Raw genomic sequence first — 62,785 nt, 5'->3', positions numbered from 1 at the left:
TTTGATGATCAAGTAACCAGACTCTCTGTGACAGGCAGTGCTATGTAGAAGAGCTCAGGACTGCTGTGCCCCAGCACTGGGTACAGCATATGCTGGGTGTGTCACTGAGGTTACCTACCCAGCATGCACATGCCCACCTTAGCTTTGAGTACTGGAGAATCCTGAATGTGGAACATCAGTGTCAGCTTGAAAGACTGTATCTCTTTGTGGTGGTTGTGTAAACCCCACTTGGGGCATATAGGATAACAAACTTAGCTCCAGGTCTCTGACTAAGATGGAGTAGGCTATGATGGAGGAAGGTCATTGGCTAATAAAGGAACTGCCTTGGCCCATTTTATTGGTTAGAGGATAGGTGGGAGGAGTAAACAGAACAGAACGCTGGGAGGAAGAGGAAGTGAGCTCAGAGTCTCGACAGCTCTCCTCATGGGAGCAGACGCCTCAGAGAGACGCCATGCCCCAGCTCCCAGGCAGACGCACACTATGAAGCTCTGACCCAGGATGGACATAGGCTAGAATCTTCCCGGTAAGCGCACCTTGGGGTGCTACACACAGATGATTAGAAATGGGCTAAATTAATATGTGAGAATTAGCCTAGAAGAGAATGGGCCAAGCAGTGTTTAAAAGAATACAGTGTCCGTGTAATTATTTCGGGGCATAAGCTAAGCCGAGCAGGCGGTTGGGGTGCCAGGGACGCAGCCCTGCCACCCTTATTACTTCAAGGCTACATGGTCGATAGGCCCCAAAGAAGGATGTGAAGGAGTTACTTGCATGATGGAGCCTCTAGATGAGGATTGTTCTCAGTTATATGGACCATAGAGGAGGCCTGATGGAAAACTGAGTGTTGACAGTGATGTATGAGATTTACAGAGTGAGTTTGTCCTGGAAGAATGGAATAGATTTGTTCACTGTGATAACAGGACTATATTCTGGACTCTGCTTCTGGTCTGAAGCTCTGTTTGTTGTCTACCTATATGTGTGTTTTGAATCTTGAACTATTAGAAGTGGAATTTCCCTTTTATTCATCACAGGATTTCCCCATTATATTCTGCAATGTATAGTGTGACTTCACCATCATTTTCTTGTACTCCAATTATGTAGCTCTTCACCTCTTCAAAGGCCAATTATCCATCAGTGGTGAGTTTCCCCCTTTACTGTCCAGCTTGAACAGCTGTCTAACCACCTTGTCAGCACTGGTAAAGGTGTAGGTGATATATTCACTGCTGCTCTCATCTGGGGCAGCGGCCAACAGTCTTGGTACCCAGGAGTTAGCAAAGGGATTCTCTGAAATGCTGATCTCTAACCTCTGGGGATGCTATCCTTTCCATTTGTGATACCCCCCCCCTCCCCGATATGGGTGGTGCAGCACCTGAATGGCCTGCCCCTGTACACAGTGGTGAAGAGCAGGTAGTGGCAGGAATGTCCATCTCTGTTCCGGGGCACTTTCTGGACAGGACACATTTGCCATCTGGGTTCTCCTTTTGAAAAAAGTAAAGTGTAATCAGGGCGGAAGGAGTGCGTGGTGGTTTGAGTGTGAATGAACCCCATAGGCTCATGTACGAATGTTTGGGGAGTTGGTAGATTGTTTTGAAAGGATTAGGAGGTGTAACCTTTTTGGAGGTGGTGTGACCTTGTTGGAGGAGGTGTGCCACTGGGGATGGGTTTTAAGGTTTCAAAAGTCCATGCCATTCCCAGTAGCTCTTTCTCTCTTTGCCTCATAGTTGTTATCTCAACATGTATGTTCTCAGCTATGGCATCAGGACCATGTCTGCCTGCTTGCCTACCTGCTACTGCCATTCTCCTCACCATGATGGTCATGGACTCATCCTCTGAAACTGTAAACCCCCAATAAACTCTTTCCTCTATATGTTGGCTTGGCCATGGCGTCTCTTCATAGCAATAGAAAAGTAACTAAGACAGGCAGTACTATTACAATGGACTAACTCCTATAGCAATATCTTCCAAGGATTCTGGGATGAAGGTGGGTCCGGGTAGCTCCAGTTTAATAATTTCCAGTTCAGTGTTTTTTCTGCTAATGCCACTTGGTGTTTGTTCATATCCTTGATCACTTACATGATAAAAGTTTAACAGCTTTTCAATCATTTCAAATTCCAATATACAGGTTGACTTCTGACCACAAGTTTGCTCTTGATCTGTAAGGTCGCTCACAGGCAAACCCCCTTTTCTGTGTTCATGGTAAAGCATTTTCTCAGCATTAGCCACAAATTCTCATCAGCGAGCCCATGGCTGGTTTTTCTGGAATAAATTACTAAATCTCTGAGACCATCAGGCAGAACACAGACAGAAGAGGAGAAATGCCACAGCAGTGGTCCTGTCAGGCCTGGATCCAGAGTTATCGCTCATGCTTCTCTGAGTGACACTGGGAGTCCAGAGCACATGATTTGTCTTAGTGGCAGGTTCTCTGACAGACGGATAGCTTTGCGGTAGGCAGATAGATTCAGGGTTCTCAGATAATTCCGCTGTGGCTGTGGGGGTTGATACTTTGCTCATCACTAGTCAATGGAGGCACTCGGCACTAAGGCAGAGGAGCTGCACAGTAGCCACTGATGACTCCAAATAAAGACCCAGGTGGAGTAATATTTTATTGTATACTGATGCTGAAAAGAACATTTTCATTGCCAGCATTTTAAATACTTGCTATGCAGTATGGCTGACATTTCTTCAAATTGGAATTCTATATCCCTCCAAATTAAGTGCTTTTTCATTTCTCAAATAGCAGAGGTTACCTTGTTGCAATAATGTTTATTGGCATAGCTACAGTTTTGGCTTTTATTTTTATAAAATGGTCATAATGGCATCTTCCCTGTTTATCTTAGTAGACCAGAGGGACCAATAACATTTTTGAAAAGTATGCAAATAATAAAAGTGTTGGTAATTGCAAAATAGAAATACTGGTAAGTTTGGTGGGTGCTATAAAACTTCATTTTATTCCTCTTTACTTTAACTTATGAAAATTCTAAATCCCATAGCTCTTAGTTTTTGTCCTGTTTTATTTCTGAACACACACACACACACACACACACACACACACACACACATAAAGAGAGAGAGGAAGAGAGAATAGGGTCTCATTATATAGCTCAGGCTGATCTGGAACTAGAACTTGATGTATGCTCAAGCTGGCCTAGAATTTGCCATCTTCCTCTTGCTCTGGCCTCCTCAGTACTGAGACTGCAGGCATGCACAAAATATTTTCTTTCTCATCTCATCTTTCTCCCAAAAAGTAAGCAAAAAAGATTGATAATTTTTTAAGAATAAAACTGTATAGTAAGAAGTTACTATCTTTCCTGTTTCCAAGTATTTACTTTTAATTAAATAAGCATGATTTAAAAATTAGTTTACCAGAACTTGAGGGTAAAACCATATTGCTGAAGATACCACACATTTGAGTCATAGGACATGACAAAATCAAGCTGGTACCTACCTGGAAGTTTCATCCCTACTGGTTAGTTGTAAGGTGGAAGTGCTAGAAGGTTCTATGTCAAGGGAGAGAAGTCATATACAGCCTTCACCATCTATGAATCCTGTGGATTATATAACAACTTGCCTGACAAGAGACTATCACTGATGCAATAGTGGCATGAATCTTATGGGAGTAACCAACCACTTCCTGGTTGGATTTAAAGCCTGCCCACAAGAAAGAATTCATTCCTGATACCATGAACTGAGACAAAACCTATGGTTGGTTAAAGTTATTGGCATTAATAAAACATAATAACTAATTGCCCCTTAACTGTTTATCCTTATACTCATATATTAGTGCATCTCTCAATCTTCACCAGAGAAGTTTCATTTTGTAGTAGATAACACACTCATAATGGTCAACAAGCAGAGAATAAGAGGCCATGGAGAGTTCAGCTATAAATGGGACACTGCGTCCCTCCCTCCACAGCTCAGAGGTCATCACAGAAGAGGATAGAGACAGAATGTAATACAAAGAATAGACATCTGTAACAAAACAGTATTTGCTGGACGTGACGACGCCATTGCACAAAAAACCTCACAGCTGCCGAGACTGCATGCCCAAGACCTACACAAGATCAAGCCAACCAAAATACTGTCGTGGATGAGGAGGGGCATCAGCAGTCTCATCCTTGTCTGACTCCTGAGTTTTTATTAATAATAGAACCATTTAGATAAATGTTTCGATTGATGGTTACTGGGGGAAAGAAGTCAGTTTTCTTCAGGGATGTGACTCTGAGAGGCTACCCATTTTTCAGTGGATTACTCTGTATACACATGAATTACAAGAATTACTAAATGGACTCAGTGAAGTTATTTTTTAAAAGATCACAAAAAGTTAGGAGGACAAAGTGGCGGTGATTAGAAGAGGAATTGGAAAGGGAGGAAAGGGGGAGTGATCAAAACTCATATGCATATATGAGTTCTCATGCAATAAAAAATAATTCACAAATAGTATATTGTTTATTATCTCAGTACAATTGTCCTCAATAGTATTTTTCCAAAGTAGATTATCAATGACAAATTGGGAGGTAAGATATGAATACTTATAACTGAATGTATGAAAGAAAGATAATAGATTTTTCCTTGGTCCCCAGTTTACCTTAGAATTATTTAAACATTTTTTTTGAGACAGGGTCTCTCACGTGATTCTGACTGCCCTGAAACCCATTGTGTAGATAAGACTGACCTTGAACTCACAGATATCTGCCTGTCTCTGCTTCCTGAGTGCAGGGATTAAAGGTGTGCACCATCGCACCCAACTCGTTCAAACATTTTTAACTGACATTCTTTGCTAGTCAACAGACATGCTGATTTCAATAGTCATAATATGTGCCTTACAGGTTTTTTTTTTTCTGAGACAGGGTTTCTCTGTATATTCCTGGCTGCCCTGGAACTCATTCTGCAGATCAAACTGACCTCAAACCCAGAGATCTGCCTGCCTCTGCCTCCAGAGTTCGGGATGAAAAGTGTGCATCACTACTCTAAGCTGGTGTCTTAGAGTTTTAATTACATTTCCAAATTATGAAGCGCACAAAAGAAAAATATCTTTAACTTATGCAGTATATTGTTAGTCTAAAACTTGTTAGGTGTACAACAACATGATCTCACAAAGCATTAAAGTATCTTAGACTCTTCATTATGCCCGGGATTCTAGACATTCATTGTCTTTTTATTATTATCATTATTATTTTGGTGGTGGTATGCAGAGGTGAGAGGTTGATGTCAGGTGTCTTCTTATATCACTCTTATTTTTTTTTGAGACAGTGTCTTTCATTGAACCTGGATCTCACTGATTGGCTAGTCTGCCTGGACAGTAAGTCCCAGGGGCCTTCCTGTCTTCATCACTCCTGCTTCCCCAGCACTGGGGTTATAGACATGTATCCAGCTTTTTTGTTTGTACTTGGGTTTTGGGAGCTCTTTTAAAAATTATTTATTTTAATTTTATGTATATGGGTGTATTGTCTGCTTGTATGTGTATGTCTGGAACCTGTGGAAGCCAGAGGAGGGTGTCAGATCCCCTGAAACTGGAGTTATAGACAGTTGTGAGCTGCCATATGGGTGCTGGGAACCCAACCGGGGTCCTCTGCAAGAGCAACAAGTGCTCTTAAATGCTGAGCCATCTCTCAAACCTTAGTGAGTGCTTATATGGTAAACACTCTACTGATTGAGCCATCTCCATTGTCTTAGCATCTGTACTTTCCAAATGTTAAAAATCACTGAAGCAAGACTCTCAAAACATACGCAAACAAAGTGCCTTCCCATTATTGTATGAGTACCCCATTCTTATGGGAAAGATACCTTTCCTAACATGCATACAACTAATACTTAGAAGAATATAAAGTATATAGGGTACTCATACTTACAGCATATAGAACAAGCATTTTATAATGTAACACCTATTAGATGTTTAGAGAGATTTAAAGGATGTTTCTCCTTTGCACGAAGCTTGTTTCCAGATACATAATCAAACACAAACTTTTTCTTTAAAAGTAGTGAAAACGGGGATGGGAGATAGCTCAGTCAATGAAGTGCTTGATTTCCAAGTGTAAAGACCTGAGTTCAATCCTGATAACTCATTTTTTTTTTAAAAAAACTGGCATACTGCCAAGTGCTCATAATCCTAGTACTGGGGAGGCAGAGAAAGGAGATATCTGGGGCTTCCTGGCCAGACAACCTAGCTTACCTGGTGAGGTTCAGTGTCAGTCAGCAAAGGGCATATGGAAAGGTGCAGAAAATGAATTGAGTAGTGATTCCCTCACACAATCATGCTCCTGAGATTTGAGACTCAGAAACAAGAGTTTCTTTAAGAAAACTTTATTAACCTAAAATAAGCTCATCCCTAAGAACTTAACTTTAAAACGAACACATTCTTAAGTCATCTTGACTTTCTCGAATGCAATTCTTATACTCCTGTAACAAAGCAGATTTGCATTTACACATGGGAGCATGTAAACATTCTGAGAGACGTTGATTTTGGTAAGGGAGTTGGCAGAGACCAGCAGATGCCAGGGGAATGGCACATTAATACTGGTTGAAAACAACAGTATTGACTCTTTGGAGACATTAACAGATGTCACAGAATAAAACAAAATGCTAAGGTTACTTCTCACCGACTTATTCTCTCAGTGAAGATACACATGCGATAATTACACGCGTTAGTTAAGCCAGACTGTTCTGATTTTAAAATGTTGTGATCTCATCATCAGTATAAATTGAATCTATATATTTTTCTTTTCTTCTTCTTCCTTTTTTTTCAGACAGGGTTTTGTTGTGCAGCCTTGGCTGTCCTGAAACTGGCTCTGTAGACCAGGTTGGCTTCCAACTTACAGAGTGCTCTACCTCCTGAGTGCTGGGATTAAAGGCGTGTGCCACCACCATCTGGCCTAATCTATATTTCTGATAGAAACTGAGCAAAAGTTTTCCTTATTGTCCACTGATTTGTGGAAGTAATGTAAGTTGTAAGTCATTATCTACAAATATACTGAAATATAAAGCACACACAGTATCACCTATTGTTTTAGTCACTGTTCCATTGCTGTGAGGAGACATCACCTCCAAGGCAACTCTTAATAAAAGCAATTTTTTTTTGAGACAGGGGTTCTCTGTGTAGCCCTGGCTGTCCTGGAACTCACTAAGTAGACCCGGTTACCTTGAACTCAGAGCTCCACCTGCCTCTGCCTCCCAAGTGCTGGGATTAAAGACATGCACTATAGCTGTGCAGCTAAAAGAAAACATTTAATTGGGGTGGCTTGCTTACAGTTTTAGAGTTTTATACCATGATCATCATGGTGGGAAACACATAGGCATAGTGTTGGAGCAGTAGCCAACACACACACACACACACACACACACACACAGAGAGAGAGAGAGAGAGAGAGAGAGAGAGAGAGAGAGAGAGAGAGAGAGACTGGACCTTGGCTTTTGAAATCTCAAAGCCCACCCTAGAACACATCTACTCCAAAAAACCCACACCTCCTATTCCTTCCCAAATATTTCCATTCCCAGGTGACAAAGCACTCATATAAGTGAGCCTATGAGGACTGTTTTCATTCAAACCACCACCCCTACAAAACATGTCCACTAATAGGGTGTAGACAAATATCCCAAAAGGAACAATACAGGTAACATTGAACTAATACAACAGCTCTTTTAGTAACGAACAGCTATCCTTAAAATAGTAACATTTTAACGGAAAACGATCGTGTTTATCAACTTCTTTTAAGGTAAGCCTGCTGTCAGCAGCTAGATTTTCTAAAATATCCACACACTAAGAAAAGATATCCAGTCCCAAATACGATTTGAAAAGTATCCATTACTGAACAAAACCGAGTTAAACTCCAATACAGCGAATGATGATTCACCATATAACTACCTGATTTTGACTCTGCCAGAAAAATGAGTGAGAAGACAAATGAAGAAAACGCTCTAGTTCTTAGTGAAAGAGACAACCAACCTGAGCAGCTCCGGGCTCTCCTTGGCTGGCGTGACTACTATCAGGTACCAGCAGCGGCTCGCTCTTTTCGCAGCTCTCCTCACTGATGAGCCTGTCGGCATAGTTGGGCTGGGGGAAGATCAGGTGGCTCTTTTTGGAGTCTGTAGTGAGGGAGATTTCATGGGAATAGGTCTGAAGGTAAGCCTGTACCCCATCCATGCCCACAAAATGAGAGGTAGGCACGCTGGCCAGTCTGCCGGCGGAAGTCTGAAGCAGGCGTGACATGTGCCAGTGCCTAAGCCTGAGGGCCAACAGCACAGTAACGAATCCTAGAAAGACACAGGACACCACTGCCACTGATATCACCAGGTAGAGTGTGAGATCTGAATCCTGGGCCTCTGACGGAGAGTTGTCGCTGCCTAAGTCAGTCAGTACATCCGGAATGCTATCCCCTACAGCGATAGTGAGTGTGACTGTGGCCGAGAGAGGGGGCTGGCCATGGTCCTGGACAGACACCACCAGGCTCTGCTTGAGAGCATCTCTGTCCAATAGAGCCCTTGCTGTGCACACCTCACCTGTATGAAGCCCAATTGAGAAGAGCCCTGGCTCGCTGGCCTTGAGCAGGCGGTAGGACAACCAGGCGTTCTGTCCGGAGTCTCTGTCCACTGCCACTACTTTGGTTACCAAGTATCCAGGCTCGGCAGAGCGGGGTGCCAGTTCCACACCAGTGGAGCCATCAGTAGGAATAGCTGGGTACAGGATCTCAGGAATGTTGTCATTCTGGTCCAGCACAAACAAACTCAGTGACACATTGCTGCTGAGCGGAGGAGTCCCGCTGTCCTTAGCTGTTACCAGAAGCTGCAGGTCTCTCAAGTGCTCATAGTCGAAGGACTGCAATGCGTACAGGACACCAGTGTCAGAGTTAATGGAGACATAGGAGGATACAGGAGCTTCCTGAAATGTATATTCAGCCAGGGAGTAAGTGACCCGAGCGTTATCACCACTGTCCGCATCATAGGCAGTCACCGAAAAAATGGAGACACCTCTGGGGTTATTTTCTGAGATGGAAGTGGAATAGGAGGAGCGAGAGAAGGTGGGTGGGTTGTCATTTATGTCTGTTACTTTCAGAGAGATGTGGTTTTCTGTAGTCAACGGAGGCGTTCCATGGTCAGTAACGGTCACTGTGACGTTATAATCCGAAGTCTCTTCTCTATCCAGTGCCCTCGTTGTTAATAGGTGATAGTAATTATCAACGGACTTTTCCAGTTTGAAGGGCAAGTTCCTGGGAATAGAACACGAAATATCTCCATTCTCCCCAGAATCGGCATCGTGCACGCTAAAGAGCGCTATTATGGTTCCCGGTAGGCAGTCTTCAGAAACGGAACCGGTGAGGGAGGTCAGTATTACTTCTGGGGCGTTGTCATTCACGTCCTGGACTGTGACCAACACCTTAGCGCTGGCAAGAAGAGCGCCTCCGTCTTGGGCTACCACCTCCATGACATAGAATCTGGATTCTTCATAGTCCAGTGATTGAATAGTTGAGATTTCCCCCAGGTTAGAATCGAGTTGGAAAGTCTCGGAAATTTTGTCTTCTTCGTTGCGAAAAGAGAAGGTTAATTTCGCATTGATTCCCTCGTCGGCGTCCGTGGCGGTGAGTGTGAGGAGTCGAGCGCCCACAGGTATGTTCTCTGGAACACTCACTCTGTATTCGCTTTGAGTGAACAGGGGTGCGTTATCGTTTGCGTCGAGGACGGTCACGCTGATATGGACAGTGCTAGAATGTACCGGGTTTCCACCATCCAAGGCTGTGAGGACCAGGTCGTGAGCAGACGCTTTCTCACGGTCCAGGGGCTGTTCCAACACCAGCTCTGGATGCTTTTGCCCATCAGATCCGCTCTTCACATCCAGAGAGAAGTGCGGGTTGGAGCTGAGCTGGTAACCCTGGAGGGAATTGACACCCACATCCCCGTCTCTCGCGAAGGGGAGTACCAACCTTGTTCCTGCAGCCGCGTTTTCATTTACTTTGACTTTTAACTCCTCATCGCGGAACCGGGGGAAGTTATCATTAATATCAAGAATTTCCACTTCTACTCCATAAATTTTCATCTTATTCTCAACCAAGATGTTAAAGCTGACGAGACAGGGCGCGCTCTGGGCGCACAGCTCCTCCCGGTCTATCCTGCCTGCGGTGACCAAGCTGCCACCTCGCGGGCTCAGCGAGAAAAGCTGCGACCTACCTCTGGAGACGATGCGGACCCCGCGCTCCGCCAGCTCGCGGGGCTCGAGCCCCAGGTCCTTGGAGATGTTGCCCACGAAGGAGCCTTTGTCCAGCTCCTCCCGCACCGAGTAGCGGATCTGTCCTTTACCTGGCGCGCACAGCGTCCCCAGCAGCATGAAGAACTTTAGCAGGTCGCTGCAGCTCCAGCTCCAGCGCCTCGGTGGATCCGCCATTGTCTTTTCTTCCTTCGCTTTCCTCTTAGTCCTGGGTCAGCCCGCTGGTTCCTTGTTTCTCTGAAGCCGAGGAGAGCGGGAGTTGGGATGGGTTGCTTTCCCCAGGAGCTTGTCTGGTCTCGGTTTAATGCGGAGGAAGCTGGGAGCCTATCGTTTCTAAGATAGCTTCTTTCCCAGTCTGGTGAACAGCGACGCCCAGAGTCCTAACCGGTTACTACACCAATTCTATTTTTAGTTCCTCTTAGTTTAGCTGTTATTTTCATTCCCAAGGTTTTTGTTCTGTATTTAACACATTATTGTGCATCAGTGTTTATATTTAGTAAAGTTTTAATCTTGACAATAAGCCTTCCACAACCTGAGATCAAGTTATTAGTTTTATTTTACTTCTCCAGAAAAGTTTGATTTTATGCACCACTGAGTCCTTTTATCTTACCCACATCGAATCTGTTTAGCCAAGAAACTGAAATTCCTACCTTTGTTGTCAAGACTTCATTTTTATCAGGATAGGTTTATAAAAATCTGCCTAATATTATACTAGTGTGCTGGGGAAACAATCCCAGCTCTCAATGTATCTTTGCAGAACTGCCCATATGTTTTCGATAAAGTTTTCAAATTTCCAATCTAAGGCTATAAACAACGTCACCATCTCAGACAGTTGGGCTACCTGCATTGCTATGTCTTCTCATTCCTATATTCAAAATACCTGTGGACATTTCATTGGGACAGGATCTTGGTAGCAACCAGTATAGTGACCGTGGGAGACGGGACTTCATTTATCTCTCAAGGAGGAAGTGATGGGTATTGAGTCAGCAGTGGTGAGTGGCCTATTTGTTTTGAGGAGATATTTAATGCCATCAGTCTTGGAGAATAACATATGAAAAGAAAAATCATGGCAGAAAACAAGAGACAGTTCAGACAGCCCCTTCCGCGAGATAAAACAATTCTTACCTAATAACTCATCAGTAGGAAAAGATTTTAATCGAGACCTATATTTTTGTTTATATAATTTTATAATCTAGGGACTGAGACGCAGTTCAGTTGGTAGAGCGCTTGCCGTGGAAGCATGAGACCCCACCTTGATCCTTATACCATCAATAAGGAAATACACGAATAAGTGAGTAAATGACCCAAACCATAAAAATTTAGATATTTTTGTAGCTTGACGTAAGCAAGGTTGTAAACTTTTTCTTAGCATGTGTTTTTTCTTAAGAACAAGTTGTTCATGAAGATGCTATCTCACATGTACTAATAGAATTCACTCTTCATAACGAACATTTTAGGTTTCATACTTTGCTCATCCATTGAAAAGAAACCTGGGGGGCAGCTGGAAAGATGGCTTAGCAGTTAAGAACACTGACTGTTCTTCCAGAGAACCTGGATTCGATTCACAGCACCCACATGTTGGTTCACAACCATCTGCTACTCCAGTTCCAGGGGATGCAGTGCCATGTTCTAGTCTCTGTGGGTACCAGATGCACAGGCGCTCAGACGTACATGCCAACAAAACACCCATACACATAAAAACCCCAGATTTTCATAAATTAGAAAAAGCATCCAGGAACCCCAAGACACTCTGCTTGTAAGAAACTCACGACTCAAACTCAATTGAACACTACCCCACCCAACTTACTTCGTTGATAACAAGCCACCACCGTGGGGGATGTGTTTCTTTCACATTCGATTTTCACAAACTTGATTATCACAAACAAGGGCCATGTTTATTCTGAATCGCCAGGGATCTAAGAGAACCCCAAATCTGAGTATGAGAGCTCTGGCATGAAAAGAACCTCGTAAGTTTCCAAGAGTGATGAGCTTTGGGGATGGGAAGGAATGTAAAGAGGAAGGAAAAGAAGTAGCCAGTGCTGTGAACACTTGTAATGACGGGTAAGCAAACTGCACACCCAAGGTAGAAACCCTTCTGTAAGATGTGATTGGATAAGGTTTGCATTTAAGGCAGAACATTGGTCAAGGCTCACAACAAAATGAAATATTCAACAAAACCACCCCAAACCACTTAGTGATTTATTAAGAAATACTGAACCATAAGTAGAAAAGCGAACTAAATTGAAGCTCACCTTTGGGACAGAATCCGAGACAAAAGGAACCTCAGTGTCTCCAAGAGTATCTGGTATCCAAGAGGTGTCGTCACAGAGGAGGTCCTGAGGAGCCACTTCTGGAGTCACATTAAGAAAGTTAAACTCTGTCTTAGCTGACTGTGAGGCGATGCACACATTGTAGGAATAAGGCAATGTCCCCTGACTGTAGTTGGGGAGGACTCCAGTGGCAGAGTTGGAGCTGAGACCAGGCTGAAAGCAGCCCCAGGCAGCTGAGCTGGAGGAGCATCGCAGGCGCAGAGCAACAGCCAGAATCACCGCCAGAAGAAAGAGTACTGAGATCAGGGCCAAGGCCACCACCAGGTAAAACTGAAGCTCACTCTGGGGGTCCGATGGCAGAGGGTCATCGCTGAGGTCTGGCAGGACCTCCTGTAGGCTGTCAGCGAAGATCAGATGCAGCGTGGCTGTAGCGGAGAGCGGTGGCTGTCCACCATCACGCACAGCGACCAGAAGGCGCTGTCGCGCAGAGTCTCTGTCGCCCAGGGCACGCGCTGTGCGGACCTCGCCAGTGCGCAGCCCAAGGCTGAAGAGTCCGGGATCACTGGCCTGCAGCACGTGGTACGACAACCAGGCATTATGTCCGGAGTCTGCGTCCACCGCCACCACCTTAGTGACCAGGTATCCAGGCTCGGCGGACCGCGGTACCATGTCGAAGAGCGCAGAGCCGTCGGGCTCGAGCGTGGGGTACAGCACTCGTGGTGCATTGTCGTTGCGGTCGCTTACTAGCACGCACATACTCACGTTGGCCCTGAGAGCGGGCGAGCCCTGGTCACGCGCCTGCAGTGTCAGCTGGAAGGAGCGCAGCTGCTCATGGTCGAAGGCGCGCTGCGCGAACACCGCTCCACTGTCCTGGTTCACGGATACGAATGATAACAATGCCCTTGGCTCTAGGTCGCTGGCTATGATGGAATAGGAGACCTGACCATTGGATCCCAAATCCGGATCAGAGGCGCTGACTTGAGCGATGGAGGCTCCAGGTGGGTTGTTCTCAGCCACGTGAACCAAGTAGGAGGCCTGGTGGAAAACGGGTGCATTGTCATTGACGTCTGAGATATGGAGGGTGATGATTACGTTGGAGGAGAGTGGCGGCTTACCCCTGTCGGTAGCTACAACGGTGACGTTGTATTCTGGAATCTCTTCCCGGTCTAGGGTTCTGTCTGTCACTAGTTTGTAATAATTCTTCGAAGAAGATTTCAATACAAACGCTGCATTCCCCAAGACGTTGCAGTAAACGTCTCCATTTTCTCCAGAGTCTTTGTCCCTCGTTTTTATCAAGGCGACAACTGTTCCTAGTGGAGAATCTTCCGGTAGGGGGGTAAATACCGAAGTCACAATTACTTCGGGTGCACAATCGTTCTCATCCAGAATTTCCACTTGGACACTGCAGTGGGATGCTAGGTCTCCGGGATCTTTTGCTTCTACATTCAGGGAGTAACTCTTAGCAGTCTCAAAATCCAAATTATCCTTTGTCGTGATTTCTCCTGTTTGCTTGTCTAAGTTGAAAAGACGTTCTACTTGTTCATCCACATTGTGAAAAGCGTAAGTGATCTCTGCGTTGACGCCCTCGTCCTGGTCGGTGGCTGTCACCTGAAGCACCGAGAAGCCTGGTGGCACATCCTCCCGAAGGGTGACCCTGTACACATCCTGGCTGAACACTGGAGGGTTATCATTGACGTCTGTGACTTGGATTCGAATCCGAGCGGTGCCACTTTGGGGAGGATCTCCTCCATCCACAGCAGTGAGGACCAGCTGGTGAAAATTATGCTCTTCTCTATCCAGAAAACGTTTTAGAATCAACTCAGGATATTTACGCCCATCTGGGCTCTCCTTCTCTGTGACTTCAAAGTATTCGTTGTCACCGAGATAGTATTTTTGCAGTGAATTAGAACCAGCATCTGAATCCAGGGCTGGATCCAATGGAAATGCTTTACCTGGTCTGGTGGACTCTCCAATGTTTAAATCCACCTCACTCTGTTTGAATTGAGGGGCGTTGTCATTTATATCCTGAAGAATTACAGCTACATGGAAAATATTTAATGGCTTCTCAGCGACAATATCGAATTCTAGAACACACAGAGGTTGCTTCCCACAAACCTGCTCTCTGTCTATCCTGTTTGTCACAAGTAAATCTCCGCTCTCTGGGTTTACAGCAAAATAATCCTTCTCTGCGCTGACCCTCAGCTTCCGGGTGGGCAGACCCTGAACACCCAGCCCCAGATCTTTGGCGAGGTTTCCTACCACCGAGTTCTTGGCCAGCTCCTCGGGAATGGAGTAGCGGATCTGATCGGGGAGAGCTCCGCAGAACAAAAGCAGAAGGAAGGGCGACAGTACCTGCAACCACCGTGCTATTCCGCTCCCAGAGCCCCGCCCCATCCTCCTGACTCGCCGTGCTGCTGTGCTTCTTTGTCGGGGAGGGTAAGTCTTCCCTTAGTGGCTGAATCCGGCTAGGACCACTTTTGGGGGGCTTGTTTGCTACATCCCGATTTATAATGGCTTCTCCTCTATGGTTGCTTTGCACAGGAAGTTACTCTCCTAGTCTTCCAAACGCGTCTGGGAAACGGTCTTTCTCTTCTTTTGACCTACAGCGACGCCCAGAGGTCTTCTCAGAAATTGCACCGAAGCTTGTAAATATTTGAATTTTTGTTGTTGGTGGTTTAGATTTATGGTGTATTTATTTGTTTTAAAATAGGTAATATATTGAAAATTTCTTAAATAAAAATGCTACATATAGTATATGTCCTTATTATCATCTATGAATCGTGTAGCAATCTCTCTTAAGTGGAATGAGTTTTACGTTTCTTGTGTATCTTTTGGGTAGCATGAACGACCTTTAAATAAACGTTGCCCCTCCCCTCCTTTTATTGGAAGCAGTACACCATAACGTTCTCCATCTCACTTCTTTCATTCAGAACACCCACCCACATATGCGCTCCCTCCGGCTTTCAGTAAAGCGTTTTGTTTGATAATAGCACAAGAGCTCTGCATTTATTTCTCAAGTAGCAGCACCCCATATGGATAAATAGTAACTCGTCCAATCGGAAGTTGTATTTTCTTAAGGAAGCCCAGTACTCACTTATACAAAAGTATTTTTCTTTTATAGCTTGTGATGATAGCAACTTATAAATTATTTACTGTTCTCCAAATCACTGACATATATCACTCTGGCGGAATCTATTCTTAATGCCAATCTCTGAGTGTGTTTTACTCAATTTTAGGCCAACTGAGCAAACACCTCTGAGTTATGTTTTGTCACCACAGTGTTTGGAAACTGTGTCCTGGGATCGACTCTCCCAGTGTTCATTTGCTCCCTCGTTCCTCGCCCAGGACCAGCTCGTTACCGCGAGTCTTCTGCATGGTGCACACCTTCACACTGACACAAAGCCACAGCACTGAGCCATATCCCACCATCTTACTATAGTTTCCACTTAGAGAAACCCTATGGATTTGTGTATAGATTTTCATTAATTCTGGATTAACTCACAGAACTCTATGAATGCTTAGGAGATAAAAGTGTTGCGTATCTCTGACACACAAAATACTTTATGTCATGTCAGGGGATGCTTTGTATTACCCCAGGTCACATAGTGATAAATCTTCCAAGAATAATTTGCAGGGACTCTGACAGTGGGAATGAGGTCAGCTGAGTAAGAATAATATCAGTCCAGAACCCAAGCCACCCAACCTTACCTGGCGAAAACCAGAGCTAAGCAAAAGAGTTAAGCAAATTCTGTTTTGTTGGGACTTAATGGTGATGTCATAACGGGTAATTAAGAAATTATGAAAATCACTCTTATGACTTATTTATATGAATGAAATAAAATTGTCAGTATTTTTGGTAATAATCAAGTTTGCACCAAAGGAATCAGATATCCTGGTGTACTTTGTATCAGCAACAACAAAATCACTGAGTTGGGCATAGTGCCACACACCTGTAATTCTAGCCCTTAAAGAGGATTGTGAGTTGCAAGTCATCTTGGATAAGCTACATAGTGAGTTAAAGGCCAGCCTAAGCTAGACAGTAAGACCTTGTTTAAAAAATATTTGAAATAACCAGTCCATGGAGAAGTTAATGTTACAGCTTAAGGTTAAATATTTTCCTCACTACACATAAATTGCTGTTGTGGAATATTCCTTTACACTGTGTGAAGATGTGTCACTCTGATTGGTTTAATAAAGAGCTGAATGGCCAGTAGTTAGGCAGGAAGAGGTTAGGCAGGAACTGGAGACGGAGAGGACTAAGAGAGGAAGAAGGTCAGAGTCACCAGCTGGATGCAGAGGAGGCAGGACATGTAGGAGGAGAGGTAGAGGTCACGAGCCATGTGACAGCGTGCAGATGAATAGAGATGGGTTGAGTTATAAGAGCTAGTTAGAAACAAGCCTAAGCCAGACCAAGCTTTCATAATAAGAAACTTCTCTGTGTCATTATTTGGGAGCTGGCTGGTGGGACAGAAAAAAGACTCACTACAAATTGTCATTGTATAATTATAATTAAAAAAAACCCTTTCAAGGAAAGAGAAATAAACTTCAAGCAAAGAACAGTTGAATGTAATATGGGGAGATTTAAGAAAATTCAGGTTGTGGTGTGTAAAATGGCTCAGTGGTGAAAGCACTGGGCACCACACCTGTCAACCTGAATTTGATCCCTTGGGCCCACAAAGTCGAAGGAGAGAAGTTATTCCCCACAGTTGTCTACCAACATGGAGATACGCACAAAGTAAGTGAACCAGAAGTTAACATGTTTTAAAATAGTCAGCCTAGACTCCCCATTAACATCACGAGAAAGGCGATGGAAGTAGAAATGTGTGTAATTTCCTTCTATTCACAAAGCAATTCTAGTCTTCAAATGTACACAGGAAAATAGCATTTAAAAATGGAATGGTTTAGAGGTATAAAACTAAGGCGCTCTCTCTTTCCTTTTTAGGATTTCTTTGTGTAGTTCTGGGTGTCCTGGAACTCACTCTGTAGAAAGACTGACTTCGAACTCAACAGAGATCTACCTGCATCTGCCTCTCAAATGCTGGGATTAAAGGCGTGCGCCACTACCCAACTAAATTTAGGAATTTTCATCAAAGTCACTACAGAATGAAGACTATGAAGGATGAATAATAGCTAATCCTGGTTTGGGGTGTATATCAGTAATAGAGGACTCGCCTAATATACCCAAAGCCATATTCAACTCCTGTAATTACAAAAATAAGGTTATTAATCAACAAACTAATTTTTATGCAGCAAAAAGCAAGGGGATATTAATAAAGAAGTTCATATATTTGATACAACACACATACAACTGGAGACACTTTATGAAACCCTATGTCTGTATTTTAGGATGGTAAGATTCATCACAGGAGTGACTCACTCACCTGAAGAAGACTGGAGTCTCCTTTTATTTCCAGCAAGTCTTGAGACACCAGGAGAGGATCGCTCTTTCCACAACTCTCCTGACTGATGAGCGTGTCTGCATAATTGGGCTGAGGGAAGATGAGGTGGCTCTTCCCCGAGTCTGCTGTGAGGGAGACCTCATGAGAATAGGTCTGTAGGAAAGCTTGCACACCATCCACACCCACAAAGTGAGACGTAGGCATGGATGACAACCCACTACCTGCAGCCCGAAGCAGGCGAGTGGCATGCCAGTGACGGAGCTTGTGTATCAGCAGCACAATGACAAAGGCTAAGAAGATGCACGAGACCACAGCCACAGCTATCACCAGGTACAGTGTGATGTCTGCATCTTCCCGGTCAATGTGAGTGTTAATGCTGCCCAGATCTGCCAGGATGTCTGGGATGTTGTCTGACACAGCTATGGTGAGTGTGACCGTGGCAGAGAGAGGAGGCTGGCCATGGTCCTGCACAGACACCACTAGATTCTGCTTGAGAGCATCTCTGTCCAGCAGGGCACGCGCGGTGCGCACCTCACCTGTGTTCAGTCCTACTGAGAAGAGCCCTGGCTCGCTGGCCTTGAGCAGGCGGTAGGACAGCCAGGCGTTCTGTCCTGAGTCTCTGTCCACCGCCACCACCTTCGTCACCAGGTAGCCAGGCTCTGCAGAACGAGGAGTCAGCTCCACCCCTGTGGAACCATCAGTGGGGAGGGTGGGGTACAGGATCTCAGGTGTGTTGTCATTCTGATCCAGCACGAACAAGCTCAGGGACACATTGCTGCTGAGTGGAGGATTCCCACTGTCCCTGGCAGTCACTAGCAGCTTCAGGTCTTGAAACTGCTCATAATCAAAGGAACGCAGTGCATAGAGGACACCCGTGTTAGAGTTGATGGAGACGTAGGAGGACAGGGGCGCCCCCTGGATAGTGTCCTCCGACAGAGAGTAGATTACCTGGGCATTCTCACCACTGTCTGGGTCCTGGGCTGTTATGGTCAAGATGGAAGCTCCCCTAGGGTTGTTTTCTGGGATGTAGGCAGCATAGGAGGCATGGGTGAAGGTGGGTGGGTTGTCGTTGATGTCCACCACTTGCAGTGAGATATAAGTCTCTGTAGACAGCGGTGGAGTTCCCTGGTCGGTGGCCGTTATTGTAATGTTATATTCAGAGACTTCTTCCCTGTCCAGGCTTCTGTGTATCAACAGCCGGTGATAATTTCCGTAGGTCTTTTCAAGCCTGAATGGAAGGTTATCTGGAATAGAGCAAGCGACAAGGCCATTCTCTCCAGAGTCACTGTCATGCACATTGAAAAGTGCAATCACTGTGCCTGGGGAGGAAGCTTCCTGGATGGAGCTGGTGAGAGAGGTGATGGTGACTTCTGGAGCGTTGTCATTTGCATCCAGAACCGTCACCAGTACCTTACTTCTGGCTCGTAGACCAGGTCCATCATGGGCTTCTACATCAACGTCATAGAATCCAGAGTCCTCATAATCCAGCTCCCCCAACATTGTTATGTCCCCGCTCAGAGAATCCAACTGGAAGAGCTGGGATATTTTGTCTCTTACGTTCCGAAAAGAGTAGGTCACTTCTCCGTTGGCTCCTTCATCTGGGTCAGTGGCTTTTATCGTAAGTAGCCGGGTGCCTACAGGCAAATTCTCCTTCACGCTAACGTGGTACTCTGGCTGAGTGAATACAGGAGCATTGTCATTGGTGTCCATCAGTGTTACTTGAATTGTGGCAGTACCGAAGCGAACCGGGTCGCCTCCATCAAAGGCGGTGAGAACCAGATGATGAACCGCTTCTTCCTCGCGATCTAAGGCCTTCTCCAGCACCAGCTCCGGGTACTTAATCCCATCCGCCCCATTTTGCACATCCAGGGAGAAGTGGTCATTCGAGCTGAGATGGTAACCCTGCAAGGCATTCGCCCCTATATCCGGATCAAAGGCCTCAGGAAGAGGAAATCTTGTCCCAGGAATTTCACTTTCAGCGACTTTTATTTCCCTCTGCTGTGCTCCAAAGCTGGGGGCATTATCATTAACATCAACAATTTCCACTTCCACAGCAAGAATCCTCACTTTATCCTCTAGGAGAATCTCCAGATTTGCGGTACACTTTGGGGATCTGTCACAGAGCTCTTCCCTGTCTATCCTCCCTGCTGTCACCAAGCTGCCGCTTCGCGTGTTCAGAGCAAAGAGCTGTGTCTTACCTCTGGAGACGATGCGGACTCCGCGCTCCGCCAGCTTCCCAGGCTCCAGCCCCAGGTCCTTGGCTAGGTTGCCCACCACAGAGCCCCTTTCCAGCTCCTCTGGCACAGAGTACCGTATCAGTTCCGCCCGGATGTCGCATAGGAATCCAAGGAAAATGCAGATCCATACTAGCCCCCTGCGGTCTGATCCGAAAGGAGCCGCCATTGCAGTCCTGTCGCAAAGAGTCCTGAGCTTGGGCGTTGAGTCTGTGCAAGCCTGAGGAGCCCCACAATCTTTGGGTTTCAGGATAATGTACTTGCACCTTTGGACGCTGGAGCTCCGGGGAGTTCAGATTGATGCTTTCCTTCAGACCAGAACCAGTCCTTTGTGTTCCGGAAATCTTGCTCTTATTAAATACCCGATTTTCACCCCAGAGTGGTGAACAGCGACACCCAGAGTACTAAACTCTTATTGCAACTAATTCTTGCTAAAACACCATCACACACTTTCCCCTTTCCTAATCTTTCTTTTCTAAAGGAGCATAAAGGTCAAAATCCTGTTGTTTAATTTGCAACAAAAATCCAGGAGTTATCCAAAGCTTCCTATATATCAAACTAAGTTAAATTATGGCAGAGTAATATAGTAGTTTTTCTGGGAAAAGGTTGTTTTCTATCTCTTTTTGGTTGCTGCATTGTTCATCTCCCTACATCATTTTCAGTACTTTGCATTGTATGAGGGCCACATCCATTCCTCTCAGGACAGCAGTGGATGTGACGAGTGGAGAAAAGGGAATAGTGAAAAGACAGTGGCCCGCGGAGCCTGGAGGCCCAGCTCCAGTTACAACCTATGCAGAAACAAATTTCCTCCCATGACTTCGCCCTCTGGATTCTGGGATAATTTTTCAATTCCATTGCAAGAAGGGTGTTGACTGCCCAGAAGGTAATCTTACCCCTGTAGAAATGGGTTTAGGGGAGAGATTCTAGGTGTGGGCTAAAATAGCCAACGCTATTTTACAGGACATTCTAGGTCACACACTGTGTCACCACTGTCAGTCTTTACAACAGCAGCCTCTTTTCTGTTGCTTTGTCAAGACAGGGTTTCTCTGTGTAACAGCCAGGCTGGCCTCAAACTCACAGAGATCCGCCTGCCTCTGCCTTCCAAGTCCCGGGATTAGAAACTTGTGCCACCACTGCCCATCCAACAGCTGCTTTCATAGACTACAGCATTTTCAGTGTTTAATGAGTCAAGTGCAAATCAAACTCAAATGATGAGTAAACAAATATTAAAATAAACTGTAGCACCAAAGTAGAAAAGTTAAGCTGAAGATATTTCAGGCCAGCTGTGGTGGTGCACACCTTTAATCTCAGCACTCAGGAGGCAGCGGAATCTCTGTGAGTTCCAGTACAGCCAGGGCCTTGCAGAGAGACTCTGTCTCAATCCACCCAACAGATATTTCAGTTTTTTTCTCATATAAGACACAACCAGTGGTCTCATTTTTACCATCACCAAGTCTATTATTTTTAATCACTGTTTTAAATTGCTTTATCACCAATTTCAGAAATAGCCCAAAGGAGCTATTTTAATAGTTTATTTCAATAGTTATGTATGCATCGCTATCATCACATATGCCACAGCTTTCTCGGGAAATCTAAGAAATTTTGAGACAAGTCAAAAAGTCTTCCACTATTTAAATTATTTCTTGCTTACCAATTAGCATGCACAAATAACCAAACTCTTAAGATGGCATAGAATCATATCATGCAGAATTAAAATATTTAGTCTTTGAAAGAGTAGGTTAAATGTGCTGTTTTACAATCTTTATTATTACATGTTAAGGAGTTGGAGATTAAAATTATGTCTTGGAAATAACTGAAAATAGTTATAAAATCTCAAAATGCTTGCAGATTTGACTCACAGAAGTTATTAAGGTAACAAGAAAGATACAAAATGTTTCATAAATAGAAAGATCATCACAGTCCTGGCTATAATGGTGACAAAATAGAATGAGCACAAAATAAATGATTTAAGAATAGTCAAAAGATCCATGGAGGGGTCGTCACGATGGCTCAGGTGGTGAAGGTGGCAAGCCTGAGAATCTGAAGAGTTTAATCCGGGGTTCCATGAGTGAAAGGAGCAAAACTGACGCCATATTGTCCTTTGACCTTTAACCTCCATATGCTGGCACGTGTGCCTCACTCCCCACAAATAAGTGTTAAAAAAGAAACTTGGGTGAGAATAATATTGAGCCACAGTTAGTAATTCAAATATGAAATATAGTAATATCTGATCCTTGCAGCAAGGCAAATAAGTGCTAACAAGCTTAACTATTGGAAGGCCGTGTCAAACGGATGTGTTGCAATAAATTTGTTCCGGTGAGAAGAGGAAATTGGTGAAGATGACCATGAACTTTAATCCAGGCAGAAAGAACTATCAATATGTTTATAAAGAGCTAAAGATTACTTTTAAAAAACCAGCCTCACAAATCAAGTGAGAAAGGGCACTAATATTATTAAGGATGCTGATCTATAGGAAACAGTCTCGAGCAAGATTTGCTAGTCACACAGAAACGCCAACAGTAAAGACCGAAACTGGTAATCAGATCATTTCCAAGATGACTGGGCAACCAAGAACTAATCTGCATCCACAACACTTTTCCAAGTAAATTGCCCCAAACAATGAAAAAAAAAAGTGACCAAAATTGATTAATTTGTGCACGATCGAGAAGCGAATACAAGAAATAGTGCTTAAATAGCTCTGTAGAAACTTACCCGAAGAGGAGAGTCGTATGAGGTTTTGGGATTTTCATTATTGCCACCGACAACCACAGAAGGATCGTCACACAGGAGATCCTGAGGGGGAGCAATCTCTGGCGCCACGTGGAGAAAATTAAACCCAGCCGCAGTCGTGGAATGCGAAGCAACACATAGATTATAGGAATAGGGCAAAGTCCCCTCGCTGCAGTTGGGAGGAACCACAGGCTGAGATTTCCAGCTGAGACCAGGCTGAAAGCAGCCCCAGGCAGCTGAGCTGGAGGAGCATCGCAGGCGCAGAGTAATAGCCAAAATCACTGCCAAGAGGAAGAGTATTGAGATCAGGGCCAAGGCCACCACCAGGTAAAACTGAAGCTCACTCTGGGGGTCCGATGGCAGAGGGTCATCGCTGAGGTCTGGCAGGACCTCCTGCAGGCTGTCAGCGAAGATCAAGTGCAGTGTGGCTGTCGCCGAGAGTGGTGGCTGCCCACCATCACGCACAGCGACCAGAAGGCGCTGTCGCGCAGAGTCTCTGTCACCCAAGGCACGCGCTGTGCGGACCTCGCCAGTGCGCAGCCCGAGGCTGAAGAGTCCGGGATCGCTGGCCTGCAGCACGTGGTACGACAACCAGGCATTGTGTCCGGAATCGGCGTCCACCGCCACCACTTTGGTGACCAGGTATCCGGGCTCCGCGGCACGTGGCACCATATCAAAGAGCGCAGAGCCGTCAGGCTCGAGCGTGGGGTACAGCACGCGCGGCGCGTTGTCGTTGCGGTCGCCCACCAGCACGCGCATGCTCACGTTGGCGCTGAGCGCGGGCGAGCCCTGGTCACGCGCCTGCAGTGTCAACTGGAAAGAGCGCAGCTGCTCATGGTCGAAGGCGCGCTGTGCGAACACCACTCCACTGTCCTGGTTCACGGATACGAATGATAACAGCGCCTTTGGGTCTAGGTCGCTGGCTATGATGGAATAGGAGACCTGACCATTGGATCCCAAATCCGGATCAGAGGCGCTGACTTGAGTGATGGAGGCTCCAGGTGGGTTGTTCTCAGCCACGTGAACCAAGTAGGAGGCCTGGTGGAAAACGGGTGCATTGTCGTTGACGTCTGTGATGTGCACAGTAACCCGTGTCTTGGATGAAAGGGATGGCTTGCCCCTGTCGGTAGCTGTGATAGTGACGTTGTACTCTGAGGTCTGCTCCCGGTTCAGGGCCCTGTCTATCACTAGCTTGTAATAATTCTTGGAGGTGGGTTGTAATTTGAAGGGGAGTTCTTCCTGAATATGGCATGTCACCAGACCATTTTGTCCAGAATCCTTATCTCGAACTTTAATGAGGGCTATTACTGTTCCAAGGACCGAGTCCTCTGGAACCTGGTTAGAAAAGGACATGAATGTCACCTCTGGGACGTTGTCATTCTCATCAAGAATTTCAATCTGAACATTACAGTGAGCCGTGTGCACTCCTCCGTCCCTGGCTTCTACACCCAATATGTATCTGCTCTTTTCTTCAAAATCCAATGTACCATTAGTTGTAATAGCTCCAGTATTTGGATTGAGACTGAAGACGAGGTTAGTACTTGCTGGACCGTTTAGGAAGGCATAGGTGATCTCTCCGTTAACATTCTCATCTTGATCTGTGGCTGTCACTTGCAGGACGAAGGTTCCCAGGGGCGTGTTTTCACGGAGGCTAGCTTTGTAAATGTCCTGACTGAACACTGGGGCATTATCATTAGCATCGGTGACCTTGATCCAGATCTGGGTGGTACTGCTCAGGGGTGGGTCTCCCCCGTCGATGGCGGTCAGGATTAAGTGGTGGGAGCTCTGATGTTCCCTGTCTAGAAGTTTTTCCAGCAGTAATTCTGGGTATTTATCTCCATCGGGACTTTCCTTCGTTGACAAGGAGAAGTGTGAGTTGGGGCTGAGAGTGTACATCTTCAGTGAGTTGCTTCCCACATCGGCATCGCGTGCGGAGTCCAGAGGGAATTTTACCCCCGGTAAGGCTGACTCACAGATCTCCAGTTCAATGCTTTTCCCAAAGAAATGTGGCGCATTATCATTAATATCTTGGATGGCAACAATTACATGGAAAATATTCATCGGGTTTTCAGTAACGGATTCAAACTCTAGTGCACACTCAGATTTCTTCCCGCAAATCTTCTCTCTGTCTATCCTGCCACTCACTAGCAAATCCCCACTCTCCGCACTAACGCTGAAATAATCCTCTGCACTAACTCTCAGGTTTCGAGCTGGCAATTCCTGGACACTGAGTCCCAGATCCTGGGCTAGGTTCCCCACAGGAGAGCCCTTGGCCAGCTCCTCCGGAATGGAGTAGCGGATCGGCTGGGAGATGGCGCCGCAGAACAAAGGCACCAGGAAGTGAAGCAGTACCTGGTTTGCCATGGTTCCAACGCCTCTGGGGTTGCTCTGCCGTTCTGAGCGCGCAGGGAAGCTTCTTTTTGCGTTTTTTTTTTCTTGGATTTTTAAAAAGATAATCTGTGACCTACCTGGATGTGGGTAGGATTTGTCAGGCGCTTGAAGGAGCCGGACGGACGGATGTTCTCATAGGTGCAGGAAAAAGCAGACAAGCCCTGGCTGGACTCGGCTGAACAGGGAACCCCTCTCTTCTCTTTGGTCAACAGCGGCGCCTAGAGGTTGTCTTGTAAAACTGCGTATCGTGCAGCTATTAATCCTCAAAGCTTTTGTTTTGACTTTTAATTTGTTTGAAGGAACCAGGCATTTACATTTTCCTTTAGTTTTGACATTTTCTTGTTTATCATCATTTCATGAATGTTTTCGTCACTATACATTCATATTTTTCATTTCGCAAAGCGTGCTTTTTTTTTCTTCCTTTTTCCAGTTTTGGAGAAAAATGCCATCAATGACTTCACTCTGTGGCACTATTAACTCAGGTCTGACTGTCGCATCCCAAAAAGTGAGTGGATTTTTACCCTCATTATTCAGTGAACTCTGACCTTTACCTTTCTTCAAGTTTATTGAAGTAACTTCTTTACTTAGCATTTTAGTTCCTCTGTGTATTTTATCAATTCAACAAAACTTCTCAAAGATAGTCTTTGCAAGAGGAGTGGTGTTTCCAGAGATATTTTAATGCACGGATAGTCTTTGCAAGCCATACTATTTCCAGCTAGGTATATCAGGGCCTGATAGCCTATTAAAGGTGGCAGTGTAGTATTTAGGCTTTTATGATGGTGAATCTTGCATAAAACATATTTATTTTATGAAACAAATTCTTTCTAAATATGCAGTACTCTATAAACCAAATTCTTACTTCAATCGGTTAAATGTCAGTAATTAATAAAGTTATTGATTGCCAGTAAATTTTGGCAAGACATTGACAGTCTTTAAACATTTAATTTTATTATTTCCAATTTATCTTATTTCTTTATTTTGTGTTTAGGTGTATGTGTATATGCATGTGCACTCATGTGGAGGTCATAGGACACACTGGAGCCGGTTTCTTCCTCCCATCGTGTGTGCCAGGGACAGAACTCAGCTTGCCAGACTTGGAAGCGAGAGCCCTTACTCCTGAGTCATCTCACTGGACCCAAGCACTCCATTTTAGAACATGATCCTGGACTTAGGTAACTCCAAAGCAAATTTCCTTATTTCTAATGCAAAAACAAATCAGATGACAACGGTTTAAATGCACCTCTTAAGTTTCATCCATTAGAACCCCAGTCTCCCAACCCATGGTATAACAACATCTGGAGGCAGGATCTTTAGGACATGTTTGGGCCAGGAAGGCTTTGCCTTCATTGGTGAATCAGTGTTTGGATGTTGGATTATCATGTAGCTGGCTCTGTTATAAAATAGCAGTCTCTGAGATATTTGCTTTGTTTTTATCATATGATGCCCAACATGTGATGCCCCCTGTCATGTGACGACTCTGAAGGAAAAGCCCCAAGCAGATGCTGAGCAGATGAGAACGCCATGTTCTTGGACTTCTCAGCTCCCAACAACCAGATAAATGAATCTTTATTTTAATGATAAATTTCCACGTCTCAAGTATTTTCTTAGAACAGCAAAAGTCAATGGGAAGTTATCAGCTCATGGGTTTATTTCACCGTTCTGAAGCGCTCAATCATCTCCAGTAGAAATAGATTATATTTTCCCTAAGATTTCCTTTTTCTTGTTTTCTCTGCTTCCTGCCTTTACATTCCTTTCTACAAGATTCCACCATATAAATAAATCTTTAATGAGAATATAGTTTTATGTGCTTACAGATATTGTCTTCGGGATCTATTGACTCACACATTTCAATGTTATAGTTTCTAACATATTAAGGGAAAATTCGTCCCTTTGAGATGCAATGAAATACATTTAGGCTTGTTTTTGGATAACCCTCTCTTGTAGCTACAAGAGTAAAATAATTTCACAGATTTGAGAATGGACCCACAACTTCTGACTAAGGAAAGTTCTAGAACATACACAGGATTCCTATTTCATTGCTGAGATAGATGGTCTAGGGATCTCTTACAGAGTCAGAGAAATATTTTCCTCCTGTTTTGAAATAATATTTTTTTTGTGTTGGCATATATTCATTGTATATGAAACTGGACTTCACAGGACATTTTTACACAAATATATATTGTACATTGGGCATACGCCCCTCTATCCACCATTGCCTCCTTTTTCTCTCCCTTTCTCTCCTGTTAGTCCTGCTTTCCCTAACAGTCTCACTTTTACTTGCATAACTCTCTCTCTCTCTCTCTCTCTCTCACACACACACACACATATCATTTTATGTATCTATATAAAACTTAGTGTCCACAAATGAGAGAAGTCATAGTATTTGTCTTTCTGAGATTGACTTATCTTGTTTAATATTAACTAATACAACTTAACTATCTACAGTTGCATTCAGTTTCCTGCAAATAACAAAGCTTCATTTTTCTTTATGACTGAAAAATTCCACTGTGTGTGTGTGTGTGTGTATATATATGTGTATATATATGTATATGTATATATATATATATATAAAACATTTTCTTTATTTATTCCTCTATTGGTAGATATCTAGGTTACTTAGTCATTGTGAACAGTTCTGTAATTAACATTGATGTGCAAATATTTCTGATATGTTGACTTACAGTCCTTTCGGTAAATATCCAGGGGTGACACAGCTACAGTCCAGGTTTAAAAAAAATTCTTAAAGGGTGATAAATACCAGTTCATGATTCATATGGTTTAGGTGAGTAACTTTCCACCCTCAGACAAAAAAGATAAAATCAACACATACACACGCACACACACACACGCACACACACACATATTAGGCACAAGGGTTTAATGATCTGACTAATATCTACTTTTCCTTTTGAGATAGTTCTTGCTCTTTTGCCCAAGTTGGTCTTGAACTCCAGTCTTGAGTAATGTCTCCTCCATAAACATACTGCTATACCTGTCTCCTTCACTTCTTATCCTATGATTTTTATGTCCTTAGGATATAAAGACTGGCATGTGGTGCCTCCCAGAACTGGGGAGGCAGAGGCAGGAGTATTTCTGTGAGTTGGAGGTCAGCCTGGTCTACAAAGCACTTCCAGGACAGCCAGAACTGTTACATAGAGAAAACCTGTCTCAAACAAAACAAAAGGAAACAGAACAAAACAAAACAAACAAATGATGTAAAGACTGTGGTCTGACTTGGAAAAGTTCTGACAAAATCTTAGGGAAGCATAAAATACTTTGCATTTATCCTGTCTCCCTACTTGTTTGTGTCAGTCAGGATGGGTTGATGGGCAGGAGTGATCTAGTTCAAATCACAGGGGTTAATACGTGAAAGAGCAGCTGAGGTCCAGCTCAGTGGTCCAGCAGGTGGTCGGCTGGACTCTGGATTCTACCCCAGCCATTGAACAGGGAGAATGAAACTGTGACAGGCCCATTTCTCACAGGTGTGTGCACCATTGTTGGGTCACCTACAAGGCTCTTCTCTCATTACAGTCACTCAAGGACATAGGTCGAAGGAGCAACCATAACTTCAAAGGGTAAGGGAGAGAACCGGAATCCTCATAATGACAGAGTTACCCCTGGAAGTGCCATGTTACTGCCAATACTCAACATATTGACCAGAATGACTACCTAGGCCCACTTAGCCATAACAAGGCCAGGAAGTGCAGTTTTCTCATGGCCAAGTGGGACACAGTTAGAGAAAACATGATGTACAATTACATTGTTGTTTTAAGGTTTTATAAGAACCACACTGGCAAATAAATGTTCATAACACTCAAAGGAGTGAACTCACCTCAAGTAGGTTGGGGTCGTCTTTTGTTTCAAGTAAATCTTGCGATGTTATAAGAGGCTCGCTCTTCCCGCAGCTCTCCTGGCTGATGAGCGTGTCTGCATAGTTCGGTTGTGGGAAAATCAGGTGACTCTTCCTAGAGCCTGCGGTAAGAGAAACTTCCTGGGAATAGGTCTGCAGGAAAGCTTGCACCCCATCCAGACCCACAAAGTGAGAGGCTGGTACGCCAGCCAATCCATTTCCTGAGGCTTGTAGCAGGCGCGATGAATGCCAGCGTCGTAGCCTGAGCGCCAGCAGCACAATGACAAAGGCCAGGAAGATACAGGAGACCACAGCTACTGCCACCACTAGGTAGAGTGTGAGGTCGGAATCTTTGGGATTAGTCGGGGTGTGGATGCTTTCCAGGTCCCCCAGGATGTCAGGGATGCTGTCAGCCACTGCTATGGTGAGTGTGACAGTGGCAGAGAGAGGGGGCTGGCCGTGGTCCTGCACAGACACCACCAGGCTCTGCTTCAGGGCATCTCTGTCCAGCAGGGCCCGGGCAGTGCGAACCTCGCCTGTGTGCAGCCCCACTGAGAAGAGCCCTGGCTCGCTGGCCTTGATCAGGCGGTAGGACAGCCAGGCGTTCTGTCCTGAGTCTTTGTCCACTGCCACCACTTTTGTGACCAGGTATCCAGGATCAGCAGAGCGAGGTGCCAATTCAACACCAGTGGAACCATCTATAGGGAGGGCAGGATAAAGGATCTCAGGCATGTTGTCATTCTGGTCCAGCACAAATAGGCTCAGTGTCACGTTGCTACTGAGTGGAGGGTTCCCACTGTCACTGGCTGTCACCAGCAACTGCAGGTCTCTAAACTGCTCATAATCAAAGGAGCAAAGAGCATACAGGACACCAGTATTGGAGTTGACAGAGATGTAGGTTGAAAGTGGCACCCCCTGAAGTGTGTTCTCAGCCAATGAATAAGTAATTTCTGCATTCTTGTCAGTGTCTGGGTCCCGTGCCGTAACGGAGAAGATGGAGGCTCCCCTAGGATTATTTTCTGGAATATAGGCTGAGTAGGAGGCACGGGTGAAGGTAGGAGGGTTGTCGTTGATGTCCGACACAAGCAGAGTGATACGAGTTTCCGTGGACAACGGTGGTTTCCCCCCATCGGTGGCTCGTAGACTGATATTATATTGAGACACCCGTTCACGGTCCAGAGATTTGGCTGTCACTAAGCGGTAGTATTGGTCTATTGATTTTTCTAGAGTAAAGGGCAGATTGCCTAGGACAAAAACCATGACTTGTCCATTCTGGCCAGAATCTCGGTCATGTACGTTGATGAGAGCAATTTCTCTTCCAGCAGGGGCTTCTTCTGGGACTGAGCCTGTGAGAGAAGTGACTGACACTTCTGGCGCGTTGTCATTCACATCCAGAACCGTGAGGAGAACCTTGGCTCTTGAAAAAAGACCCGGCCCATCTTGTGCTTCAATTTTGATTTCGTAGAACACAGCATCCTCATAATCGAGACTTTTTAATATCGATATATCTCCAGTCACCGAATCGAGATGGAAAACCTGAGCAATTTTTCCAGGCATTTTATCCAAAATATAGGAGACTTGGGCATTGAATCCCTCATCGGGATCAGTGGCGTTCACTGTGATCAGCCGGGTGCCCACTGGCACATTTTCCAGAACACTGACATGGTACTCTGGCTTAGTAAACACGGGCGGGTTGTCATTTGCATCCACGACTATCACCTTGATGCACAGCTTGCCGGTGTGAACAGGGTCTCCACCATCAGAGGCAATGAGATCAAGCTGATGAACTGCCTTTTTCTCGCGATCCAAGGCTCGCTCCAGCACTAGTTCTGGGTACATGACGCCATCGGTGACACTGTTCACAGCTAAGGAGAAGTAGTCACTGGGGTTGAGCTTATAGTTCTGCAGGGAGTTCATGCCCAAGTCTGGGTCAAATGCAGTCTTAAGTGGAAATCGAGTTCCAGGAATTGTTAGTTCACCAATTTTTATTTCCAATTCCTCTGTTGGAAAACTAGGCGCATTATCATTAATATCGCTGATATCGACTTCTACCTCAAATATTTTCAGCTTATCCTCTACAAGGATGTTAAAGCTGACGAGACAGGGCGCGCTCTGGGCGCACAGCTCCTCCCGGTCTATCCTGCCTGCTGTGACCAAGCTGCCGCTTCGCGGGCTCAGAGAGAAAAGCTGCGACCTACCTCTGGAGACAATGCGGACTCCGCGTTCCGCCAGCTCGCGAGGCTCCAGTCCCAGGTCCTTGGAGATGTTGCCCACGAAGGAGCCTTTGTCCAGCTCCTCCGGCACCGAGTAGCGGATTTGCCTGAAGCCAGTCGCACTCAGCTGCCCCAGGAGCGCGCACAGCAAAGCCAGGGCTCCGGCGGTTCCTAGTCCCAGGCGGATCATTTCCTTTCTTGCTTTTTTCCCTCTGAATTCCCACGATGGGTCCTAGCCTTACACCCTCATGGAACTAAATCTTTCATGGGCTTAATTCACACACCACAGAGCTGGCTGATGCTGTGGTGTGAGCTTGATAGATGCTTCTGTCTTTTTAGACTGTTCTTGGCGTTTCTCTGCAGCAGGGAAATGGTGGACTGTGCGTCAGCGGCGCCTTTTCTTCTTGCATGGTCAACAGCGACACCCAGAGGCCTAATCAGTCACTGCACACTTCTAGGTAAATCCAAATAACCCTTTGCTCCTAGCTTCAGTCCTTTCCGTTGGAGGCAAGGGAACGAGCACTGATTTCACATAACTGAAGTGATATTTGTTAAATTGTGTGGCTTCAAGTTATTTTTATTTGACATGCAGCACTCCAACCTTAACTCCACTTATACTGCTTCAACATCAGCCATATTTATGGATTATAATTCTTGAAGTTGGTCTTTGATATCTTGACATATTAGTTTTAATACTTTTCACTTAACTGATTCGTTAAAAGGACACACGGTTGGATGTCAGACAATATGCTTTTTTTTAAAAAAAGATTTAATGTGGAATATGTAGATCACCAGTTCTGTCACAGAGTTTATGCTGATGAAAAATCACTTGGGGCTTACCGTGCGCTGAAATAACTAGCACAGGGAGAGTGGCCGAGGAGGACGGGAAGGTCTCCAATCTGGCTGTGGGGTTTAGCGAAGGCCTTATTGAGAAGTGTGAGAAGAGTGGACCAGGGGAAAGGCGTGGGTGTGAGAGAAATCACAGACCTCGGGCTACTGGAGACATTCACCTTGCCCAGGTGCAGAGGTGTATGAGGACATCTTTTTAAAAACTACAGGTGACGCTGGTAAAGATAAGCTTGTGTTACCTCCAGAACCCCCTGTCCTGTATATTTTCTTCTTGTAGCACAGAGATAGAAACAAAGATAGGCATGGCGGTACATGCTTTTAAGGGAGAGAGCATTAGAGAGGCAAGGGAGGGTGGATCACTGTGAGTTTGAGACCAGTCTGGTCTACATAGAGAGCTACAGGCCAGTCAGGGTTACACAGTAAGGTCTTGTCTCAAAATAAAACAAAACAAGTAGAAATAAAACAAAAAATGTCATTTCAATCATGATGCATTGTAGATGTATCCATAAGGTGTTTATTCTTAGGGGCTACTGCCTCAAAAGGAACTCTGTTTTTAATTTTCTTCTGTTTATACTTCATTATATGCTTACATGTAAAGATATTGTGGCACTCTGTTCCAAAGTGAATTCTGAGTTTATCTCATAGATACTTATGCACTACTAACAAACACATGGAATACATTTGCCCCAAATGTTCTAGCAGACACTCTTGGATGTAATAAGGACTCCAAGCACCATAGGAGATGTAAATCTACCTAATACAAGTTTCAATTAATGCATGGTTAATTTCCTGATGAAAACAAGCTGATTCTTAGCATTGGCACACCCACTGTTAATAAGTGTATGATCAACACACTAAAACCAACACAGGAGGAACAGAGAAGGAAAACCAAGTGTTTATAAACGGAAGGTTTTTGGCATCTGATGCAAAGGAAACTTGGGGAAAACAGCAATTGTATGATATGGTCTCTGAATCCCTTCTATCGTCTCTGTATATACCAAGCATAAGAGTTATTTTTCAGGACAGCAAGTCAGTATGATTTCCAGATCTGAGAAAAATGAAGTTTCAGTGAAGAGAAACCTGCTACTGCTACTTTACCAGCTTACTATTGGGTGCACAGTAAGCTCCCAAGGAGCACGGAGCTACCTCCAGAGACTGCTGTTTGCAGCTAAGCAGAGACACCATGGCATGAAACTCTGAAAGGAACATATATCCTAGGGATGGAGGCATGACTCGGAGGCAAAGCACGTGCAGAATGAAGTTTTGGTTTCAATATACACCACTTATGCACAAACATATATGGGTTTGAGATGTAGCTCACGGTGAGAGTGCCCGCCTATGGTATACAAGGCCATGGGTTTGATTCCTAACACTGAAAAAAAATGCATTTTTCTTGTTTTGTCTTTGAGACAGGGTCTCATTTTGTAGTCTTGGCTCTCTTGGAGCTTGTTATGTAGATGAGATTTGCTTAGAACTCACAGAGATCTGCCTATCTCTGCCTCCCCAGTACAAGTGGTTAAAGGTGTGTGCCACTATGCCCAGATAAAATTCCTTCATTTAAACAGATATGGGTACGCAAACTAAGGAAAATAGGTAACTTCTCTGAAAATCTGAAGAAGAAATATTAAGATCAAGTGTGAGAATCACTGGGCAGTTGCGGCGCACACCTTTAATCTTAGCACTCGGGAGGCAAAGGCAGGCGAATCTCTGTGAGTTCAAGGCCAGCCTGGTCTACTAGAGCTAGTTTCAGGAGGGCTCCAAAGCTACACAGAGAAACCCTGCCTCAAAAAAAAAAAAGAAAAAACAAAATAAACAAAAAAGAGAAAGAATCGTCAACCAAGGTGTTTCATAATTTATACACAGATTCAACTATAAAGCAAGCCTTACATTCAAAGGAGGAAGAGTCTTCAATTAATAGAAATCCAATGTATGCATTGCACACACACACACACACACACACACACACACACACATTATATAATGCATACATTGCAGTGCTGGGAACCCATCTCAAGGTCCAGTGCATGCGGGGCAGGTAAAGTACCACTGATCACCAGCCCCAACCTTTCCCATGGATGGGAAAATTAAGAAACCAGTGCATTGCTAACAGTACTCTTTTGATGATTTAAATGTCACCATCAGCTATTAATCAATGATTTCCATTCATTCCACAATGATTTTAACTTCCCGTGCCCACGCGCACTCAAAGCTACCTGGTAATTGTTCACCTGGATTCACTTAAGCTTCAGTACATCTTCAAGGAAAAGCGGGACTAAAACACACACATATTAAATACCCGGGGCAACTAAATAAATAGGTAAATTTAGCAAAACAACATGAGCGTATTTAAGAAAAAGTTACCTGAGGGGTTTCTTCTCTTTTATCATCGAGTAGAGACTGGGGTGCTGAGAGGAAGTCAGTTTTCCCACAGCTCTCCTGGCTGATGAGAGTGTCTGCATAGTTTGGTTGAGGGAAGATGATATGGCTTTTCCCCGAGTCTGCCGTGAGTGAGACTTCATGGGAATAGGTCTGCAGGAAAGCACGCACCCCGTCCACTCCCACAAACTGTGAGGCAGGGATGCCCCCTAACCCATCTCTTGAAGCCTGGAGCATGCGAGACACATGCCAGCGCCGCAGCCTCAGTGCTAGCAGCGCGATGACGAAGGCCAAGAAGACACAGGAGACCACAGCCACTGCCACCACCAGGGAGAGGGTAAGTTCTGAATCATCAGAGGTGGCAGGGGTCCTGATGCTGCCCAGGTCAGCCAGGACCTCAGGGATGTTGTCAGCCACTGCTATGGTGAGTGTGACAGTGGCCGAGAGAGGAGGCTGGCCGTGGTCTTGCACAGACACCACCAGGCTCTGCTTCAGGGCATCTCTGTCCAGCAGGGCCCGGGCAGTGCGAACCTCGCCTGTGTGCAGCCCCACTGAGAAGAGCCCTGGCTCGCTGGCCTTGAGCAGGCGGTAGGACAGCCAGGCATTCTGTCCCGAGTCTTTGTCCACTGCCACCACCTTAGTCACCAGGTATCCAGGTTCTGCAGAGCGAGGTGCCAATTCAACACCAGTGGACCCGTCTGTGGGGAGGGCAGGGTAAAGGATCTCAGGCATGTTGTCATTCTGGTCCACCAAGAACAGGCTCAACGACACATTGCTGCTCAGTGGAGGGTTTCCACTGTCCACCGCTATCACCCACAGCTGCAAGTCTTGGAACTGCTCATAGTCAAAGGAGCGGAGAGCATAGAGGACTCCAGTGTCAGAGTTGATGGAGACGTACGAGGACAGGGGCGCCCCTTGAAAGGTATCTTCAGCTAAAGAGTAGGTTACGTGGGCATTGTCATTGCCGTCAGGGTCATAGGCCAGCACTGAAAAGATGGAGGTGCCCCTGGGATTGTTTTCAGCAATGTAGGCAGAGTAGGCCCCCCGGGAAAAGGAGGGTGGGTTGTCGTTGATATCCGCCACCTGCAGTAATAGGTGGGCATCTGTGGACAGAGATGGGTTCCCTCCATCCTTGGCACTTAGAGTGATGTTGTAAAAGGAGAACTGCTCCCTGTCAAGAGCTCTGGTTGTAACCAGTCGGTAGTAATTGTCCACTGACCGTTCCAACTTGAAAGGAAGCATCTCAGGAAGTGAACACGTGACAACGGCATTCTGCCCAGAGTCCCTATCGTGTACATTGAAAAGTGCAATCACGGTTCCTGGAGTAGAGTCTTCAGGAACAGAAGCAGTGGCGGACGTCATGTAAAATTCCGGGGCATTGTCGTTGACATCTAGAACGGTGACAATGACCTTCGTCCTGGTCAGAAGGCCTGGGCCATCCTGAGCTTCAATATCGATTTCATGGAATTTAGCTTTCTCATAATCCAGACTTTTGGTGATTGTTATATCTCCAGACGTTGACTTTAGCTCAAATACATCTGCAGTTTCTCCAGGGGCTTGCTCCTGAAAATAAGTCACTTGAGCATTGTATCCCTCATCCGGGTCAGTGGCTGTCACTGTGAGTATCCGGGTGCCTATAGGCATATTCTCAGGAACGCTCACACGGTACTCGGGCTGTGTAAAAGCAGGAGCGTTATCGTTCGCGTCCAGGACCTTCACGCGGATGCGGCAGGTGCCGGATCTCACTGGATTTCCCCCGTCGAAGGCTACTAGAACAAGATGGTGAACTGCCTCTTCCTCGCGGTCCAAGGCACGCTCCAGCACCAGCTCTGGGTATTTGTTCCCATCGGCCCCAGTTCGCACATCTAGAGAGAAGTGGTCATTTGAGTTGAGTTCATACTTCTGGAGGGTGTTCTCACCTATGTCCGCATCATGCGCACTCTTAAGAGGGATTCTGAATCCTGGTGTAGTCATTTCGCTGATTTTTAGTTCCGGCTCCTCTACTCCAAAGCGAGGAGCATTGTCATTAACATCTGTTACCTCCACCTCTACGGAATAAATAGTCAGTTTATCTTCCAGTAGTAGGTTAAAGTTCATCAGACAGGGTGTGCTCTGGGCGCACAGCTCTTCCCGGTCTATCCTGCCTGCGGTGACCAAGCTGCCGCTTCTCGGGTTCAGAGCAAAGAGCTGCGACCTACCTCTGGAGACGATGCGGACCCCTCGTTCTGCCAGAGCTTGAGGCTCCAGCCCCAGGTCCTTGGCGATGCTGCCCACGAAGGAGCCTTTGTCTAGCTCCTCAGGCACAGAGTAGCGGACCTGTCCAGCTCTGGCCTCCCACAGGGAGGCCCAAAGGGCGCACAGCATGATCAGCATTCTGTACCGGGGCAGCTTCTGCAGCGTCGCCATTTCCCTTCTGCAGCCGAGTTTCCTCCGAACCTGCTTCCAGCACGGTGAGTCCAGTCCTTACTCCCCCAGGGTCTGAGACGACCGGTTCCAGGTCACCGAGGAGAGAGAACTAACGGACGCTGCTTTCAATTTCCTTGCATCTTCTCTGGCCGGAAGCTGCTGACAAACCGCCAGTCCTTTGTGTTGTGCCAGCCCTTCAGTGGGATTGGTTGACTGTCTTTTACTCCTTAGGTGGTCAACAGCGACGCTCAGAGGCCTAGCCAGTTTCTGCACTCGCGCAGGCAAACCCATTTCATGTTTTCCTGTGACTTAACTCTCAAGAATGACTCTTTACACTAAGATGCCGTATTATTTACAGTAGAAGTAAGCATTTAAAGGTAGGGACTTCTTTTCACAACTTCTATTCACAAGAATAGTGTAAATATACGTAACCTGAGATGGTTGCTACGAAAGTATTGCAGAACGTTTAAGGCTTAAGCCAAGGGCTGTTGGCCTTGATGCCTCACACTGTCTCCCGAACCTTTTCTTATCTGTGCTCAGACAAAAAGGTCAACATTGGCTTGGCTACATTTTCTTATACGGTAAGTGTTCTGAATTTTTGTGCTCTGTTGCTTAGCATTTAATGCCAACACTTGATATGTAAATTGTTGATCATCAGGCACTAAACAGCACGTGTGCCTGACACAAGGTTTGATTGACTCTTAGTTGGAGACCAGTTCTCAGAAACTTTTAGGGTGGGGAAGATGAGGAAAGTAAAGAGGATCTTATTAAAGAGTATCGATGCCAGATTTGGTGAAAAGCACTGACCCCTGGGGACATGCAGAGGAAGGGGACCCAACTTATGTTTGAGAGTCAAAATCGACCTTTCCTGAATGCTACTTCATTTGAATCCCGACAGGTAGGTAGAATGGATCAAGAACAAGGCTGGGGTAGCAAAGAAACTCAGAGCCAATGCTTGGAGCTGGATACAGCCAGGAACATCATGGATGAGGAAGGTTTCCATGTTGAACAAAGCTCAGACAGACAGGGTACTTTACACTAAGAATCTGTCACTCAAAGTTGTTTGAGACTGTTAAGTCCTCTTTTCCTTTCTGTGTTTAGTCTTGCCCGGATGATGTCATGGATGTCTTCTTACTCCTGTTTACCTTACAGATACAAACATATTTATGCATAATGCATTTATTTAAAATTACACTTTGAAATATTTCAAGCTTATAGACCACTACCGAAAGTAATATAACCAAACTCTGTGCACATAACAGTAGGCTTTATTTAATTTTAATATCTTATCATATTTAAATAAGATGGATGTTTAGACTTTTTATTTTGAAAAATTTTCAGAATTACAGAAGAGTTGCAAAAACAGTATAAATAAATCTCATATAGAGCGGTTCCTTGGTAGCTGAGGGGGCTTGGTTCTGTATCTGATGGTGCTGGAGTCCCTTGTGTAAATGATGCAGAAGGAAATGATCTGTGTACACTCTTCTGGGTAGTTGGTCATCTCACAATTATACATGCTAAGATAACGTTAATAGTTGATGAACATGTTTAAGAACTATGTTAAGTTTTCCAAATACTTTCAACTTGTGATGTAGATGTAGGTTCATGCAGTTGGATTTATTCATTTACATATGAAGTTCACTGTATTCTGTGCCCCACATTACCCCGAATGTTAACACTTTATTTTCATGCCCCCATGGATTCCATGTAAGTTGCAGACATAATGTCCCTTTACTTTTTCTGAATTGCTTCAGTACCAAACTATAAAATCAACTTGGCATTGATGCAGTTTCATTATTTAGCCTATGGCTCTTAGCAATAATTTGTCAGGTGCTACAATGTCTTTTTATAGCAAAATAAAATATTTTTCAGGCCTAGGATCCATATCACAAAGTTTCTTCTGTGGGTAGAATTCGAACACGTCACCAGGCTTTGACATGGGAAGATGTGGTCAGTCAACTATAAAACGTTCTCCCTTGTTGGGGGTGTTAGATTCCTTCTCCTTAGGTTCAGATGGTGCAGTTCTGGCAGGAAGATGTAGGAATGATGTTATCTTCTTAGTGCATTTTCATGGGAGCCACATGGTGCCTTTGTCCCAGTACTGTTTTTGATAACTTTTCAATCACTGGTAACATTCTAGAAATTTTCTAGTTATTTGTACTTTTCTCTGTTGTAAACTTACTATTTATTAATTGATAATTAACTTGTCTAGTCCCCTCCTCCTTTTTTGCTTTCCTTCCATCTGTTACTTTTTCTCTCTTGATTTGTGGTTTCTTATGGCTTCTTCGTAGTATGTTTTTTGAAATTGATGAATGTGAGACTTCCAACTTTCTTTTCAAGATTGTTTTTGTCTGTTTGGAGGCATCCCTTGAGATTCCACATAAATTTTAGGGTGGAATTTTTCATTTCTGCCCCCCAAACCCCATTATTAGAGTTTTGATATGGATTTCAGTGAGTAAGTAGGTTGTTATAATTAATTCTGTACACTTCTATTTATTTTATTTTTACATTTTTAACTGTTGTTATACGTGTAGGGAGAAAGCCCGTGGAGGCCAAAAGACAGCATCAGAGCCACTGAAACTGGGGCCACAGGCAATTGAGAACCTCTTGAGCCTTTCTCTTTGTTTGATCTTTGCTTTCTTTGGGAATTATACTAAAATCAGGTATTATCTTCAAAATTGTGTTTTTAGGTGATGGGAGTTAATAATTATCTACCCATTTGACAACGCTTTCTTTTTTATAATCATGACCAAGTCATTTCCTAAATGAATTTCTCAAACACTACAACTAGTGCTTGTTGCTGTAACCACGACTTTGTTTTTTGTACTAATGGTCTACAACAACTGCTTTCTTTTGTGCATGTGTGCACATGAATCTTTAACTTCAACATTTCAGTATAAATTTAAGAACCTATCTTGTCAGTAGAATATGGATTTTTTGAGACAGGGTTTCTTCGTAGCTTTTTTGGTTCCTGTCCTGGAAGCAGCTCTTGTAGACCAGGCTGGCCTTGAACTCAGAGATCCGCCTGCCCCTGCCTCCCGAGTGCTGGGATTAAAGGCGTGCACCACCACCAATATGGAATATTGGTGGTGGTGCTTAGAATATGGATTTTAAAAACCAACCAATTCATTAATTTGTCTTTAAATGTTAAGAGCTAAGCAAATGCAGGGATGAAATAATTTATTATTTGAGAGTGTAATTTTGTACTCAAAAAGAAAATAAAAATCCAGAAGACATGCAGCAAGAATGAATTCCCCTTGAAAGCCACCAGAGAAGAAACAGAGTACTTAAAAAAATGACAACGTGATGACAGAAAATTTCTCATTTGTAATAACCATAAGTTATAGGAAGACAACATATTTTGAAATTTAGGCTTATACATTTATTTTAAGTAAAAGAATTTCTTTAAAAAGTGTTCTCACCTACTCTACTTCCTTATTGTTTTTCTAGCCTGAGCCCCCTCCCCCCCACCTTGAAACAAGGTCTCATGTAGCCCAGAATAGCTTCAAACTGGATATGTAGCTAAGAATGCCCGCTCTTGCCTCAGTTTCTTAAGTACTGGGATTATAAGCATGTGCCACCATGCCTATCTTCTATTGGTTCTGAAACTTATCAGTCATATATAGTGGTGGTTCACATCTGCAGTCCCAGCCCTCAGAAAAAGACAAGAAAATCACAAGTTAGAGGTCAGCCTGAGCTACACAGCGAGTTTCAGCCCAACTGATGAGTATAGTGAGAGCCAACTGAAAAACACTGCTCAGGTTCCGGGCAATAACTAGGCCTCTAGAAGTGCTTCAAGGCCGCGTGGCGGTGCCAACCTGAACAGCACAGCTCCATGAGCAGACGCACTGTTCACTGCATCTGTGTTCCTCTCCCTTGGTCTTCAGCTTGCAACAAGAAACAAGCACAGGGATCGGCAGGGAAGATTTCACACACCTGATGGTTTTCATTGCTTATATTGGTTTCAATCAATAATCCAACCCTAGGCCACTTGACAAGAATGAAGTAGTTTTGTTTATTTTACACTGCTGGCCTGCCACCCCTGTTTAAATAGCTTTAGATCAATTCATGATTTCTTGATCTATCTCTTGTCCATCTAGATATTTTATTTCACTATTCTAATGCTTTACTATTTTATGTACCTGTTCAATTTGACAGAACAGAGTAGATGTAACAAGACATGAATTTACCCTGCCATAAATACACTTCCTTTTTTTTTTGAGACAGGGCCTTACTATGTAACCCTTGTTGGCCTGTAATACATTATGTACACCAGGCTAGCCTTGAACTAACAGAGAACTGTCTGCCTCTGTCTTTTGAGTGCTGAGATTAAAGACGTGTGCCACCGCACCAGATCTTCACAATACACTTCTTATGAAGCATCAATATAGACAAATATGGAATATGTCTCAGTTTTGTCATTTTCACCACACACACACGCACACACACACACACACACACACACACGCACACACACACACACACACACACACACCCACACACACACGCACACACACACACACACACACACACACGCACACACACACACACGTGAGGGAAGCTTTAAAACTGTTTTATAAGTTTTATAAGTGTGTGACAAAATTTCTGTCCATTTCATAAGTTATTTAAAGAGATAAATTTTTAAGCACACATAAAATCTCTCAGTGAGAGGTTGTAGACTAAGATGTTTAGCAACAACATCAGACTGTATGGATTATTATCATTTTATATTAGCACAAATAAAATTAAGACTTTTGATGATTCTCACCACTATCACTTCTGAATAAGTGGATAGTCAACTCAGACAACAAAATGATTTAGCCAGATTTAAGTGATAAATAGAAGACAAATCTGTTTCTAACGCAGTTCTCTTTCCCAAAGGCGACAGGCCTCACCATTCGGAACATCCCTGGAATGCCTATAGAAATCTAAAAGGGCAGGTCACCTGCGTTGTTGCTATATGCCTGAGATATCAGCATTCTAGTAGTGGGAGGCAGGAGGATTATAATTTAAAACCATGCTGGGCTACAAAGTAAGTTCAAATAAAACATTAAATTGAAAGTAAAAAAAAAAAAAACAAAATGAGTTCCAGGCCAGCCCAGGTATCTTATCAAGAACTTGTCAAAAGAGCAGCACTCACCTAGCATGCAGAAGCCCTTAGGTTTAATTTCCAGTGGCATGAAACAAAAATAAACACACCCAACCACTACTGGGTGTAATGGAACATACCATTTATAGAAAACAGGGAAAGCAAATATATACAGACATGAAATAGTTTCATTGATATAGCTATTAAGGTCATTACAAGTTTACCTGAGAAAGTATTTCCTCTTTATCTTCAAGCAGAGACTGGGGTGCCGACAGAAATTCCCCTTTCCCACAGCTCTCTTGGCTGATAAGCGTGTCTGCATAGTTGGGCTGTGGGAAGATCAGATGGCTCTTGCGAGAGTCAGCGGTGAGTGAGATCTCACGGGAATAGGTCTGTAGAAATGCATGTACCCCGTCAACACCCCCAAAGTTGGAGGCAGGAATGTCAGCCAAGCCGTTTGCTGCAGTGTGGAGCAAGGGCGAGGAGTGCCAGTGTCGCAGCTTGAGCATCAAGAGCATGATGACAAAGGCTAGGAAGATGCAGGAGACCACAGCCACTGCCACCACCAGGTAGAGTGTGAGATCTGAGTCCTGGGGATCGGCAGCTGTCCCAATGCTGCCCAGGTCGGCCAGGAGTTCAGGGATGCTGTCAGCCACTGCTATGGTGAGTGTGACAGTGGCCGAGAGAGGAGGCTGGCCATGGTCCTGCACAGACACCACCAGGCTCTGCTTCAGGGCATCTCTGTCCAGAAGGGCCCGGGCAGTGCGAACCTCGCCTGTGTGCAGCCCCACTGAGAAGAGCCCTGGCTCGCTGGCCTTGAGCAGGCGGTAGGAGAGCCAAGCATTCTGTCCCGAGTCTTTGTCCACTGCCACTACCTTGGTCACCAGGTAACCAGGCTCGGCAGAGCGAGGTGCTAGTTCCACACCAGTGGAGCCATCTGTGGGAAGGGCAGGGTACAGGATCTCTGGGGCATTGTCATTTTGATCTATCAAGAACAGACTCAGAGATACATTGCTGGTGAGTTGTGGGTTCCCACTATCGCGAGCCATCACTCTTAGCTGCAAATCCCGGAACTGCTCGTAGTCAAAGGACTGCAGTGCATAGACAACGCCAGTGTCAGAGTTGATGGAGAAGTACGAAGACAAAGGCACTCCCTGAATAGTGTCTTCCATGAGGGAGTAAGTCACTAGTGCGTTCTCATTGTGGTCAGCATCCTGGGCCTTCACTGAGAAGATGGAAGCCCCTCTGGGGTTATTTTCAGGAATGTAGACAGAGTAGGAGTCCTGTTCAAAAACTGGAGGGTTATCATTGATATCCGTCACTAACAGTGAGATATGAGCTTGGGTAGATAGGGGTGGGGTTCCCTGATCCGTTGCTGTTATTGTGATGTTGTGCCCGGAGCTATGCTCTCTGTCCAGTGTTCTTTCTGTTACCAAGCGGTAATAATTGTCAACTAATTTCTCCAGTCTGAAGGGTAGGTTTCCAGGAATGGAACAAGTGGCATGACCATTGTTACCAGCGTCTTGATCATGCACACTGATAAGGGCAATTATGCTCCCAGGAGGAAAGTTTTCTGGCACTTCGGTAGTGACAGAGGTGATTCCAACTTCTGGGGCATTATCGTTAACATCCAAAACAGTGACCAGCACCTTAGCTCTAGCCATGAGTCCAGCACCATCCTGGGCTTGAATTTCCATTGGATAAACTTTATATTCTTCAAAATCTAGTGGTTCTTTATTCCTTATTTCTCCTGTGTAAGAATCCAACTGAAATTTCCGGACCACACTGTGGTCTACATTGTGAAAGGAGTATGTTACTTTGCCATTGGCTCCCTCGTCCGGGTCAGTAGCATTCACCTTGAGCAGCGGAGTGCCTAGTGGGATGTTTTCTGGGACACTCACGTGGTACTCTGCCTGAGTAAATGATGGCGGGTTGTCGTTCACATCTACCACCTGAACACGGATCTGCAGAGTCCCTGAGTGTACGGGGTTACCCCCATCAGAGGCAGTGAGAACAAGGTAGTGGCTAGCATCTTTTTCTCTGTCTAGAGGGCTCTGCAGCACCATCTCTGGCTGTTGTGCTCCTTCAGGTCCCTGTTGCACATCCAGGAAGAAGTGAGGGTTGGCGCTTAGCTGGTAGCTCTGAAGTGAGTTTATACCTACATCAAGGTCTTGCCCAAGAGGCAGAGGAATCCTGGTACCCGGAGTCGTTATTTCACTCATTTTTAACTCCAGCTCTTCTAACTGGAATTGGGGGGTGTTGTCATTAATATCAATTATCTCTACTTCGATAGGGAAAAGCTTCATTTCATCCTCCACGAGGATGTTAAAGCTCACGAGACAGGGCGCGCTCTGGGCGCACAGCTCCTCCCGGTCTATCCTGCCTGCGGTGACCAAGCTGCCGCTTCGCGGGTTCAGGGAGAAAAGCTGCGACCTACCTCTGGAGACGATGCGGATCCCCCGCTGCGCCAGCTCACGGGGCTCAAGCCCCAGGTCCTTGGCGATGTTGCCAACGAAGGAGCCTTTGTCGGTTTCTTCCGGCACCGAGTAGCGGATGTTTCCAGCCCTGGCTTCCAGGAGTAGCTCCAGAGAAAGGCACAGCAGCATCAGCCGGCTCCAGCTAGTTAGTTTCTCTGGAATCGCCATTGCTCTCTGGCTTCCTACTTTTCTCTCAATTTGTTATCAAGGGTATTGTTTTTCTGCTTTTCCAGGATCTTCTTTATCTTAATAATGAAAATAATTACAGCAGAGAGATGTCCAGAAATATGCTGGGCAGTTGCAGGCAGACATTTTCAGTCTGGCATGATGGAGAGTCTCAGAGTCACACGGTTTTTTTTTTTCTTCCTTCCTTCCTTTCTTTTTTTTTTTTTTTAATTGGGCGGGTAGTGTAGAGCATGCATCTCCCAGGTTGGTGAACAGCGGCACCCAGAGTCTTAACAAGTTACTGCACTCCTTGCAAAGTAATCACCTATCGTAAGTCCTGGTTTACTGCCAGGGAAACAGTAATTTTTTTTACAATAGTATTTATGTATGCATGTATGTATATGCACATGCATGTATGTATTATATGTAAAGAAGAAGCAATGTTCATTTCCTTATAGCTATATTGTCAAATTGTATTGCTTTTAAGAACCCGGTAGTCCAAATTATCTGTTTTCCCTGTGTGCTACTGAAAAATTAAAATATTTCTCTAACCCCAAAGAGGGGAAAATCAGCCTTCCATTTATTCTGTTGTATAGCTTGACTACTTGATAATTTCTCAGGCCACAAAGAGAGGTTTGGAGGATGAAGAAAACACTAGAGAGGGAAAAGTCCACTTTCAGATTTCAGAGTGGAGTCTCAGATCTGGACCACTCCATTTTCCTTCCACTTGGCTTTGAAGATTTTCAGAACCCTGGGATTTTGAAGACCACGCTAAACCATATCCTCATTCTCCTTCTTTTCTGAAGCAGCTGCACTAAGAAAGATTTAAAATTCCCCCAAAGGTAATAAATTTTGAATAGGATAAATTCGGGGTCTTGGAATCTCGTTAAACATGTTGCATGAGTATATAACTTATACTTCAAACTCAAAAGACAGAGAAGTTGTGGTATTATTCTTTATAGATGAAAAAGCCACATTTTATGTTCAGGGAGACTGTGGGGATGATAGTTGTCCCACACTCATGCATTGTATCCTCCAGGAGAAGGTGGCTTTATTCAACAGCAATGTCTTGTAACTAGGGTGATGAAGATGTCACTTTCCTTTTGTTCATTGTTTGGAGATGTGTGGCAGCTACAGTGGTGAGCCCATCTCGGCTCATTGCAGGCTGGCTGGGAGCCCTTCGCAGCAGCCACGGAGCTCAACATCTTGTCCTTTCACTGCGAAGAGGATAATGGAACACTAGTGAAGTCCAAGGTCAAAGTAGGTAAAGCAGATATGTTATCCACTGAGTTTGCAGAGGAAAGCAGCTTCTGAGAAATGCCTTTAAGGACAGTAAGACATCTCTGCTCTGCTACTGGATCCTGAGAGTTCTTGGAAAGTCTGGAGCCCTTTAGAGCTTGGAGCAGAACTGGAATATTTAGAATGGTGAACAAGGCCGAAGATGCAGTCAACAAACTGACAATTGCGATGAATGAGTTGGATCTTAGCTTGAAGAAAAGCAGGAACGATCTGAGGATAAGGAGGAGTATCTTCCCAACTTCATGCCAGTTTCTATAGACTTGGTTTGCTACAGAAAAGAACTTCCAGCTAACACTGCTCCTTCTGCTGAAAGTGCTCTGGTGGTAGGTAGTTCTGAGAACTAGTCTGCTTTATCCTGAGCATCGCCTTGGCCTTCAGATCAGCTGCAGTAAGGGCAAACCTTTGCCGACTCTCACATATTCTGAACTACTAAGGGATTACATTCAGTGAAAGATATGTTTGTTGGGTAAGTGAGATTCTGACAGATATGGAAAGTTGCTTGTTACTTTGTTCAAAAAACATGAAATGGGAAAATGGTTATTGTTTTCAAACCAATTTAAACAGAACACCCTGAAAATGCAATGGGAGAGAGGCGACGGCACAAGGAGAAAATGATTTGGAATAGATGACAAAACAATTAGCAGAGAGGTGTGAAGATCTGAGAAGGGACAAAAATTAAGACGTTCTTGGGATCATTAGTCCGCCCACAGTAGCGCTGGGAGGATGATGGGAGTCATTCCTTTCAAAGTCAACAGTGCAACCTAACGGTAAGAGTATTCCTCTGAGGTCAAATCATTTAAAGCCACATGAACAAACCAGTATATATCTTATAAATTACAGATGCACACATATACATGTATTTCCAGTCATTTTATCACACTCCATGGTGCTCTGATGAGCTCTGAAATACTTGTGCTAAGAAGTGCATTCCAAGGTCAGAACAATCACAATTCTTTTGTTTGTTTTGTGGTGATTAATTCTACTAAAAAGGGAAATTATCAGTGCACTGACTAAAGTTCACTTATACATCCCCATACAGAAATCATGACTCGGGGATTACAGTAATAAAATGCTATTTTCTGTGAAGCACTAGTATGGATTATTTGAATATTTAAATATACTAGGGATCTTTTCATTGGGGAGAAGTATTTTCCTGTAAATATATGTTAGTGTTACGATTTCTTAGGTATTGTACTTTATAAAGGTAGAGCTTTGGATGGAGGTGTAGCTCAGTTGGTAGTTTGCCTAGCATGCTCGAAGCCCTGGGTTCAATCCACAGTAATGAGAAATCCAAGAGTGGTGTGCATGCCTGTAATCCTAGCAGAAAGCTTGAAGCCATCCTTGGCTTACACAGTGGGTTTGAGTTCAGCCTGGGCTATAGGAGACTGTTTCAGATAAAAATGAAATAAAGATAAGGCAAAAAGGAAAAAAATTGAGCACATATTAATAAATGACTAACGAAACATAAATTTTCTTATGCAATCATTATAACTTAAATTTATTTCTTGTCTGCCTTAGGTAAAGAAAAAAATTGTCTACTTAAATTATAAGTCCCATAGATTTTGTTGATCTTCCATTGTTATCATTAAAATCTAAGACTTTGTAAGTATTTAACTTATCCTTGATAAAGAAGGTTACTAACTACAATGTCTCAAATTAAGAGTAATTTATTTCTCTCTATCTGACAGGAATATGGTGTTGGCACTCTAGAGTCTGGCATTTCAGGAACAATTGAGACAGATGTTGGCAGCCAACTAGATATAACCATGAAAGATTCAGAAAATGAGGAAGGAAAGGAAGAAATTAAGGACAGTTTCTGTTCTTGTATAACTACACAGTTTCTCAGACTCTCAAAGACAAATATATAGACCTCAAGGGTAGTAACTTAGCATTGCAATACATCTCTTTCATTGTTGCAAGGAAGGAACTCTTTAATAAAAATAAGACTTTTCAGAACATATTAGGATATGTAAACTTCTTCCAAAAGGAATTGTGAACTAAAGAGACAAAATAAGCACACATAAAAATAATCAGTAAGTTGGGCAGTGGTGGTGCATGCCTTTAATCCCAGCACTCGGGAGGCAGAGACAGGTGGATCTCTATGAGTTCGAGATAGTCTGGTCTACAGAGTGAGTTTCAGGTCAGCCAGAGCTACACAGAGAAACCCTGTGTTGAAAGGTCGAAAAAGAAAAGAAAGAAAATCAGTAAGACAAGCAGGAGGAAGTTTAAAAGGCTGGATGCACTAAATGAGAACATTCGGAGTCACATGTATTTATTTGACTTTAATATAAAATCTAAAGCTTCATTGTTGCCACTCTGGGCAATGTCCAGGTGTAAGCTGTTCCTGGAATTAATATGAAGAAACTAAAGAATATAAAGAAACTAAAATCTGAAGATTTTACAATAGGAGAAGCCATGCACAGATTCTGGTAACGGGTGAGTCTCTGTGAATATAGGAGCAACTCCAAAACCATCCTTCAGAGAACAGGTTGACAGATATCCCTAGTGCTGGAGCTAGGACGTTACAGGTCCAAGACGATGGCCAGAATCCCTTTGAGAAGCTAGAGTACAGAACCTAAGGCAAGGCTTCCAAAGCTGAAACTCCGTCTGCCTGGCAGTGCTATGCTGCCTACACTGGGTCTGGCAGAGCTCCTGAAAACTCATGGCAGGGACCAGGTACAGTGTAGTGACTGTCCACCACACAGGCCCCGGTATTCTGTTTCTGAGACACGGAGCAGTATTGTACACACGTAGCTGTATGAGCCCCTAGGTTGAAGAACCACATTAGCTGGTCAGAACTATAGGACAGCTCTTGTGCTTGTAGTTAGTGTCCACTTTGGTCAGCAGGTAGACAGGCTCCATAGTGCACACTGTAGTGACTTACCTAGCTGAAGTTTTTGGCAAAGCATCCTCCTTGTATTTTTGTGACAGTCACCCACCATCACTGAGAGGCTAGGATGGCGCTGACCCACTCAAACCCTGGTTATCATGCTGAGAATGAATTTAAAGGTGGTCTGCCGGGATACTGCGGCAACCTGCACTCGTTGACCGAAGGCAATAGCACTTTCATGGCGCAAGGCCAGGAAGAACAAGAATTATGACATACTGCAAGCTCTGCTCAGAAGTATTCAATGGCGGCTTCAGTGTTTCCAGTCCCTTGGGACAAGGCACAACAGTACACATCTGTAATCCAGCACTCAGGAGACAGAGACAGAAGAAGGATTATAAATTTGAGGCCAGCTGTGCTACACAGCAAAACCCTATCTCAAAGAAAAATAAGAGATCAGGATGTGGCTCAGTATGAAACACTTGCCTAGCATAGAAATGGGCCCAAGCCCAAAACTCAGCACGCAAAAAGAGAAAAGAGGAAAGAGCAGACTGCTTTTGTTTTCATAACACTTCACTTTGTAGTTCAGGCTGGCCTTACTCTCCATCTTTATGCTCAGCCTCCCGGATGCTGAGGTGACAGGCATGCACCATCACTTCCTGCAAGCAGAGCATTTTTGTTGGTGAAAATGTTTGAGTAAGGCTTGTGCTGGAGAAAAGGGATGTCTCATCCCTGTAAAGGCACTGATGGTAAGACTGTGCCCAGGGGCTGCTCCCATTTAGGATTCCATCTGTCAGTAGGTGCCCATTACATAGTAATTCTTGGAGGTGATCATTCCTTTTTTACCTCTCCATTTAAACATAGGTGTCAGTTCTGCTGTTTGGTTATTAATAGCAGTCCTTACCTGTGGACGCCTGATTGCGAGTGACCTACGCTGCTCTGTAGTTCTTCACCTCCGTTTCAGCTGGGATTTTGAAAACGGGTCTTTAGACTACCTCCAATCTTCTATTCCATGTAGTTACTGCCTTCTTCTTCTTTTTAAAAATCAAAATCAAGCATTGCTGCAACCTGGGGGCAGTAGATCTATTCTGTATGAGTTGTGAGATCGTGTGGAAATAACAGAACTCTACCTTAAGGATGTCAGTGAAGATCACCCGGAATGCGATCTAGGCGAGGACGGGTTCTTCTGCAGGATGGCCCAGCTGCATAGCTGTGATTTGACACCCCAGTCCTGGCAATGGCTCTAGGCTCTGTTTTGTCTACAGCTGTCTTGCCCCGTAAACGTCACTGAGGAGTGGCAGTCCTTCTCCTCAGGTCCAGGGTTTTTTGGTAACAGTTGCCAGTATTTACCGCTGTAGGGCTCTCCATTCATTTCTGGAGTCAGACGAGATGGTCACCGACACGTTTGTAGAGTTATTCTCAGCGTCCGAATCTTTAAATGCTGCTATTAAGATACTCTCCAGGATTTCCCAAAACGGTGTATGTCGTTGTCATTTAAGTCCAGGATGGTTCTGTCTGTATGATTTTCGGTAGATTTAATTTTCAATTTCGAGTGGCTTGCGTAATTTCTCTGGTGAATCTACTGCATTGATCTGGTCGGTCTCTGCTGTCTTGGCTAGATGGAGTAGTTCTCAGCACTCACCCTCGGATTCCCCGCATTTAAACACTCAGTCTTCTTTTCGAATCACGCAGTGCAGTTGGTGCGTAGTTCTCCGAGCAGAACAAAGACTGCGGGAAGGGAGGCGGCGCTTCCTGCGTTCTGTGCGCCTGCCCCGTGGGCGACTTCCTATCCACGCAGCTGTTGAGACGTGAATTCACTCCCTGTAGTAAAAGTCACTCCCAGGAAGGAAAAGGCAGCACCTTTCTCGCAGTCATGAAACATCCTGACGATGATGACTGCAAGCGGAGAGCAGGAGAAAGGGCGAGGAAAACCAAGAGGTTCAAACAGATCGCAGGGAGGTCGTGCATTTTTAGGCTGTGTTTGTGAAAGCCCGCGGAGATCACTGGGTCAGAATGGCCACTGACTGGGCGACAGCGGCACCCAGAGGCTCAGCGTGGTAACCTATCGCAAACCTCTTTTGAAATTCCTCAGAAGACGCCACCTTCCTTCATTTCCAGGACTTGTTTTAGAATACTAGCTTCGTTAAGGTGGAAAGTATGGATTGTAGTTTTTGACAAAATATTAATAAAACTGTCTTTTCACAAAATTTAAGCGAAGTAATCTAATCTATTACAGTTCGACGTAAGAACCCTCGTACAATTTTTCCTCGATATTATTTTTTCCGGTGCTGAGGATCAAAGCCAGGACCTTGCACTTGCCTAGGTCCCGCCCTTGGCAGTAGTTTTTGAAGATGATACACTGATGAAATCTTTTCCTTTGAAAGAAAGGGGCTGGGGGGGGGGGAGGACATCACTACTTGCCAGGGATGGTGGGGCACACTTGTAATTCTAGCACGCAGGAGGTAGGAAACCCACCACAAGTTCAAAATTAGCCAGGTCTACACAGTTCCAAGCCAGCCAGGGTGACACAGAGACATTATCTGAACAAAAATGTTCTCTTTACTAGATAAATTATCGACTGTTAAAAGACATGTCACAAAATAGAATTCCTAGAGTTGGGGAGATGGCTCAGTGATTGCTGGACAAGCACGAGGACCTTAGTCTAAACACCTAGCGGGAATGTAGAAAGCTGATGGCCACACTGGCTCTGTAACCACAGCCCTGTGCTGGGTGGAGAAAGGGGTTTGTTGCCCCACAGCCTAGCTCCAGGTTCTTCGACAGATCCTGACTCAGGGTATAACAAGGAGATCACAAGGATAGGATACACTACAACTTCCTCTGGCTTCCACATGTATGTGCACAGGCAGGTGAGGGCTTGCAAACACACACACGAAATAAAATATTACGAATTCTTACTGTAAGTTCAAATACACAATTTTTGGTCTAACACATTGAAAATACTTTAAAAAATTAAAATAACCCAGAATTGAATTAATTTAAAATTTTATCTTTGATGTCTATTTCAATGCTTTATACATACACTTTCAAAAATTCCCCAAATAATCTAAGCTCCTTCATGAATGTTATTGGCTACTCATACCCCTTTTCTAAAATATAGATGTCAGCTGTTAATATACCTTTTGTGGGGTGTCCACCAGAGAAAACTGCTGGGACATGGGTTTAAGCCATAGAAAGTCTTTGTTAGCTGGAGCTGGCCGGCGACTACACTGGGTGTGTGGGATCCCAGTGTAACTCAGATTTTCCCAGGGTGAGCTTCTTTTCTTTTCTTTTTCGTTTTTCGAGACAGGGTTTCTCTGTAGCTTTGGAGCCTGTCCTGGAACTAGTTCTTGTAGACCAGGTTGGCCTCGAACTCACAGAGATCCGCTTGCCTCTGCCTCCCGAGTGCTGGGATTAAAGGCATGCACCACCACTGCCTGGCCTCAGGGTGAGCTTTTAAGTACAGAAACCACATTCTGGGTTGACATACTAAGGTTAACAAGAACAGTTAGACAGCAGTGGAACTACAGAAACAAAAGCAAGGTTAGAACTTTTGGAGAGTTTCCCAGAACTATGGATGTTGTTGGATTAGGTTTTCATTTTGGCAGGAGGTACCGTCTACATACTGAGTTTTATGGCCTGAATGGTACTCCCATCATGGTGTCAGTTGTGCTAAGGTCTGGGCCCTTTAAATACCCAAAGGGAAGATGATCCCATTCACACTGTGTGGGTTCTGATAAATCGAAACCAATAATGACAGACTTGTGTTTTAAAAACAATTTTTAGGATTATAGGCTTGAAATTATAACCTTAGGGTAGTTTCTCAATCTTGGTGTTAGTTTGAGCTAGATAATTCTTTTTTTTGAAACAGGATTTCTCTGTGTAGCCTTGTAGACCAGACTGACCTCAAACTCACAGAGATCCACCTGCTTCTTCCTCCCGAGTGTTGGGATTAAAGGCGTGTGTTTCCATCACCCAGTTAGCTAAATAATTCTCTATTGAGTGCGTAATGGAGGGGAACTGTTCTGTGCCACGTCTAACATTATCTCCATTCTTTTCTCACTACATGCCAGGAGATCCTGTTTCACAACCATGACAACTGATATGTCTGGACATTAATGAAGGTCACCTTCTTCCAACCACTTTCGGAAACAGGTTTATTGTATTACAAGCACAATACTGTTGAGCCATGTTAGTCAAGTGAAATCAAAGGTAGACTCCCCCTGAGTCCAATCCCAGGAACCACAACAAATGCAACTAACTAAACAAGCAAGATAGTGACTTGCCTTGATATCCAACGTGATTGCACCTGGAACCAGGTAAAACCCAGGCTGCTGGGAACTTTTCTGAGAGATTTTTTTGGGTTAAATTATTTGAGGCTGGAAGGCTAAGTTTTTTTTTTTTTTTTTTTTTTTTTTTTTTTTTTTTTTTTTTTTTTTTTTTTCCGAGACAGGATTTCTCTGTAGCTTTGGAGCCTGTCCTGGTACTAGCTCTTGTAGACCAGGCTGGCCTTGAACTCATAGAGATCCACCTGCCTCTGTCTCCCGAGTGCTGGGAGTGCACCACTACAGCCGGGCTCACTTATTTATTTATTTATTTATTTATTTATTTATTTATTTATTTATTGAGGCAGGATTTCTCTGTACTTTTGGAGCCTGTCCTGAAACTCACTCTGTAAATCGGGCTGGCCTTGAAATGCACAGAGATTCACCTGCCTTTGCCTCCTGAGTGACTTTGAGGCCAGCATGGTCTACAAAGTGAGTTCCAGGACAAGCCAGGACTGTTACAAAGAGAAACCCTGTTTCAACCCCCTCCCCCCCAAAGAATTAAAATCACATCTATGGCTCCCGTCTGTAGCCACATCATGTTTTTATTTACTTTATTTAATATAGAAAGCATCCGGTTGGTATAGAAACTGCTGTATGTTTTTAGCTAACTTTCTTTTTAAATTTTAAAGTATGTGATTATTTAATAATACAGATGTTTTCTTTTGGGTAGAATGTTTGCTATTTCCTCACTATGGCAGTTATTCTTTGGTTGTTAACTTGACTACATCTGGAATTACCTAAAACCCCAAAATAGAAGGCCACACCTTGAGAGATTTTTTTTTTTGTTTATTGAAGTGAGAAGACCCACTTCTAATACAGATTTTTGAGGTGGGAAGACACACCTTTAGTTTGGGACACATCTGCTGGCCGCCCATATGAGTTCATGGAGGAAGGAAACTCTTGCTCTTTGACTGCTAGCAAGGCCATTCCTTCACTGGTACTAGAGCCTACTTCTAGGTTAGGCTGTATAGAGATGATCGGCCTCACGAATTGAATAACTACTGGATTCTTGGATCTTTTGTTCACAGACACACAATGTTGGATTAGCTGAACCACAGCCTGTAAGACATTCTAATAAATCCCCTTTATATATATGGGAGAGTGATAGAGATTCATTCTATTAGTTTTGTTACTCTAGAGAACCCCATCAAATACACCCACCCCTAAAAATCTTAATCACAAAATACAGCAGGCAGATGTTCTCTCATTACAGATTTTTTTAAAAAATTTCTAAAGTATAAGCATCCCTCTATAAAGAATTCTAAAGTTTTAAAAGATTTTTTTTTCAAATAATATGGGATTAGCAGTTGCTTGTTATTCTCTTCAATATCGAAAGGAAGCCCTAGGAAAACTCATTACTATGCCAGGGAATTAACTGCTTTCTTCAAATCTTTGTTCCACCAGCATTACAAATATAGGAGAAACAATCACACAAGAGTAGGTTTTTTTTTGTATATTCAGAATTTTCCCATATATGTGGTGATATTTTATGTTTTAACAAATAAAGCTTGCCTGAAGATCAGAGTGGTGCCACACACCTTTAATCCCAAGATTTAGGATTAAATCTGTTAGTTCAAGGCCACGCTGGGCTACGCAAGATTGAATCTGTCCAAAAGAGAAACAGTCTGAGGTTTGGTGGAGACAGTTGCAGTCTGAGGTTCGCCCCTGCAGTCAGAGGACAAAGACTGAAGACTGGATCGCCCCTTTGGTCTGAGCATTGGTAAAGGTAAGAAGTCTCTCTAGTGGCTGCTCTGCTTCTCTGGTCCTTCAGCTTTCACCTCCCTTCATCTGTCTCTGGGTTTTATTTACGAAGACCAAATAGAACTCATGCTACAGATGTATCCACCAGAACTGGGGGAAGGAAACTTAGAATTTCTAAGACATTAAGTTAATGGCAATGTGGTAAAGTCCTCAGTTTTAAGGTCAGTATAGTTTCCATCTAAAGAACAGCATTTCAAAATCATGTGGAACCCAAGAGCAGGCAATTTCAGGACTGAAGAGAGTAGCTGTGGTAGAAACCTTTAAATGAGCCAGTTATCCCTGGCAGTTTAAATAAAGTACACCCAAATTTTGGTCAATGAGAATTTCATAAATTTATTTCAAGTTATGTTTTATGAAAAGAATATTTGAACATTATCAAACTCATAAGAAACGAAATGAAAAGTAATATTTGGATTCTTTTTTTTCTTTTTATATATAACCATGGTCTCACAGTTTCTATGGTTAGGTAAAACACTGTCCAGAGGCCAGCATATTAACCTCTTATATCTAAAGAGTTGATAGAAACCTTTTCATTAGAAAAAGGGTGAATAGGTTGTGCTGGTGTGGGGCTTTGAATGAGGATGGCTGCTGTAGGCTCATGTATTTGAATGTTTTGTTCCCAGCTGGCTGAACTCTTGGGAAGGATTAGGAGGCCTGGTCATGTTGGAGGAGGTGTGTTACTGGGGATAAGCTTTGAGGTTTCAAAAGCCCATGCCATTCTCTGTAGGCGGAGACCATGCCTGCCTGCTCGCTGTCCTTCTCTCTACCATGGTTGTCATGGACTCAGCCTCAGGAAATATAAGACCCAATAAACAGTCTCTTCTATAAGTTGACTTGGTCATGGTATCTGAGCACAACAATAGAAAAGTAACTAAGACAACAGGAGATTATAAATTAATCAGATACTATTCTTTTTTTTTGAGACTGGGTTTCTCTATGGCTTTGGAGCTTGTCCTGGAACTAGCTCTTGTAGAACAGGCTGGCCTCAAACTCACAGAGATCCACCTGCCTCTGTTTTTCGAGTGTTGAGATTAAAGGTGTGTGCCACCACCACCCGGCTATGTTCTTAAAATACATTCTAAGACAAAGAAATAATAATGTATCTGAGAGGGCATGGTGTTTCCTTAAAATTCACATAGAAATGGGTACAGGCCACTTTAATTTCCTCTCATGATAAAGTATGTCAGTCTACTTAAAAATATTCAAACATAAATATTCATCAAAAGAACAAATAATCCAATAAAAAATGGAGTACTGACTTAAACAGAGAACTCTCAATAGAAAAATCTAAAATGGCTGAAAGACACTTAAGAAAATGCTCAACATCCTTAGTCATCAGAGAAATGCAAATCAAAACAACTCTGAGATTCCATCTTAACACCAAATGGCCAAGATCAAAAACACTGATGACATCTTATGCTGGAGAGGTTGTGGGGAAAAGGGAACACTCCTGCTTTGCTGGTGGGAATGCAAGCTGGTACAGCCCCTTTGGATGTCAGTGTGGTGATTTCTCAGAAAATTAGGAAACAACCTTCCTCAAGACCCAGTAATACCACTTTTGGGTATATATCCAAAGGATGCTCAATCGTGCCACAAGGACATGTGCTCAACTATGTTCATAGCAGCTTTGTTTATCATAGCCAGAACCTGGAAACAACCTAAATGCCCCTTGACAATGAGGACAGTAAGAGAAACATACATAGATCTAATCTACATGGGAAGTAGAAAAAGACAATATATCCTGAGTAAATTGGGAGCATTAGGGACCTGGGGAGAGGGTTGAAGGAGAGAGGAGAGACAGGGAGGGGAGCAAAGAAAAATGTAGAGCTCAATATAAAAAATCAAAAAAAAAAAGGAAAAAACATTCAATCAAAATGTGTTAAGATTTTAGTCCCCCAACCCGTTATTTTGTGGTTTTGAGATAGGGTTTCTCTGTGTAGCCCTGACTATCTGGAACTCAAGCTGTAAAACAGGCTGGCCTTGAATTCACAGAGGAAGGCTGCCTTTGCCTCCCAAGTGTTGCTGCCTGGGAGTTTTAGTCCCTGCACTGGATAGTTTTGTGTGTCGACTTGACATAAGCTAGAGTCATCAGAGGAAGGAGCCTCAGCTGAGGAAATGCCTCCTTGAGGTCCAGCTGTAAGGCATTTTCTCATTTAGTGATCAATGGGGGAGGGCCCAGCCCCTGGTGGGTGGTGCTATCCCTGGACTGCTAGTCCTGGATTCTGTAGAAAAGTAGATTGAGCAAGCTAGAGAGAGCAAGCCAGTAAGCAGGTCCCCTCCATGGCCTTTGTATCAGCTCCTGTTTCCAGGATCCTGCCATGTTTTGAGTTCTCATCCTGACTTCCTTCATTGATGAACAGCAATGATAACGTGTAGGCCTGATAAATCCTTTCTTCCCCCAACATGCTTTTTTAAAAAAATTTATTTATTATGTATACAGTGTTCTGTATCCATGTGTGCCTGCAGGTCAGAAGGCACCAGATCTCATTGCAGATGGTTGTAAGCTACCACGTGGTTTCTGGGAACTGAATTCAGGACCTCTGGAAAAGCAGCCTGTGTTCTTAACCCCTGAGCCATCTCTCTATACCCCTTAACTTGTTCTTTAGTTGTGGTGTTTCTTCCCAGCAATAGAAACCCTAACTAAGACAGTCCCTCTGACAAGATATCTGACATAAACAACTTAATGGAAGAAAAGACTTATTTTGCCTCCTGGTATCAGTCACAGGCTTCCTGGCTCTATGTTTTTGGGCCTGATAAAGCACAGCCTAATGCTGGAAGAATATGAGACAGCAAAGGTGTCCAGCTCACAGTGGCCAAGAAGTGAATGAAGCTAGGATAAGAGATATGTCCCCAAGGCATGTCCCAACTGTCCTTTGTTCTCCAACTGGACCCCACCACCTACCATGATAATTTCATATTACCCATCAGGGAATTAACACATTGATTATATCAGAATCCTCAGGATTCAATCACTCCCACAAAGCTCACTGGCAACTGCAATATGGGTGCCTGTTGGTTGGGGGACACTTGATACTCAAACAAGGCACACTGTCAGTAAACGTCCCCACTTTACTATCAACACTGCACTTAACTAAAAGGCACCATGCACTAAATGGCTTTATTGAATTTTAAGGTGACATAGAATAGTTTTTATCTTGTAAAGTTTTATAGGACTTATGCTACATTTTCCTTAAAATAGATCAACCATTTTATTCAATTGTATGTTCTTCCTATTTGTATTTTTTATTTATTTTCAGACAGGACCCATTATATAGTCCTGACTGGCTTGGAACTTGCTATGTAGATCAAGCTGCCCTTCAACTCACAGAGACACACCTGACTCTGCCTCATGAGTGCTGGGATTAAAGGTGCTGACCACCAAGCCTGGCTCCTATTTTCTTGTACTAGGCACTGGAACACAATGAACAAGACAAAGCTTTCTACCATGAAGTCAATTAAGTATATAAAAAATAAAGTGAATTTTGGAAATGCTGATCACAGTTAAAGAAGATTATGTTAATTTAAATATGGTAGTATTTTAGAAGACATTAATCACAATGACTTTGCAATGCCAAAGAGATCCAACTAAAAAGGGACAATGGATATCAAGAAAAGAAGATAGTCATGTGTGATGGAGCACTTCTTTGATCCTGGTGCTCAGGAGGCAGAGGCAGGTGGATTTGAACGTGGCTGAGGCCGACCAGGGCTGAAAAAAAAAACCAACATGGGAACCATTATTTATTTGAAAGACCTATACCACATGCTGATGAGCACCGAACTCTCCATAGTACAAACAGTTCAATGCAGAAAAACAGTAAAGAAGTGAAATAAATTCTAAAATAATTTAAAAAATTACTTGCCACTAAGAGCCAGAACATGCTGGGAACAGTGGCTGTTATCCCAGCATTTAGAAGACTGACGGGGCAGAAGAAACCCATCAGTTCAAGGTTCCACTTAGGTAAGGCCAGAGACAATGTATTAGAAAAGATAAAAAGGCTCCATATTGCACTTCAATTGTAAGAAGCCCCCTGACGTTGGCACAACTGATTCCACGATAGACGTACCATTCAGGCCATAAAACTCAGCACAAAGACAGTACCACCCACCAAAATGAAAACAGAGACCTAATTCATCCATGTTCATAGTTCTGGGAGCATCTTAAAAAATGTACTAACCTTGGTTTTTGGCTTCTGTAGTTCCACTTCTGGCTAACTGATCTTGTTAACTGAAGCATGTCAACTCAGGACATAGTTTTTGTGCTTAAAAGCTCACCCTAAGAAAGGCTTGGGGCTACTTTGGGATTCCAAATACCCAGTGTAGACGCTGACCAGCTCCAGCTAATACATATTTCCTATTGGCTTAAATCCATGTCCAAGCAGTCTTCTCTGGATACTCCACAATCAGACCGTTTGTGTTTCAGACGATTCTGTTCTAAATGAACCCGTGCCACCATATGGCTTTTGTTAACATTTATATCTATCAGATATATTATCAGAAAGAAATCACTCTTGGTTCTCTAGAACACCACGAAATACAAATGAACCCAAAGGCTTAGTTTCCCCTCCTCATCTTCATAATTAACACGATTATATATTTAGCATTATAGAGTGAACAGAAATATAGTCTCACTCTGCTGGTGTTGGTACTTTACAGTTAAGTTTGTGATTAATTCCCTTGTGGAGGAGGCAGACTGGGTACGCCCGGGGATACAAAGATGCCCTTATCTCCGATAATTCTCGTTAGACTAGAAACTATCCCGCTCCACAATTCCATGAAAATGCTGTCTTAGGGGCCCAACTTATGTCTTTCTCCTCGGACTCTTTAACTTTCATTTCCAAGCTATAGCTTTTGTGAAAACACTAACTTTAACGCCGTACAGAGCAAACTCTCGCGAGAATATAACGTAACTGCGAGACTGCCCCTGTGCCTGCGCTCGCCGTGACGCTAGTACTTCCGGTGGAGCGGCGGCCACGGGCGCCCGCGTCTACTTCCGGTTAGTGACGTAGCGCCTCTTCCTCGCTTGTTTTCTGCGTAGGTTGGCGGCGGACAGTGGCGGTGAGCTCCGGAGTCTGCTGCTTCGAGCGGCAGCCGGCGAGATTTCGCGCCGTGGGACCTGAGCCCTTTCGTTGGTGGCGCGCAGGTCGGTGTGCGGCGGCCGAAAGCGCGGAGAAACCGAAAGGCGGCCGCGCCGCTCCCCGCCGCTTTGCTCCGGCCGCGGGAAGCTGTACCTCTCCCGCAGACTGTAAGTACCCGAGGCGAAGAGAGTTCGCTGCTCCTCGCTTTTTAAATGTTTTACTGCAGAGAATTTATGGATTGATTGGGATTGTCTGCCAGTCTTAACGTCAGTGCCTAAAGCCCCCTCCTCAAGGCGCTTGGATGCTCCACTAGGAATTGCATCTAGTAGACAAGTGAATTTAACGGGGAAAATGCCAGAGGGGGGAGGGTAGCATGTTTAATGATAAGAATGGAGACTTAATTTAAATTAAGACAAAATAGACACTAGCGGGTGTTCCACTTAGTTGCTGTTGAACTCGCTAAGAATTTAAAATTATACTAACAACAGCCCCTTTTTAACTGTTGTAGGAGCTGAACTCTTTTAGTGCAGCAAGCGTTTGTTGGAGGAGTAACTCCCAAGGAATTAAAGATGAGTAAGAGCAAAGACGATGCGCCTCATGAACTGGAGAGCCAGTTTATCTTACGACTGCCCCCAGAATATGCCTCAACTGTGAGGAGGGCGGTGCAGTCTGGACACGTCAACCTGAAGGACAGACTGACCATTGAGTTACACCCTGACGGGCGGCATGGAATTGTCAGGGTGGATCGAGTGCCCTTGGCCGCAAAATTAGTAGATTTGCCTTGTGTTATGGAAAGCTTGAAAACCATCGACAAAAAAACCTTTTACAAGACAGCAGATATCTGTCAGATGCTTGTATCCACAGTAGATGGTGACTTATACCCTCCTGTGGAGGAGCCGGTTGCCTCTGCTGATCCTAAAGCAAGCAAAAAAAAAGATAAGGACAAAGAGAAAAAGTTTGTTTGGAACCATGGAATCACTCTACCTCTAAAAAATGTCAGAAAGAGAAGGTTCCGCAAGACAGCAAAGAAGAAGTATATTGAGTCTCCCGATGTGGAAAAAGAAGTGAAGCGGTTGCTGAGTACAGATGCTGAAGCTGTCAGCACTCGTTGGGAGATAATTGCTGAAGATGAAACAAAGGAGACCGAAAATCAAGGCCTCGATATCTCCTCTCCAGGAATGTCTGGCCACAGGCAGGGCCATGACTCACTAGAACACGATGAGCTTCGAGAGATATTCAATGATCTCAGCAGCAGCAGTGAAGATGAGGAAGATGTCAACATCATTGACACCGAGGAAGATCTGGAGAGGCAGCTACAAGACAAGCTCAATGAGTCAGATGAACAGCACCAAGAAAATGAAGGAACCAACCAGTTGGTTATGGGAATTCAGAAACAGATTGATAACATGAAAGGCAAGCTCCAGGAGACCCAAGACAGGGCAAAGCGCCAGGAGGATCTCATCATGAAAGTAGAAAACTTGGCTCTCAAGAACAGGTTTCAGGCTGTTCTGGATGAACTCAAACAAAAAGAAGACAGGGAGAAGGAGCAGCTTAGTTCTTTGCAGGAAGAACTAGAATCACTCCTAGAGAAGTGAGAATGTTGATTTCCGTTCTTTGACTGGTCAGCTTGAGAAAATTTTTATTTTCATAATACGATCTCAGAATTATTCTCTATAGTGTTAGGAGTTTTGTTGAATTTTGTTGGCTGTTTTTGGGAATGTTACTAAGGTTTTCATTCTTTAGGAAGTAGGGTTACATGGGCAGGTGTAGGTGTAAGATTAGTGAACAGTTGAACTTTAATTGTTCACCATAGGACATTATTACATTTGTCTCTTTTCCAGAAGTTTTTATTTCTATTCTGTGATGCTAAGATCAGTAAGAAGCTAGCCTATGGGCAGTGAAGTTATTTTTATTTTTTTAATGTATGTATACAGTAGCTATTTTATTAGCTACCAAGCAAGTTTCCATGTATAGAAATGTAAGTTTTTGCACAAGTTGTTTCTTGCACAATAAAAGCTACCAGTTTTTGCATTATAATGCTAATCTTTTTCTTCTATGAATAGTGAGAGCTGAGATGGATGCATGGAGTTTAATGACTGAATGGTGTGGTCATGTTTTGTAGATAAAGACACATACTGTTCTTTTATGTTTTCAGGAAAAGGAATACACAGGTAAGGAAATAGAAAAATTCATCTTTGCATTCTATTAAAGGTCAGATCTACCTGGAGGTTTGAGAACACTGGGTCCAGAGCCATCTTAAACTATCCTCGTTTTTTATTAAGCACTAAGGTTATCTGTGTAAGGTAGTGGGATCAGAAAAACAGTGATTATCAGATAAACCATTGCACTTATTTGAATTAAGATTACATTCTTAACTATTGCTGATTTAATTGTTGCAGTTATTTAATAGGCTGGTGCATGTTCATGGTATTTCATAGGTATGTCCCATTGTGAAAGCCTGTATCCTGGTTTGGTATTTTAAAAATTCATACACATAATTTTCAGTTTCTCTGAAGCATTTAATGGTTTCACAATTGAAAGGGGTATTTTTAGAAAAAAAGACTGATAAGGAGCATAGTTAAAATTAATTTGTGTCTGATTGGTTTGTAAGTTTCCATTTGAAAATACTTGCTTCATAAAATAAAGTTCACTTAAGTTTTCTATTTGTCAGGAAACATTAGTGGTAAAGTGTAGAAAAAACAGTTATTTAGACTTCAAGTCTTGAATCAAATTTCTTAATACGTAAGAGGCTTCAGAAGGCAATTTCCCTCACATCTGGTCATTTATCCTGTACCAAAATGTTCTCTCAAGCTCATGACCGCAGTGCAACTTAAGAAAGATTTCCTTAAATATGTTTTTC

At 44.0% G+C, this 62,785-nt stretch overlaps 8 protein-coding genes across 8 annotated transcripts; 1 reads left to right on the top strand and 7 right to left on the bottom strand.

Annotated features, from left to right (window-relative positions):
* Nucleotides 1–7,915: 7,915 nt before the first annotated feature.
* Nucleotides 7,916–10,366, bottom strand: LOC121442965 (protocadherin gamma-A5-like). The gene has a single exon (XM_041644609.1). It carries the CDS (start codon nucleotides 10,364–10,366, stop codon nucleotides 7,916–7,918), a length of 2,451 nt encoding a protein of 816 aa, XP_041500543.1.
* Nucleotides 10,367–12,357: 1,991 nt separating this feature from the next.
* LOC121442964 (protocadherin gamma-B2-like) lies at nucleotides 12,358–14,943 on the bottom strand. Its single transcript, XM_041644608.1, has one exon. The coding sequence runs from the start codon at nucleotides 14,851–14,853 to the stop codon at nucleotides 12,358–12,360; it is 2,496 nt and encodes an 831-aa protein (XP_041500542.1). The 5' UTR covers nucleotides 14,854–14,943.
* Nucleotides 14,944–17,819: 2,876 nt separating this feature from the next.
* LOC121442963 (protocadherin gamma-A4-like) lies at nucleotides 17,820–20,261 on the bottom strand. The gene has a single exon (XM_041644607.1). It carries the CDS (start codon nucleotides 20,259–20,261, stop codon nucleotides 17,820–17,822), a length of 2,442 nt encoding a protein of 813 aa, XP_041500541.1.
* Nucleotides 20,262–22,780: 2,519 nt separating this feature from the next.
* LOC121442962 (protocadherin gamma-B1-like) lies at nucleotides 22,781–25,186 on the bottom strand. The gene has a single exon (XM_041644606.1). It carries the CDS (start codon nucleotides 25,184–25,186, stop codon nucleotides 22,781–22,783), a length of 2,406 nt encoding a protein of 801 aa, XP_041500540.1.
* Nucleotides 25,187–29,018: 3,832 nt separating this feature from the next.
* LOC121443040 (protocadherin gamma-A3-like) lies at nucleotides 29,019–31,466 on the bottom strand. Its single transcript, XM_041644728.1, is given in 1 exon segment — nucleotides 29,019–31,466. A coding segment is annotated over 1 exon segment (2,448 nt).
* Nucleotides 31,467–34,471: 3,005 nt separating this feature from the next.
* Nucleotides 34,472–37,204, bottom strand: LOC121442961 (protocadherin gamma-A2-like). Its single transcript, XM_041644605.1, has one exon. The coding sequence runs from the start codon at nucleotides 36,905–36,907 to the stop codon at nucleotides 34,472–34,474; it is 2,436 nt and encodes an 811-aa protein (XP_041500539.1). The 5' UTR covers nucleotides 36,908–37,204.
* A 4,951-nt stretch (nucleotides 37,205–42,155) lies between these two features.
* Nucleotides 42,156–45,213, bottom strand: LOC121443018 (protocadherin gamma-A1-like). The gene has a single exon (XM_041644700.1). It carries the CDS (start codon nucleotides 44,639–44,641, stop codon nucleotides 42,209–42,211), a length of 2,433 nt encoding a protein of 810 aa, XP_041500634.1. The 5' UTR covers nucleotides 44,642–45,213; the 3' UTR covers nucleotides 42,156–42,208.
* A 14,682-nt stretch (nucleotides 45,214–59,895) lies between these two features.
* Nucleotides 59,896–61,956, top strand: LOC121443014 (transcription initiation factor TFIID subunit 7). Its single transcript, XM_041644698.1, has 2 exons — nucleotides 59,896–60,092; nucleotides 60,434–61,956. Exon 2 carries the CDS (start codon nucleotides 60,495–60,497, stop codon nucleotides 61,518–61,520), a length of 1,026 nt encoding a protein of 341 aa, XP_041500632.1. The 5' UTR covers nucleotides 59,896–60,092; nucleotides 60,434–60,494; the 3' UTR covers nucleotides 61,521–61,956.
* Nucleotides 61,957–62,785: the final 829 nt, after the last annotated feature.

Source organism: Microtus oregoni, unplaced genomic scaffold (genome assembly GCF_018167655.1).
Source record: "Microtus oregoni isolate MIOR12 unplaced genomic scaffold, Mior012 000098F_ref0000018, whole genome shotgun sequence".
Classification (NCBI taxonomy): Eukaryota; Metazoa; Chordata; class Mammalia; order Rodentia; family Cricetidae; genus Microtus; species Microtus oregoni.
Note: the sequence above shows the minus strand (reverse complement) of the source record. Positions and strands in the feature narration are given on the sequence as shown.

Bases quoted from the DNA above. Each gene is read 5' to 3' on its own strand.
- LOC121442965 (XM_041644609.1), bottom strand. From the start codon at position 10,366: ATGGCGGATCCACCGAGGCGCTGGAGCTGGAGCTGCAGCGACCTGCTA.
- LOC121442964 (XM_041644608.1), bottom strand. From the start codon at position 14,853: ATGGGGCGGGGCTCTGGGAGCGGAATAGCACGGTGGTTGCAGGTACTG.
- LOC121442963 (XM_041644607.1), bottom strand. From the start codon at position 20,261: ATGGCGGCTCCTTTCGGATCAGACCGCAGGGGGCTAGTATGGATCTGC.
- LOC121442962 (XM_041644606.1), bottom strand. From the start codon at position 25,186: ATGGCAAACCAGGTACTGCTTCACTTCCTGGTGCCTTTGTTCTGCGGC.
- LOC121442961 (XM_041644605.1), bottom strand. From the start codon at position 36,907: ATGGCGACGCTGCAGAAGCTGCCCCGGTACAGAATGCTGATCATGCTG.
- LOC121443018 (XM_041644700.1), bottom strand. From the start codon at position 44,641: ATGGCGATTCCAGAGAAACTAACTAGCTGGAGCCGGCTGATGCTGCTG.
- LOC121443014 (XM_041644698.1), top strand. From the start codon at position 60,495: ATGAGTAAGAGCAAAGACGATGCGCCTCATGAACTGGAGAGCCAGTTT.